Source organism: Atractosteus spatula, chromosome 10 (genome assembly GCF_055471065.1).
Source record: "Atractosteus spatula isolate fAtrSpa1 chromosome 10, fAtrSpa1.hap1, whole genome shotgun sequence".
Lineage (NCBI taxonomy): Eukaryota > Metazoa > Chordata > Actinopteri > Semionotiformes > Lepisosteidae > Atractosteus > Atractosteus spatula.
The window spans coordinates 26488593-26560372 of NC_142715.1; the positions used below are offsets into that span (position 1 = coordinate 26488593).

At 44.2% G+C, this 71780-nt stretch overlaps 1 protein-coding gene, 6 non-coding genes and 2 pseudogenes across 7 annotated transcripts; 4 read left to right on the forward strand and 5 right to left on the reverse strand.

Annotated features, from left to right (window-relative positions):
• Window positions 1–20704: 20704 nt before the first annotated feature.
• Window positions 20705–20762, reverse strand: LOC148826768 (U7 small nuclear RNA). The gene has a single exon (XR_016093284.1). It is a non-coding gene; the product is annotated as a U7 small nuclear RNA (small nuclear RNA).
• Window positions 20763–28335: 7573 nt separating this feature from the next.
• Window positions 28336–28499, forward strand: LOC148826769 (U1 spliceosomal RNA). The gene has a single exon (XR_016092321.1). It is a non-coding gene; the product is annotated as a U1 spliceosomal RNA (small nuclear RNA).
• A 2072-nt stretch (window positions 28500–30571) lies between these two features.
• On the forward strand, window positions 30572–30690 carry LOC148826770 (5S ribosomal RNA; annotated as a pseudogene).
• A 606-nt stretch (window positions 30691–31296) lies between these two features.
• On the reverse strand, window positions 31297–31460 carry LOC148826771 (U1 spliceosomal RNA). The gene has a single exon (XR_016093352.1). It is a non-coding gene; the product is annotated as a U1 spliceosomal RNA (small nuclear RNA).
• Window positions 31461–33334: 1874 nt separating this feature from the next.
• Window positions 33335–33503, reverse strand: LOC148826772 (U1 spliceosomal RNA). Its single transcript, XR_016092817.1, has one exon. It is a non-coding gene; the product is annotated as a U1 spliceosomal RNA (small nuclear RNA).
• A 6973-nt stretch (window positions 33504–40476) lies between these two features.
• On the forward strand, window positions 40477–40595 carry LOC148826773 (5S ribosomal RNA; annotated as a pseudogene).
• Window positions 40596–41218: 623 nt separating this feature from the next.
• On the reverse strand, window positions 41219–41382 carry LOC148826774 (U1 spliceosomal RNA). Its single transcript, XR_016091901.1, has one exon. It is a non-coding gene; the product is annotated as a U1 spliceosomal RNA (small nuclear RNA).
• A 10542-nt stretch (window positions 41383–51924) lies between these two features.
• On the forward strand, window positions 51925–52006 carry trnal-uag (transfer RNA leucine (anticodon UAG)). Its single transcript has one exon. It is a non-coding gene; the product is annotated as a tRNA-Leu (tRNA).
• A 7595-nt stretch (window positions 52007–59601) lies between these two features.
• On the reverse strand, window positions 59602–64371 carry LOC148826776 (uncharacterized). Its single transcript, XM_088926368.1, has 3 exons — window positions 63984–64371; window positions 60847–61250; window positions 59602–60516 (listed from the first exon to the last, which is right to left on the reverse strand). Exons 1-3 carry the CDS (start codon window positions 64369–64371, stop codon window positions 59602–59604), a joined length of 1707 nt encoding a protein of 568 aa, XP_088782494.1.
• Between the last annotated feature and the right edge of the window lie 7409 nt (window positions 64372–71780).

Sequence of the window (71780 nt, forward strand, 5' to 3'; positions counted from 1 at the left end):
AATATAGCTATTGAGATTGTTACTTTTACATACCATCAACGTAATCGGAGAACACCCGCTTCTTACTTTTGCGTTTTGGATTGGGTGTCTCATCCTCGTCTTCACCATCTGTAACAGAGGTGGTTAAATCAAAGTGATCACACTCTGATTTCTTGTCTACAAACAATTATATTTACATTATGTATGATCAAATATGAAAAAGGTATTGTTGCACTAATACATGTACATAGACAGTTACTGTAAATATTCAATCGGAATTTATAAGAATTAACAGGAATTTGCTCTTTTTTTCAAAGAAAGCTATACCTGATGTTTGTTTAACTTTAATGACCTTGAAGGTAACCCAAGTATCTTTATTAGGGTTGGCCTTCTCTTGTGGCCTGCTTTGGATCATTCGGCCACCACACAAACTCTCTTCGGGCATCCACCCAGTTTGAGGGCAGGACTCCCTCAACCTCCCCCTCCTGCTCTATCCAAACAGCGCGTGTCCACATCACCTGAAACAGACATACACATTTTAATTTTGAGTCTTAATTCAGATTGTGGTGCTGATTACTACACTTGTGTTCGCTTATAATGATTATACTCAATAAAAACACATAATTCAATAATAAACATTCTGCTTTATGTATATATTTGTAGTTAGATGGTATTCACTACATGCAATTCCTAACAAACTTTAAAATTTAAACTTAACCATGAGAAAAAAACAGACAGAAGCATCCTGTGTGAATAAATGTTGCAACTTCTTCATGGAACAGGATTATGTTCTATGCCATGTAGAAGAGGGAAAAGGACATAACCAGCACCATATGGGAGACACGCTACTTTTCTTTTCTTGGAAAAATGTCTTTTATGTAAACCATGTTTGCTATTAATTCATTTAGGGCTAAAATACGTTCATTGTCTTCCAATTGAGTCGAGTTGACATTGGAAGCTTGCCACGCCCGGACTGTTACACCAACGCATTAGCATGTTAAAGCGATTTCATTGAGGAGCCTAGCTACTAGTTAACACTGTACTTCCTACTTTGAAAATACCTGTGAAACCGGTTTAATTCGTCACAGCCAGCACTCCGGCAGAGAGGGGGGTTGTACTCGTTAATGTCCGATGACATACAAGTGGAAAGATTACAGATTTTAATCGTCTTTTTTCTGAACCAGGGGAAATCTGATCATGTTTCTCTATAACAATAATAAAAAACTTTATTTTACATTATTTTACATATCCCACTTACACATGGCACGACTTTAATAAATCTATTCTTTATTAATACTAAATAAATAATACTAAAGCTACTACAGCAAAGAGGTCACTTGATTTTTGGAATAATTCCAAATAGCACAATGATTCACTGGCATCCCTGAAGTCTGTTTAGTCCATAATCTTCCAAATACAATCAAAAAGCAATTATAAGAATTATACCATCCTATTTCTTTGTGATGTCCTTCTCTTGTGGCCTGCTTTGGATCATTCGGCCACCACACAAACTCTCTTCGGGCATCCACCCAGTTTGAGGGCAGGACTCCCTCAACCTCCCCCTCCTGCTCTATCCAAACAGCGCGTGTCCACATCACCTGAAACAGACATACACATTTTAATTTTGAGTCTTAATTCAGATTGTGGTGCTGATTACTACACTTGTGTTCGCTTATAATGATTATACTCAATAAAAACACATAATTCAATAATAAACATTCTGCTTTATGTATATATTTGTAGTTAGATGGTATTCACTACATGCAATTCCTAACAAACTTTAAAATTTAAACTTAACCATGAGAAAAAAACAGACAGAAGCATCCTGTGTGAATAAATGTTGCAACTTCTTCATGGAACAGGATTATGTTCTATGCCATGTAGAAGAGGGAAAAGGACATAACCAGCACCATATGGGAGACACGCTACTTTTCTTTTCTTGGAAAAATGTCTTTTATGTAAACCATGTTTGCTATTAATTCATTTAGGGCTAAAATACGTTCATTGTCTTCCAATTGAGTCGAGTTGACATTGGAAGCTTGCCACGCCCGGACTGTTACACCAACGCATTAGCATGTTAAAGCGATTTCATTGAGGAGCCTAGCTACTAGTTAACACTGTACTTCCTACTTTGAAAATACCTGTGAAACCGGTTTAATTCGTCACAGCCAGCACTCCGGCAGAGAGGGGGGTTGTACTCGTTAATGTCCGATGACATACAAGTGGAAAGATTACAGATTTTAATCGTCTTTTTTCTGAACCAGGGGAAATCTGATCATGTTTCTCTATAACAATAATAAAAAACTTTATTTTACATTATTTTACATATCCCGCTTACACATGGCACGACTTTAATAAATCTATTCTTTATTAATACTAAATAAATAATACTAAAGCTACTACAGCAAAGAGGTCACTTGATTTTTGGAATAATTCCAAATAGCACAATGATTCACTGGCATCCCTGAAGTCTGTTTAGTCCATAATCTTCCAAATACAATCAAAAAGCAATTATAAGAATTATACCATCCTATTTCTTTGTGATGTCCTGTAAAAACTAAACCTATTTTTATAAGGCTTTTACTCAAAAGATTTCCAAACACACAAAGCATTTGTGAAGTACTATAGTATTACTAAAGGTTACTGGTACAACATCAATCATTAAAGCTTAACAATAAAGTTTAGATTGCCGACTATGGACTAACTACATTAATTAACTGCAATGCAACAGTAGACATTTTACAAGTAAGAATATTTGGTTGAATTCTTGCATTTGTAGCCAATTTAATGTGAGAGATTTTAAGTTTTAACAGAAGAAAACTACGAATATGAAAACAGCCATAGCAACAAAAAATACTGTGCAAATATCAAAAGGCTACTTCAGTAATGAAATAATGATCACAGTAGATACCAGACACTGTTACATATTGTTAAGAAAGACTCAAGACAGAAATGTTCATGTACAGCTGGAAAAAACAACTTCTTAAACAACAGTGAAAGCTGCAACATTACGCCCATGCTTTTCCACACTTGTAAGGATAACCTTAAAACTTAGGCTATTGAGTCCAATCAATTAAAGCTGGAGTTCTGCAGGTTGTACAGGCTTAAAAGGTAGATCAGTAGTTTATCTGCAATATAGTCCAGTACTTTAGGTGTTTCTTGGTTTAATTTTCCTGCTTATTAATGCTTACTTTCCTACATTTCCAATGCAGTTCACTATCATTATACACAAAAGCCAAACCATAAACTTTGAAGCTAGCAGACTTCAAGAAAACACCTGTTGGTGTTAAATGGTGAGGTTTTATTATAATCTAAGGTATGATAACAAACTAGCAACATTTTTAACACACTTTATAATACACCACGTTTTTGTTGTATCCCAAGTGATTTGAAGCATTTCTGTTTTAATTGAACTTCTAGAGTTATTTCTCCAATGTTTAGGAGGATATCGCCATAATAAGGGCATGCTTGTCATATGCTAAAAGAATAGCTTATAACAGGAAAGGCAAAGTCTGTTTTTTTTAAAAAGCTCCTTTAAAGCCTGTGCTCCAGAAGGTCCATTTATGTTGAGCTGTGAAAGTGCTTTACAGTAAAAACCTTGTGTAAATGGTTAAAAGCAATGATCCAGGGACCAAAGGTGATTCAGGAGCCTAGAACCAATATTTGTGTGCTCGGTGCAGTCGGATGTTGAAATTTGTTCCCCGTTTTTGAAAAAGTCCCACTGTATGCTGTTCCTTTTATTTACAATAAGAATCTAGGAACCTCTAGGAGACATCAACTGCAAAGTGACATGACTGAGAGCCTCTTGAGTCCTGCAGATACAGGGTACCTCATAATTTTAATGAAATCAAATGTGTACTGTACGTGTAAAACTGAAGCTGACCTAACAACCATCCCCTTTTCTGCAGAGCGTGTTTAATTGTACTGTTTCAGCACATCAGTTTTTTTTTTTAAATTTTAAATAAACCCTTTAGACAATTAGGAGGTACTGGTATTCACAAGGTAAAAGGTGGTGTTTTCAGAGGCCTAAAGGGAAACTGTTATACCTAATGATTAAATACTTGATGAGACATTTTTTACTGCATTGTTTATGTATGATCTGTGTATCTCAGCTGAAAAGCTGAGATAAAATAAGATGTATGCATCTAAATAACTGGACCTCAAATAGCAGACCTTATGAGCAATACTGTGTGTATTTATTTAAAATATTTATAGCTCCTCTGGAAAGTTGTTGGGGGAAAAAACCTCACTCGCACCAAACAAATTTATATTTCTAAATATTACAACATGTTCTAATTTAAGTCATTTTAATAACAATGAATAGTCACCTAGGCGTAACAGTATAAACATTTATATTGATTTAAATCGCGTTTAAATCGCCTTTATTTAAAACCCATAAACAAAGCTGATACTGTTTAGACTTTTAATTATTTAAAACTGTATTACAGCAGCACAATGCACAATGCAACGTAAATCGCTTTCTTTGTCTTCTGTGTAATAATGTTCACCTCTCTGTCCAGCAAATTAACCATAGTAATAATAATGAACTTTATCGTATATGGCGCCTTTAAAGGTGGCTCCTCAAAGCACTTTACAGGTTAAAAACAATAACAACAATACTGTTAGGCTGGGCAAATGATTTTTTTTTTAAGAAATACAAAATGAGATATAATTATGTGTTCCGGCTTAGACATTAAGGAAGAGCATAACACGTGGGCGGCGTAGAGGTCGGCTCTGGCTTTCCCATCTACTGTATACACTGCAAGTACAACCCCCCTCTCTGCAGGAGTGCTGGCTGTGACTAATTAAACTGGTTTCACAGCGAAAGACACCTCCCCCCCCTCAAAAATCCAGTAAGTACAGTACTAGTTAAGAAAGGCTAGGCTCCTCAATGAAATCGCTTTAACATGCTAATACGTTGGTGTAACAGTCCGGGCGTGGCAAGCTTCTGATTTCAACCTGACCACGGCGAAAGGAACCCTTCTTTCATTTGAAGACAATGAATATTTTTTAGCCATGAATGAATTAATAGCAAACATGGTTTACATAAAAGACATTTTTCCAAGAAAGTTTAGCCTTTGTCACTAATGAAACCACTAAATTAAGACATAAATATAAAAATCTTAAGATTTTTAAAATACATGACTTTGCTAAAATTTATTTGAAAATAAAAACGATCACAACCGCCAGGGGAGGAAGAGAACAGGGGAGGGATGTTGGTTTTGCATAAGGGGCGGGGCTATGGAAATGAGGTCTGTTTGGGAATGTGGAGTTACATGTTCTGGCTGTTTGTGAATTATCGTTGTTGAGTATGGAGTGTTGAGGTATTAATTTTGTGTAATGCTTTATGTTGAAAATTGAGGTGGATTTTGTTTATCATAAAGAGGATAAACTGGGATGGGGGGAGGGTTTGGTTTTGCATAAGGGGCGGGATTATGGTAATTGGAGGAATTTGCGAAAGTATAATGGTTTGATATATTTGATTTTGTATTGTGGTTTTTTATCTATGTTTTTGGTTGGTATTATGTTTATATGGTTGTTTTTGTTGGTTGGCTGTAATTATGGTTATTAATAATACGATCTATAGTTGAAATCTGAGCCTAAATAAAAAGAAAAAGCAAGTGATTAGGTTTATGAGCAATCTAATTACTTATTCGTTTAAAACGCTATATAAAATAAAGTTTATTATTAATTTGCTGGACAGAGCGGTGAACATTATTATGCATAAGACAAAGATAACGATCCTGATCAGTTTAGAAATCTGTGTACGCTGTAAGGTTTTTACTTCTTAAACTTTTAAAATACACGTTTCGAATAGAAAGAAATCCTCTTCCTGGTACAGTCGCATGAAGAGAGAGGCGAAACAGCCCTACACAGCCCTGTCGCAGTACACAAATATAATCATATCGTTATTAAATTCTTTAGATACGCGATTCCATATTATATTAGCAGAAAAGCTTAAACTACCACTTTTTCACACGCTATCTCACGTTAGTTAAATTAAATTTATTTATATATTATATATTTATATCTCTGACCAAGGGAAACGTCTAATTTTTTCAAAGAAATGTTTGTTCACAACGGCGACTGTCAGAAGATAGGACACAGCGGCTCAGGCACCCACTGAATGGAAAAGGGGCACTTTAATGTTCTGTATGGCTAATACTAAATCCAATACTAATATTCAATACTTTAATATCCTTTTCTGTATGTTTAACAATAGTGGGTACTGGCCTAATTCGTCCCTGCTCCCGTTGTTAGGTGTTAATGTGTTGTTAAGTGTGAATTTGTACCTGTTTCCCTGAGGTCTGGCTTTTTTTCTGGAAAACCATAACTCTGGTCTTGTCCAGCTCCAGCAGTGCCAGGTTCTGGCGCAGCCTCTGTTCTGTGGGCGACAGTGGGACCAGGTTGTCTGCACAGAGCAGGAACTCGATTTCCATAATTAATGCAGATCAGTAAATCAAGGGACAAAACAATTATTGCGCCCGGGTCCTCAATGAGCTTTGACGTGCTAATGCGTTGGTTTAACAGTCCGGGTGTGGCAAGCCTCTAATGTCTCCCGACTTTGAAAACCAAGTAATAACTTAACTATATGTGCAAACGTTTCATATGTTGCTGTTGTGGATGCCTGTGGAGTGTATCTTATTTGCCACGCGCCATCCCCCCCTCTTTCCCTCAATTCAATTCAAGGTGTTTTATTAGCATGGCAGATGGGTTCAATCAGTGTTGGGTATTTACTTTGCTTTGAGATTCCACTTTTAAAGGTGATATATACATTTTTGACTAAAATAAATTGATATCTTTGTCTTCTAAGCTCTCTGTGTACAGTGGAGCCACCTGTCCAGCCAGCACATGTCCACAGACATTCACAACAGCGACATATCATAAAACGTTTGCACATATAGTGTGCAAAAATGCACTTTATTTACTTAAAATAAGACAGAAATACTGTATCAATTTATGTTGCATTAGCCTGATTATGATTAAAAAAACACATATAATTAAACACTCGTTTGCGATTTAAATCAAAACACGATTTAAATCAATATAAATGTTTATATTGTATCGCATACTGTCCAGCCTCCATTTCTCTATAAAAATTTACTCTATCACACACACACACACACAATAGAAGCAGGAAGCAGAAGCAGGGACCGTTGTCAGAAGGGAAGAGGGCGACCATTGTTATCAAAAATGACTTAGAATCGATCATGTTGTGATATTTTAAAATATAAAAGTCAATTGATTGTCCATAATATCGCTATTCTATTTTTTCGAAGAAATGTTTGTTAAAAGAAAAGTCCAGCACCAGCTGGATTTGAACACACAACCCGTGAGTTGGTAAGTGGGCACGTAGACCAGTAGGCTACAGGGGAAGTCGCATGAAGAGGGAGGCGAAACAGCCCTGTCGCAGTACACGAATATAATCATATCGTTATTAAATTCTTTAGATACGCGATTCCATATTATATTCCCTATTAATCAAATTCTAAAAGTATGCTTGTTAACTCCGGTATCTCTTTAGTTAAAGACTTCAATGCTTAAAATGTTTAGGGAGAAATGGAATACTGGTGTGTATTTTTTCTTTAAAGTACCAAGACCAGCCATATACTGTATGTTTATGTTCCAAAATTAATATCGTTTATGGCCTTCACACGCGTTACAGTATGCTCCTATTCTTTTAATGCTCAGCTACTAAGATTTCCCTTCAGTGGTAAAATTCAATATCTACAACGGGCACAGCAAAGACGTTTACTGTAAGTCTTTCTACGACAGACCAACGGACCACGAGTGCCCATGTCGGTCAACCAATCACGTACCGTGGTACCGCGCGTCATCTTGCGTCACAATGCGCGACGCCGTAGCCAATTACCTCCGGTACGTGTCTGTAACGCGCACTTTGAATGGCTGCATCTGTATATTCGACAAATCACTGCCCACTGGGAATGTTCAATTATGCGGCTGTTTACGCCAATTTAAAACATGTCATAAATGTTAATCGACCGTCTAAAATAAAAATGAAATCGAATCATTTCGACGTCTGTGTGGTTATTATTTAAAAAGAACACAAAACATGAATTAAAATCAACACAATATTTTTATTATACATTCGCTGTTATAGCGCTCAAGCTTTTTATAATACATGTTACATTCAAGCCATTTTATTACAAACATTTTTAACTACATTGCTCACGCTTTTTAATATACATTTCAAGTCATTTATCACAAACACACATACCCACAGAAAAAATGTTACAAAGTCAACCATGTGGGTCTAGGTATTAATGATCATCTCCTTTCTGCGGTTATCTTAGAGACCGGGTCGGCCGTCGACATCTCTACCAGTTGTTTTAAAGTTTTGACCGATGCTGCACAACCCAACTGGGTAGCCTTGAGTTTTCAAGTAGCTCTCGGTTACCAGCGTTGGCTAGCAAGGTGCCCGGCATGTTGATTTCTGCCATAGCCTCCATGAACACATCCCAACCTTTTGGCTTCTTACCGACCACAACTGCTTGCTGCTGCGTGACAGCCCTGACAAGACCAATCATGTGAGAGCCCTCAACGGGTGCCCCCTTGTACACAAATTCCCCCTTTTCATTCCAGGCTATTAATGGTTCATTGCGGGCCATAGTCTTTAACAATATCTCGGCATTTCTCCGGAACCGCTGAGACACGCTGTCCAAAATATACCCAAAGTCAGCGTCGCTCGATGACGGCGGTTGTGCTAACTTGCGTGATAGCTCGGCGGGTGCATTTTCCGGTAGTACAACAGTTAAAGTCCCCTTTTTGGAAGTCCCCTGGCGTACTAATGTCAAATACGGTTGTAACACCTCACTGTACAATTTCACTTTTTCATATTCGGCCAGATGTGAGTTCTGAAGAATGTCTCTCATTTCATCATCCAACTGACGGGTTGTTCTTTTTCTTACATCGCCCTCAAGCCCAGACTGCTCTCGGAGTCGATCGAGCTGTTTCTGAGGTACCAGGTACATTTTTCAGCGTGCTCCATTATTGACGTTGTACAAGCCCCATAATCAATGGTACTGCAATACTCAACAGGGTCCCGATAAAACCACCAGACTGGTTCACCAAGAGTCTCTTTCTTTTAAGAGAAAGACCCTTTTGACTCAAAGTCTTTATAAGCTTAGGCTTTCTCTTCAGGGTCCCAAACTGCTTAGCAGATAACGGTATGTTCCCTTTCAAGGTATTCAAGGCGATTTCAGCTATGGCCTGTACAAGATCATTTGTAGCCCCGCAGAGAATAGCTTTCCGCTGACTGGGGCTGGCTTTCACCAGAAAATGTAAGAGTCAGGTTTCTCCGAACGACATGACAATGCCCTGAACGTGTTTTTTCGACTGAGTCTGTGGTTGCGAGATCACCGACTTTTAGATTTTTTAAATACATAAGCCGTGGGTACACCTGGAGGGAAAAGACCTGTTCGCAAGCAATAGTCATCTGGGGTGTCGGCATTTAAATCCACCAACAATTAACCGAAAGGTTTTTTTAGTAGCGTCATCGAACGCTTCAAAAAAAATGTGGCTTTACCGGGGTACATCTGCCGGGACAGGGTTGTAATCTGTAGTTTATCTCTAGGGTTTTTAAACAGCACCATGTACTTTGTATCTAACGCAATGGTTCTACTTTTCCATCCTTGACAAAACACATTTTGGACGATATACATGATGCTGAGGTTTCGGTGGTGTACGTATTTGGTAAAAGCTTTTTCTATCTCATTATTTTCACACGCAGACTTTATCAAATCATCAACTATTATCAAATTTACTCTACCCTGCGGCAGTAGCTGGTCGCCGGAAAACGACGTTGGTAGTCCTTCTATAAACTGAATGTATGGAAATTTCACAAGCAACTCAGCGTATAGAGGTTGCCAGCAGCTGTAACACCAGACTATGTTTTCGGGTTTACGAGTCATAACGGTATCACCGTTCTCCAAGAGCTGTTTTATAAAATAACTTTTACCGCAATTCGAGGGTCCGGACAAAATGCATGAAAAAGGGTGTTTTAACCTGACATCCATCGTGTTAATATCCGTAGGGCAACAATGTCAAATTTTCTTGCAGCACCCGCTTGTCGTACACCACCTTCTGGGTTTTCTTTAAGGTCCAGGTCTCAATGCGCCAATCCTTTTTAACACGCACGATCATCGGCTGTTGAATAGAAATGTGTTTAAATTCCCGGCACTCTGCATAAGGGTTAACGCCATAGTCAAAAACCAAGTCCCGCAGACTCTCAATGTTAACTTTTTCACAGATGTTCACATTGAGCGTAATGCCTTTTACCTTTAAACAGGCTTTCCCTCCAGACAGTTTGTACCTGTACGACTTGGGTCCTGTTGATACAAACTCGGTGATGTGTTGTCCAGCAGCGATTTCGCTGGTCAGCTCACCCAAGTAGTCACCCAGCCCCGGATTCCACTCACCCTCCCGGCTCACAAAGATAACGGAATCTGTGTCGTGGTACAGACAGCAGCCTTGCAAAGCATTTAGCAGATTGTATAACTCCAAGCGGGCATAGGCGGTTTTAAAGCTAGCGATGAAAATGTTAGTGTTTGAATGGCCTGTATAGTGGTGTTTAGTGTGTTTCCACGTAACACAGGCTGTGTTTTCATCGATAAACTCACAGGCTGACACCTCATGATATGGCGTAAATAAGTACCTGAATAATTCATCGGGCTTTCTCACAATGGTGGTCTGTGGTAAATTGTCTCTTTGCCCATACTTGCCCCACAAACTGTTCAAGGCAATTTTTGAAAGCTGTCTTTTGGCCGGATTCTTTTTAATGTTGCCGGGGTCCAGCCAGACACCCTCTTTTTCATAATATTCGCTGATATATCTTTGTTGTTTCCCGACATCTGTACACCACTCTGAAAACCCCGAAGCTTCCTGTTTCCCTTTCAGATGCAGTTTGTTGTAGTTGGAAAAAAGATCGTGGGAGGCCTTTTCGAAATGTCAAATTTAGTAAATTTTACACGCTCTATACCCCAGATCTAAGGCCATCTGTAATTCCGGGGTGCACCAGACACCAGTCAAGACGCGATCTTCATCACTGTGCTCGCAGGGGGTGGTCTGTTTTGTTTCAGCACACGTACGACACAGTGTGAAAAACAGTTTTTTGTCAATTTTGGTTGGAAGAACTGGAAAGTACAAACGTCTGGGTGGGTAAACTTTCACCTTCGCTAAACCGAAATACCGTTTTAAATCTCCAACCCTGAGTAGGGTTGAACCACCAGCTCTCTGTTTAATAGCTGCACAGGGACACATTTTCTCCATTCATATGTTTGTAGTTAAAGAAAATAAAATACTGGCATTTTCCTGCCAGCCGGCAGTATTTCTTCTGCACTGACGAAGATTAATAAAGAACTTTATTTCATCTTTCGCAGGCTGTAATTTCCAGAAAAGGAAGTGAATACTTGTATTAAGCTAAATCAAGCCGACGGAGATGCACTGCCATTGTTTTTCTTCACTTTTAAGTGGAGAAAGTGGATAAGCAAGATTTGTATTTTATCTTTCGGAAGTTGTATGAATTTCTTGAAGTTCAGAAATAGCTTGTTCCAGAAAGGAAATGAACACTTGCTTCAAAGTAAATCAAGATGTACTGTATGTCTCTCTCGCTCTGTCTGCTCTTATCTGTTCACCTCTCTCCTCTTCTCTCTGGCAGTCTGTGTAGAGTATCTGAAGGGAATGTAACACCACTTGGCAAAGAAGAAAAATTCTCAGAGGCAGAATAAAAAATCAATATTCTCCTGGTTCTCCTCTGTGAACTGGGCTCAGGGCTCACTGATCTGGCAGCTGTGGGCTCTGTTCCAGGTCAGAAGCAAGAAGTTTCTATTAACCCTTTCCAGGACCTCCATCCCTTCAGTATTACTGTCTTTACTGTATGTCAGCCTCCAAACATGTTTTATAAATATTTTATAACACAAGTGAGTGTGGAATTATCTTAGTATTTATGTAATAAACACCAGCAGTGACACTGTGATCAGTATATTGATTATCAGTAGCCAATGGTCTAAAGGTCATGTCTACAATAGTGACCAGTTGACCAGTCTGTAGCTCTGAGCAGTGGGACTCAGATCACACAGAAGACCTGTCTGTGTGTGATTCCACACCAGCCCTGGGATTCAGCTGCTCTCAGAAGTGTCTCACAGACAGTCTTATAAATTTACAATTAGATTAAGGCTTGTAACAGTTATACAGTTAATTTAAATCATCAGACCACCTATAGAAGTGAGAGCTGGGTGGAAATAAAACCAGTATACACATTTTAACCTCCAGAATCAGGAGTCTGATCTTCCTGGCTCTTATACTCTGAAGATTCGTGTAAAACCCTTAAAAGCGCTCATTTCAGGGACTCGTGCTTGTTCTCTGCTGCTCCACACGGGAACGCTTTGTAACGCATTAATCTGCGAGGTAAATTATTTTTTTCCTTTTTAATGAATTTCATTCCTTGTTTTGTCGCTCTCCTCCTTCTCCAACTGTTATGATTCGCTTCTCTTCACAGCCCGGTGTGTTTTCATTTAGAGATGTTATATCTGTAAGAAAAGCCACCCCAGGCCCCAGACAGGAGTCTCCTCCAGCGGAGACGCGCTCTGCTCTGTCAGAAAGAGCGCTGTGACGTCACAGACACCAGCCAGAGCGCCGGTATCAGAGAGCGAGACCGCGGGAGGTGCGCTGAGCGCACAGAGGAGTGTTATTGATCACTTATCTATCGACAACCAATTAATTCAACTGAAGAACCGTAGAATGATTAACTTCACCGATTGGTGAGTACTGATTCTTTTCCGGTTCTTGACCCTGTTTTAAATATCTAGAAAACAGTCAATAAAGACTGTATCGATCAATTACCATAGTGCGTTTAATGTTAATAATGTTCAATCTGAAATTAAACAATGATTATTCATATTATTATTTAGGTAACTGTATCCTAGAGCTTAGAAAATTATATTCCAAGTTGATAAATGTATGTAAGTAACAGTTTAAATGCATTTTTTCTAGTGTTTATAAATCATAAGTATGGTAACCACGGCGATAGGCGCCACGTCACTGTGCGCGTCTAGGTGTCTCGCCTTCGTCACAAAGAGCGATGTGACGTCATGGGTAGCAACTAATTCTAATACTAGTGTATTCATGTTAATATTAGAGAGTACAACTGGTAGTTTTCATGTTAGTGTTCATGTGAGTATTAATGATGATAGCGATACTGATAGTTTTAGTTTTAATGTTCATATTCATGTTAATATTAATTATAATTATAGTGTTACTGTTAGAGTATTAACAGTAGTAGTAGTGTTTGTTTTAATGATAGCTTAACTGTTATTATAAGTAGTTTGTGTCAATGTTATTGATATTGTTATATGTATGTCTTAGTGATAGTGTTACTGTTGTAATATGAGGAGTTATTTGTGTTAATGTTAGTTATCGTGTATCTGTAGATACCTGTGTATGTGGTGTCTGTGCATGTGTGTCTGTAAGTGTGTGGTGTTTGTTAGTGTGTAAGCATGTGGGGTCTCTGAGTGTGTGGTGTCTATAAGTGTGTCTGTGAGTATTTGTAGCGTTTCTTTATTTCTTTGAATGCATGTCTGTGAACGTGTTTGTATGGTGTTTGTCTGTGAGTGTGTGGTGTCTGTCAGTGTGTAGTTGTATATTTGTAAGTGTATGTGTGGGTATGTAATAATAAGAAATTATTAAGAAAGTCTTTGTCTTTTAACTTAAGCGTTCAGGATCCAAGCCCGTGTGCGGACGGTTGTGTTTCTTGAATCTCTTGTAATCATCAAAAGTCGTTGTTTAGTCCTTCAGTTTTTTCTCGAGTTGTCCAATGGATATTTTATACAATCCATACTTTTCATGCTCTTTTGAATTTTCCTTCACTTATGGAAAAAGTTCAAGGTGTTCTTGTCGCTGTGCTCCACATCTAGACGAGAGCACTTGCAACAGTACAGGACACGCAGTGAGGAGTTCGTGCAGCTTTCAGCTCAGTGTGGAGTGCAGAAGGAGGACTCGCTCGCTGAATGATCTCTCAAGAAATCCCTGGTGAGATTCAACAGGTGGCTTCTTCTACAGCCACAACAAGTCTGAAGACTTTCTCTGAATTTCCTGAATATAACGTTAAATTAGTTCAAATAATTTGGTAGTTAACACAACTAAATGCTTTGGAGGTATATTTAAAACAGCAGAGCAAGGCTTCAGGCACTTCGAGTAGGCATGAAATTAATTGTGTAAACCTGGATCTGTATAATCAAGAGTTCTCTTGTTCATAATATCTTTTTATACTTGTTAATTGAATATATCAATTGAGTATATCTGTTATATTTTTGAATGGGATGGGACTGTACACTGGTGGTTCCCAGGGGAAAAAGTGGGTATTGAGCCATTGGACATTCAGAGATTATATGTTGTGTGGGCGAATGTAACCGTGTGCGAAAGTAAAAAAATCCTCTTAGATGATCAAAGAATAAGTTGGGTGGGTGAATGTAACTGTGCTCTAACAATCCTCTTAGATGAAGTGCTACAGATGCAGCCGCAGAAAGTGTATTCGACTTACCTGTATAGTACTGCTGACACAAATGCTGCACGCTTGGGTTCGTAACACAAGAACCAACATAAATTCAACAGGGAGCTTCTGTAGCTGAAAACACAGATGAAACTGCTTGGTAGAACATCAGACTTTTAATCTGAGGGTCCAGCGTTCAAGTCCCTGTTCGGGCGGTTGTGCTTTCCTTAAATCTATTGTGAATGTCATTATAAATCGTCTTGTATCTTTCACTCTTCTAGCTGTACTGTGGTTATTTTAAATGTTCATCACTTGCATTTTCTTTAGTGTTTCCTTTCACAAACCGAAAATGTTCAAGACGATCTTGTCACTGCACTCCACGGAGATAATCTAAATGAAATCACAGTAGAGTACAAGACACGCAGTGAGGAGCTCACGCAGTGAATACTCTTGAATACGACAAGAGGAAAGGCACACTACACATCTACAGAACATCACGTCCGAGTTTATATTGACATCAGAGATTGGACGCAAAGCAGTTTTTTTTTTAACAAAGGTTCATGGGAACCTGAATATCTTTGCTAGAAGTATTTCAGAATCACAATCAAATCGAGTACGACTTGCACAGATCTACAGTCTGCAATTAAAATACGGTTTGTGCCTTTTAAAAAATACGCTATTCAAAATGTTTCTAAAACTGGAGAGATATGTTTCGGAATGCGTCTTCCTGTAAAAATAAAATATCTGCATGTATCTACGCTATACGCAAAGTCTGAAGCCTGCTCCACAGAAGAACTATATTCAGAGGGCAAAAGAATTGAATATTTCACCAAGTGAGAGGAAGCATCTTAGAAAAAGGAGGTGCAGTCACTTCTACACATCATAACACCACATAGTCAGACTAAAACTGCTGAAAAACTACTCTCAAGGGTAACCCGGCCGAGCGCTATAAGGAGCTGGATTAAAGCTCCAGTCTCTTCGGGGGCGTGAGTTGGAATCCCACTGCTGCCCAGTATCTCCTTGTTAAGAATAACGGTTTTGTTGTTGTTGCTTCCATGTGATTTAATCAGTTTCAGTAGAATTAATTTGAACAATCATATAATAATCATATTTGTTTAACTCCTCCTATATTGCAATTTGTGCACAAAGATTTAATTTATTTATTTTAAAAACGTGTTAGCCTTGATGGGAAAAACAAGTGACATGGGAGGTGCGGTGGCCATGTGGTAAGGTGTTGGTCTTGTAAACAAAAGATCACGCGTTTGAATCCCCTCCGTTCCTGTTTTGTTTACCAAGACTTTCCTTTATCTAAATCGTCAATTGTCTTGCAATGTAGAAATCTCTGTAATAACAAGAAAAGAACTGTCAGTAGTAGTTAATAATCCTTCGACAAAACAACGGGCACATTCAACACCCCAGCCTCCACTGCTTGTCAGGATGGCCGAGTGGTCTTAGGTGGCAGACTCAAGGACTCAATCATGTGTAGTGACAGTTTTATATTATTCACAACACAGATTTCCCTTCATGTTCATTAAGATGTGTAATTTGTATGTTGGTTGTATAAGAACAGTTTCTTCAAAAGTCCTGTCAATTAACAGTGGAGAGCTAGCCGACGTACGTCTTCATGAAAACTCTCTTACAAGTGTCTTGAGCAAATCTGCAAAATTTTAAAAATAGTTTAGCTCAAGATGCAACGGGAGTATAAACGAATTCTCCCGCCCTCCATTCCAAGATAAAACTCCATGTGTGATTCTTATTTTCCTTGAAGTTAATGATGTTGGTCATTATTGGAAATTGCCCGGTGATATCAACTCAGGTACTCGGTTGTTACGTGCTATAATTCGATACATGCAAAGTATTTGTATTCCCACCAAGTCTCAAGAAGGTCAATCCCAGTGGGCAAAAGATGTAGAATAAACGTCTATTAAACACATACCTTAGACGTATAAATGTGGTCCGTAATTAGTCTAGAATGAAATTCTAATATACGTATATTGTTATACACCAATTATAAATCTATGATTATATGTCCATTATACATAAATTGTTGGAGTTCTATTATACGGATAACTTTAGAGGACTATAATACATATATGGTTAAAGGTCTATTATACATCAAAGATAGGTTTTATAGGCATCGAAATTAGTAAATCAAGCCAATAATTTGGTTTCCAAATTTATTCTGAAAATATACAATCATTCACTCCTGAAAAATATTGAGTTCAAATTATACATTATATACAATATTGTAATCAACATATGGCTAATCATCAAAAATAAAAAAAACACAACTAGTAAACTTCAGCTACAAATTCTTGTAACATGGCAATATATTTACAAACACAAACTAACTACGTGAACATGCTAATATTTAACTCAAAACCACATTTTGATTCAAATATAAGTTTCAAAATTTACAACTTGTATATCTCCAAGAAAATCTTATTACAATGTGAAGTTAAGACGATTTTTACTGTTCACCATTTGCAAAGCCCTGTCCAATTGTCCTAACAGTTAGGACCAGCAACTTATCATTTTCAGTGTCCAGACTTCCAGGCCCACTGCCTTGCATACGCATTCTTCAAATAACGCATTGTGTGCTCCTTTATTTATTTTTCTGTTGCTGTTGGGTGGGGTTTCAGCACCACAGCTAGGAAAAATGTTATAATATTAGTACTCAGATAAATGATGATTAATCTCTTCTTGAACATAATCTAAAAAAAGAACCATTAAGGTTTACTAAGCTCAAAGCTTAATCAATGTATTAAGTTTAGCTTGCATCATAGTAATTGAGCAATAAAGTCTGTCCTAATTAAAGAGTACCCAAAGTTTGAAAGTACAACATAGAATAAGAGTACCTTTAATTGCTCTAAAAAGATTTGTGTCTCCCAGGCACCTCTTTTGTCTTTGATCTTTCTGGTTTGTGCCAGCAAAGTTGAATTCCACCATCAGTTCATTTGTATTAAGTCTGAAAACCAAATTATGACTGAGCTTAGACATTTCTCAAGCGAGTTTTCACTCATTGTTTATTTACTCAAATATTTAGTATCAAATGTACTACTGTAATCCTTATATTTTAAGAGACAATTTAGCAGTTTTACACCTTGCAAATTCAGTGGTTAACAAGGTATCTTTAAGCTAAATTTTGTTTATATTTTAACTTGATCAAAGTAAAAATGTAATGTAAAAACATTTAAAAAATCTATAAGCAATACCTTGACAACACTGTGAACACACTCTCTCTGACATCACTGTTGCCTACTCTCCAAAGTTGGTTTATCTGGAAATAATATTATATTAGAAATAATATTAGAAGTTATTTTTACTACTGGATCTTCACTAATCAACTAATCAGACATACCCATTACACATTTTCACATTTTAACTCCACTTTTCTGCAGTATTTGCTTAGTCCTAGAATACAAAGTGGCCATATTTCAAAGTTCAAAAGTTGTAGTAATTTTTTAGAACATGAAGCTTTTTATAAAACACTTTGTTTTGGCATTAAAAGATTAGCAAGATTATACATTATAAACTAAAAATAAGAATGTATGCCAGAGATGGATCCTATTAATCAGATGTAAGCTGATATAATATAATAATGACCTATCTGTAACCTAGAATACTAGTAGTGAATATTTTCTACACCACAGAGATAATATAATATCATACCAGTAGGTTTTGATTGTCCATGTTGTCAAGGACTCACTTGTGTGTACAGGACTCTTCCATTGTGCTCAGCCTCTTGAAGTAGAATTGTGAGTTCACCAGTTCTGTACACTTTCCCGCATGCCTCAGTTCATCTCTGATCTCTATCAGGAGACCCAATACCCGAAACTCTGAAATCATTCACATTTTGTATCAGCATTTGTAAGGAATTAGGTCAGGAGTTTTTAACACTATTGTTATATTAGCATTACTGTAGTGTTGCTAATGTGCTACATGCAATTTATAATCTTAAAAATGTAAAATTCCCACATTTGTAGTTGATTTTGTGTGATCTTCACCTTCACACTATTTTATATGCCATTTATTTCTTATTAACGTACTATTTTTAATCAAAATAATATTAAGACCTGTATGTATTCAAATAGTATTATCATTATTTATACTTACGCATCAAAAGACGATTGCTGAGAAAAACATGACAGTATTTAACCTAAATGGCAAACAACAAATATCAGCAATGCATTGTGGTATATAATCAGAAAAGATGCTGTGTTAGATATGTTTTCAATTTCAATTATATATGCATTTATTAATGTTGTCAATATTATTACGGTTGCAATTTAACCATGGTGAGAATCCCTGCCTGTCATACAGGAGAGTAGGGTTTGATTCCTGACAGGGAGCTAAGGAGCTTTTTCTATGACCTGTTTACAATTTAAACTTTAGTGTGAGACACCTTTCTTCTACAGAAATCTATTTTTTTAAAAAGGAGATGAATTAGTTATAACAACACAAAACATCAAAGTGAAGTTGCTTTTCAGCAACTCCTTGGTTACATAGGAATTTAGTTTTTTTGACAGCACGGTCATTTGCAAAATTAAACAAGGAATTGATTCACTCCTGTGGAATACTGTATAAAATGGAAGATGGGTTTGATATGGAAACAACTACACACATTTTAGTTTTTTTTTTTCCAATTGTACTCCCATCAAAGTGACATAAGAAAAGTCGTTGTCAGAAGTGGGATATGAAAACAAGCCACCAGGGGAGACCGATGTAATAACTTCACCAGAAATATATTGAAAACAAATGGGCTGTCACTAAGGAAATTCATAGAGAAATACAGGTCCCACCATAAAACACCATAAGGAGTGCAAAACATGTTAAGTTATTTCTGTACTTCATCAGTGTTGGTAAAAGAGGGACTCAAGGACACAAAGATTCTAGTTTGGGAATCAGGCTGATGAAGGGAAGTGTGACTTTGGACACAGGGCATTGCAGAGAGGAACAAATGGCGCAACGAAACAAAACACCAAAACCCCAGATTGAACCAGAAACCTTTAGAGCATCAGTCTAAGGCTTTCTCAGCTGAGCTATTTCAACCTCTGTGTATGATCCAACCTCTGCTGTCTGCAGTAGCCTCCCAAAGTTCCAGCATGAGTGCACGAAGAGGAGTGGTAGAGTGTTACTGCAACGTCATTCAGAAGGAAAGTGATCCAGCTCAGCTCTCTGATGTTTGGTAGATACATCTTCTTCATGAGTAATGTAGGATCAACTTCTTCAGGCTCGAGGAAGGGCTTGCATTTCGGCAGCAGTAACTGACTGAGTAGTGACTTCTAGGACCTGGTCTTATCAGGTTGCTTTGCCAAGTTTGTCAGTTCTGCTGAAATGACCTGTCTCTAGGAAATTTAGGAAGCAGAAGAATGACTATCTGAAAGGTGACATGATCTGCTGGCTGTTTGACTTGATCATGAATGACACAGGAAATGCGAATTCTTGCAATAAGACAAAACAAGATCCATAAAACACTGGCAGAAGTGCAAAATGTGAGAGGATAAAAAGACACCTGTTTCTGCCCGATTTCAAACAGGGGATCTTGTGCATGTGTGATGAACATGATAATCACAATATTGCAGAAATGACAGCAGCACTGAACGTGGCGAGACGTAAAAGATTGTTATTCCCTTCAAATACTCACAGTGTGTTTATTCTGCTGTATTAATTTACTGTGCTCATCAGGCAGTAACAAACCTGTTATCTACACACTGCTCCCAGAGCTGGATAGGTGACTCCACATTCTACAGCTCTCTAGCAAAAGAGGAAGTCAGACTACAGAAATGGAGAAAATCTCCTCTTCAGAATGTGGAAATATATTCCTGAGAGACGTCCTTTCTCGAAGTTCAACACTCTCTGCAAGTTACCCATTCCCACCTTGCGCAGGGTAGTGGTTATCACATTCTCTTAACACACCAAAGGGTTTCAGTTTGAAAGCAGGCGAAAACAAGTGATCACTTTTCGCACATTTGTCACTGCTGACGTTGCTTTATGAATCTATTTTCTATACTGTGCTGATCAATTGGAAACCAAAAGGCGAAAAAGACACGTTCCCTCACCTAAGGTTGAATATTAGGAATCAAAACTGCTCGAGTGTATGGAAGCACACAGCTTTATCAAGATTTCCAAGTGCAAGATCTTTTTATTAATAGAAGACCCTATTTATGTTGTATGAGAAATATTAATATTAATACAGAATCTTTTTTCACCAAATAAATGGGCTTCCTGACTTCAGAAAGCCTTCTAGACAAATACTAAAAGAGCAAAAATTCCATTTGGTAAATGAAATGAAAACACATACCCTACCAAACCTCGAGTACAGGCCATTCAGGGTGATAATACAAAACCATTTATAATTCAACAAATAAAACCTGTCAACTGGTAATCACCACTTATCATAAAAAAATAAGTAGCAATACACAGTAGGTGACTCTTGGGTGCAAGTTAAATCCATGCAAGAAGGGGTTTAGTGTTATATTTCCAAATCAGATATGCAAATGAGAGATCTGGCCCAGCCAATCTCAAAGCTCCCTTGGTCTGGAATGGAGCTGCTCCCCTCTTCTAGTTATTCACACTGGAGTTAGGTTACATATTAGCACATTTCATCTAACAGTTGCTCCAGAAACAAAAAACGTAAAGAAATGACCTGGAATGTGACCACACCTATTAGAATGTAGTTCAACAGATAACTTGAAAACCTTGTCATAAGATTTTTTTTGTTCTACAAAATATACTTTATTCCGCAAAAAAAAAACATCTCAAAAGGAACATCTCACACATATTAACACTCCATGTAATAAAAAACAACGGCGTAACGGAGATTGATTGTCCGTTATCAATCTTTGCAAGTGGGGGCGAATTTGAGCATTTAACAGAGTTCCTCCAAACCTAGCACTTGCTATTTTCCTTTAATCCCTGTATAGGGCCCAAAGTCCTTTCCAGCGCTCCCTCGCCGTGGGGAAACCCCATTTGGCGACTAGGCGCTTCGTCCTCCTCCTGAGGTCCGATGGGCTCCTGCAGCGCCCGACAGAGGTTGCAGTAGAAGATGCAGTCGAGTTTCATGGGGAAATGTGGGACATCTCGACCCCCTTCCTCGACCGGCTGACACATCCGTGATGTACTCGTACTTGCCGCCCCAGACGAAGCCGAAGATCATCCCTTGCAGCGCTCGTCTGAGTCTGGCCGGCAGCGGGTACACCACCGCCAGGTAAACCAAAACCGGCAGGATGTCTGCTTTCAACACCATCACTTTCCCTGTGTAGGACAGCGACCGCGTTTTCCACAGACCCAGCTTCGCGTTCACCTTGGCGATCCTCTTGGTCTAGTTGTTGGTCTCGTTGTCCTGGCTCTGGAAGGAAACCCCCAGTATTTTGAGGGGCTCTGTGCAGAGCTCGAGACCCTCCGGCGCCGTCGTCCTGTGCTTCCAGGGCCTGAAGAACTTCAGTTTGCTCTTTCGGCGGTTGAGTTTCGACCCCGAGGCTCTGGAGTTTTGCTCCATGACCTGCAGGGCCCTTCTCAACCCCCTGTCTGACCTCAGGAACAGCTTCGTGTCGTCGGCGTACTGGGAGATCTTCAGGGTTTCTCCCGCGCCTCCCGGTATCTCCAGGGTCCCGTCTCACCGTCTCTGCTAAGGGCTCTGGCACCTTGCCTTTCTCCATGGACAAGAGCGCCGCCTTTAGCTCCTCGGCCGCGATCGGACCCTCCAAGTCCTCCCTCACCTCCTCCGGTACTCGTGCCTTCGCCTGCCTCCACCTCCGTCTGCTTTTCTGAAAAGAGCTCCGTGTAGAAAGCGGTGGCCACTTCTACCTTGTCGCTCTCGTCCAGCACTTCCTCTCCATCTCCCCGTCTCAGGCCGTGGATCACCCTCTTTTTCTGGGCTCCTCGGACCTGATTGAGTTTGCGGAGCCTCTCCTTCAGGTCCCGTGCCCGGGCTGAATTGAAGGCTCCTCCCCCATTAGCCGAGCTGTACTCCTCCTCTAGTTGTCTCTGGAGTCGTGCAGCTTCCTTCCTCTCCCTGGCCGCCTTCCATCTGCAGTACGTCTGTGCCAGGGTTCGGGTCCTGTCTTTCACCGACTCCCACCATTCCACCATGGAGCTGTAGCCGTCTCTCAGATCAACCCAGCTCGCGTAGTCTTTACGAAACAGTGCCTTGAAGTTGTCTTTCTCCAGTATTTCCTGGTTCAGCTTCCAGTACCCACGACTGAATGCTGGCAGGTTGGTGTTAGCCACCACCGTCAAGCGCTCGTGGTTGGAATACCACTCCGGGGACACCGTCGCCAACTCCAGGGAGCAGGTTGTGTGCAGAAAGATGTAGTCCAGGTGGCTGCACACTCCCCGGGAGTTTTTCCATGTCGTTCAGGTGTCGTTAGGGCGGCACCGTCTGAAACTGTCTACCAGGGAGAACTTCTTGAGTAGCGACTCCAGCTCTGCCGAGCTAGCGTCGCTCCCCTTCTCCCGGTCAACGTTGAAGTCCCCGCCAAGCACCACCTGTCTGTTGGTGGTGCAGCAGCTGGCCAGGTCAGCAAACACTTCCTTCAGGATAGAGGGTTCTGTTGGAGCATAGACGTTAATTGCTCTCAACTTCTGCCCCCTCCAGTCGATGTCTGCGACCAGGATCCGGCCCTGCACCACCGAGAAGGAGGAAACCAGCGTCATCTCTGGATTTCCGAGGAGGATTCCCACTCCGGAAGAGTGGACCCCTCCTACGCTCCAGCATGATTCTCCCTTTGTCCATTCCCTGGTGAATGTCAGCTTGTCGCTTTCATCCTTCAGGTGGACCTCCTGTAAGAAACAAACTGAGAAAGACTTTGAGGCCAGATCATGAAAGACTCCTCGTCTTTTCAACGGGTCTATCAGCCCTCTCACGTTAGTTGTTAGAAAGGTAAGTTTCACAATCATGATTAAACAAGTGAAAGTTGAACCTCCTCTCTTTGTGCTTACAGTGGAAAACTTGGGAGTCTACATCTGGGCACTGTTTAGCCTAGATGTAACTCCTCTTGTTCGGGTCCTGGGGGGAATATGCTGGGCTCCCTCCAGGTCTCGCTGGGGACTGAAAGGTAAACATGCTGGACAGGTCCAGTCCTACCATCAGTCCCGGCTCCAGGGCGGCTTCAAAGTAATCCTCGTTTTCCTTGAGGGTACTCTCCACCACCGTTTCGGGAAGGCTTTTTTCTTCCCTTTCTCTAGGAGTTTCGGGGACCTCTAGTTGCTCCTGGGCCTTGGGGGAGGGGGGCTCCACTTCCTGGGCTGCCTCTTCGTGTTGTTCATGGGCCTCGGGGGAGGGGGTTCCGACTTCCTGGGCTGCCTCTTCCTGTTGTCCCTGGGCCTCGGGGGAGGGGGTTACCTCTTCCTGGGCTGCCTCCTCCTGTTGTCCGGGGGACTCGGGGGAGGGGGGTTCTGTTTCCTGGGCTGTCACTTCCTGTCGTCTTTGGGCCTCAGGGGGGAGGGTTTCCATTTCCTGGGCTGCCTCCTCCGGTTGTTCCTGGGCCTCAGGGGAAGAAAGTTCCGTTTCCTCTAGGATAAGGAAACGGTTCTCCCTTACCACTCTTTTCTTTTGTCCTTCCGAAGGTGGATCCACCCTGCATCTCTTCTCCTGCTTTCTCTTTCCCTTCTTGCTGGGAGTTATTAGGGCCCTTTCTCTGGTCAGCCATTTTGTCTGTCGTCCTGGCAGCCATCTTGTGGCACTGGTGCGGCTGGGGGTGTGGCCTCGGCAGTTTCGGTTCTCTGCGGGGGAGGTGCGGGTTCTTTGTTCTCACCTCTCTCCCTTTGTCTTGAGACCGGTTTCTGCCGGCCGGCTTCCACCACCTGCGCAAACGAAGGTTTGCTTACCTTGCATTGGTGAAGGGGGTGCTTACCTTTTTCTCTGATCATTTTCATTGCCTTTTCATATGAGGCGTCCGTGGCCATGTAGGCCTCCATGTATCTCTCTGCCTTGTTGTCTTGCAGGCAGTAGAGATCTCCGGCCACCAACTGCAGGATCCCTCTCAGGAAGGTAATGAAAAAGGATTTCGCAGTTGTCATCGTCTCTGTTTTCTTGGTCCAGTGGAACCGGATCAGTGTCTTCTTGTCTGCCATCTGGAAAGGAGAACAAAGAAAAAAGGAAAGAAAGAGAGAGAGCAAGGTCCTGTGGAGAGGAGGGTTTAGCTGCTAAAGGAGCAGCAAGGGAGCCCTGGCCTTTGTCCTTATGTGCAAAGCCCAGCTAGGTGCAGGCGCAGGAGGAGAGAGAGAGAGGGAGCGGATAGTCCTTCCGAGTCGCAAGGAAGAAAGTAAGAACTGCGGGCAGGTCACGAGTACCTACTCCCCGCCTAGAGGCCAAGAAGGCAGAGAGAGAGAGAGAGGGAGCAGATAGCGCTTCCGAGTGTCGAGGAAGAAAGCAAGCACTGCGGGCAGGCCACGAGTACCTACTCCCAGCCAAGAGGCCAAGGAGGCGGAGCAAGAGAAAGGGGGAGGGGAGAGGATAGAGGAGAGAGAGAGAACGTTGCTGCCGGATCCCACCCAGCTCAGCTGCTCCTTGGCCTTAACCCCCTAGGCTCAACCTAGGGCGATACCAGCTCAAGCATTCTTCAGGATCTTCGATCGCCTTCTAGAACTTTGGAAAGACAGGAACTGCGGGCATGCCACTTGAACTTGATCTTAGCCAAAAGGCCGATAAAATTGGATTCCAGCTCACTGGCCCTGCAAAACTTAGTTCAAGACTTTAAACTCTCAGACACATATAGATGTATATATCCCACAACAGCAGGATATACATGGTCAGGGAGGAATAGCAGCTCCAGAATTGACTATTGCTTTGTCTAAGCGAGAGTGAAAGTTGTTGGGGTCACTCATCAGCCTGTCTTCTTCTCATATCACCAAGCTTTAGGGTGTAGAGAGGAACTCCAGGGCGGGACTGTCTTTGGCCCAGGCCTCTGGAAACTCAACACAAAGCTGCTAGAGAACGACGGGGTAGTATCCCGCTACAAGGAGAAACAGTGGCTGTCCTTGCAGTGTCTGTATGGGTCAGTAGGAGAGTGGTGGGAGGAGGTGAAGGTGAGGACAAGGGCTTCTTTCATGGCTGAGGGAAGGAAGGCTGCCAGACGGAGAGGAGTGTTAGCCAGGAAACAGAGGCAGCTGCAGCGTCTCTACATGATGCTGCACAGTGGCTTCAATGTGCTCGAGGATATCACCCTTTTAAAAAAGGACATCCGGAGCATAGCGGAAGAAAGTAGTCGAGGAGTGCTGTTAAGAAGCTGAGTGCAGTTCTTGGAAGAAAATGAGAAGTGTACTCGCTTCTTTTTCAGGAAAGTGGTAGGCTCCAAGTCTGTCATGGAAAGTGTAGTTGATGAGGAGGGAAGAGAGAGAACAGAGCCGAGTGCTATCCTCTCCTGCATCGAGGCCTTCTACTTAAGACTGTACAGAGGTAAAGGATGAAGAAATTCATTTTTTTACCTCAAAGCTAGAAAACGTTTTGAGTGAAGAAGACAGGGAAGTACTTGAGAGGGATTTGACAGTAGAAGAGCTGAGACAGGCTATGGAGAGCTTACAGAAGGGGAAAACTCCGGGTGCTGACGGGCTCCCTAAGGAATTTTATTGCACCTTTTGGGATCTGCTTCAGGATCCGCTAAAGCTCCTTTACAAGGAAAGCTATAAGACAGAATTGCTGCCTGACTCCTTAAGAGAAGGCACTATCTCTCTCTTGTTTAAGAAAGGAGCAAAGAATGACATAAAGAACTGGAGACCCCTCAGCCTGTTAGGCGTGGACACTAAGATCCTGTCCAAAGCCCTTTTCCTGTACCTACAAAATGTAGTGACCTCACTGGTAGGGAAAGAACAGACTTGTGGGATAGCAGGACGCCTGATGAGCGACAACCTGGCCTTGTTGAGGGATGTCTGTCTGTACTCAGAGGACCGCTCCCTCCCTCTGTGCATTTTAGGTGTAGACCTAGAAAAGGCCTTTGACCGACTAAACTGGCAGTACTTAACATCAGTACTTGAGCACAGGAAGTTTGGCCCCATCATGAGAAAGTGGATTAACCTGCTGTACACAGGTAGCAACAGCAGAGTAATGGTTAATGGCAATAGATCATGCCCCTTTGAAGTCTGTTCAGGGGTGAGGCAGGGCTGCCCATTATCCCCCTTGTTATTCGTTTTGGCTATGGAGCCCTTAGCCTGTGCCTTGCGCCAGGATCAGGCCATTAATGGGATACCAGTGCCTGGAAGTGGGGGGGGAGAGGTAAAGACATCTCTATAAATGGATGACATCACCCTGCTCCTCTCTGACAATGTCTCAATTAGCAGAGCTCTGCAGTGCTGTGATCGTTTCTCTTTGGCTTCCTCTGCAAAAATTAACAAATCTAAGAGTGAGATTTTTTATCAGAACTGGAGGGAGCCAAAAGAAGGACATGATCTCAGGCTGCAAGAGAAGAGAATTAAGGTCCTGGGGGTGTATTTTGGAGAAGAGATGGGAACAGTAAATTGGCAGATCAAATTACCAATCTTAAACAAAAAACTGATGCAATGGAAGGACCGAAACCTCACCATGACAGGGAAGGTGCTGGTCATAAAAGCCCAGCTCTTGCCTGTCTTGAATTTTCTGGCTTCTATCTTCCCAATCCCACACCGTGTTGCAGCGGTGCTGAGGTGATGGATGTTTCATTTTCTATGGGGTGGGAAGCAGGAAAGACTCGGAAGGGAAATAATGTACAGGCCGCTACTCTCAGGGGGGAAGTCTGTCCCAGATATTGCCATGAAGCTGCTGTGCATTTTCCTGGCCTTTGTGCTGAGAGGCTTTGCACCAGCACCTGAAGCGCGTACCTGGACTTTTTTTGCCAGGCCCTGGGTAGGTAGCGAGGTGTTTAGAGTGTGGGGTGTCAGACCCAAGCTGGATGTCCCACTCTCTGACACATGCCCTGCAATTTATGGGACAGTTAAAAGTTTTCTAAGATCTCACCCAATTGGCCATATTCCCCTCCGAGATGTCAGCATCCAAAAACTGGAAGATTTCGTTGCACCGCAGAAGAATAGGCAGACCCCTGTGGGCATTTTAACATCAGCCCAAACAAGGAAGGTGTGGAAACACACATCCTCTAACGTCCAAAAACTGGAAGATTTCGTTGCACCGCAGAAGAATAGGCAGACCCCTGTGGGCATTTTAACATCAGCCCAAACAAGGAAGGTGTGGAAACACACATCCTCTAAGTTTCTGTGCAATATTCACAGAGATTTAGCCTGGAGTGTCGCCCACCAGTGCTTACCAGTCCGAACTTTCTTGTACCGTAGGGGCCTCACACCCAGCCCTCGCTGGGTTAGGGTGGGCTGCGGCGAGGAGGAGACTGTGACCCATCTCCTGTGGTCCTGCTTTTTTGCTAAGGCCTTCTGGGCACAGTTTGAAGATTGGTTGCAAGCTCTCTCGCTCCAATCTACCCTGACCGCTGCTTTCGTCATATACGGCATCTCTCCTGTCAAACTTCCTCCTGACGTGTTTGACAGGATCTGGGCCGTGGTGAACAGTGGGAAAGACGCCCTGTGGAGAAAGAGGAACATGGGGCTCTTTAAAGGCATCGAGGTCCCAGTCAAGGCAGCAGGTAGCCTGGCCCTGTTCATCACCCGAGAGAACTATTACTTCAGAGATCTGTGGAGAGAAGGGAGGGAGGAAGCAGAAAATCTGTGGGAAATAGAGAGCATAGGTCAATATCTCAAGAAACTGTGAAAAACATTATCAAGTTTAAGTAAAGTATGTGATTTGCACAAGAAAAAAAGAAAATTGTTGCTATGTAACTGGTACCATGTCAAAATGTAATGAGATGTGATCATATATACTGTTTTAAGTATGTATATTAATGTAAACCTTTCTAATTTGTGATGTCCTGAATTTTTTTATGAAAAGAAAATAAAGTTCTTAAAAAATCGGTTCACCCAGGGGGAGGCTCGGCCATTGCACTCCGGCTGTGCTGACCCCTGCGAATTCCCCAAATGTGGGAATCTCGACTGCATAATTTCTGGTAGTGGGGGACTGCGTTCACGCTCTCCCCTGATGTGCTTGGTCCAATATCGGATAAGGGAAAGTTACGACACCACGAGCTGCGATAGGATCCCAGTTCGAAAGGAGTCGATGCCACTGCTGGTTCCCGGTTTCTTTTAGTTAGAGGTCCAGGGAAGCATTTCAAGCTGGTTCCACTACTCCTTCCAGACATTAATTCCCTTTTCAAAGTCAGTCGTCTTGCTGTAGTCTGCATTATTTAGGCTGATTATCGAGGTTAGCCTTTATTTGGCCATGGGGGCATCGGTACTGTATGCTAATTCTCAAGACAGTTTCACCCGTTTTCTGATTGCTAGGTTCTGTACCAGTGCAGACATGTCAAACAGTGAATGGCTGTACCTCTATTGTATCCGTGCTCAATTTGGGTGGGCAAAACGAGAAAACAAGCGTGCCGTTTCCTACACATCTGCAGTCGCCAATGTGCATTCGCAGTATGTCCCGGGACGCAATTCGGGCTCATTTGCATAACACCAGACCGGCAGATCACTACGCAAGCTCGCGTCGTGCGCCTGCCACACACCGAACAAACACCGGAGCCTTTTCAGCAATTTCCAAAAAACGGGCCTGCTCGCCTGCCCAGAAGGTTTGTCTCTTACCCGCTCTCCAGAGCCTGCTGCCTTCTGTGCTGTTCTCTCGGCACCGCTGCAGCGCACACAACTCCTGCAGCGCGGGGAGAAAGTTTCCACGCTCTGCCGCAGGGAAGGCTCGCTCCGTGCGCACACGTCCTTTCAATGCCAGTTCAACAAGTGCTCCGCATTAGCAGCGTCAGGGCTCCGGCGTGTCGCACCTCACCTCACCTCGCACAGTCCCCTCCTTGAATGTCTGGCGCTGGGCATGCCCCGCCCTCCTCCACCTTATCTTATCGCGTGTGACCACCGACAATGGCCACAATGCCGGGGAATGGCACCTGTAAAGTGTTAATTGGGGCACAGGAACAGCCCGTCTCGTCTCGGGGGCCGGCTTCAAAGACAATACAGCAAACACAGCGGGGCGGGGGTAGTAGACGACACAACACATGCAGGTACATTCAGCTCCGGCGGGAACGAGTCATTTGTTAGCCTTTTCAAGTGCTGGGAGCCGAGTAATCCTTCGCTTGTATCGTTTCTCCCCGGTGACTAGATCTCACCCTGCGACTCTCGACTGGGCTCACCCACGGCAGCCCAGCAGGTGTGAGCCTAGCCGGCACCCGGATGGGAGATTCCCCCCGGAAAAGCTCAGGTTGCTGCTGCTCCTGCAAGACGTGTGACTGGGACCAGTAGGGAGCGCTCACCCTGCGGTCTGTGTGGCTTTCTTATGCCCCAGCATCCTGATGGCGACACTCTGCTGCACAAACAGGCGCCGTCCTTCGGGGGAGGCGTAAAACCGAGGTCCCGACCCTCCTTGGCCATTAAGAAATTCCAGGGCGTCTCTCAAAATGAGACGCCGCGGGTGTCACTCTGGTGTTAGTGTTCCCCTTTACCAATCAGTCGGGGTCTCCTCCTAATCCCCCTCTCATAGGTAACAATCAATGACGAGGCCCCCCTGTCCCGCGATATTGCACTTGTCTCCTGGCCGCTGGCTGGCGCCGTGAGATTTAGCACTCGCGCAAGAGATCGGGGGCAGAGCGCGAACGCGGTCTCCCGCCCCCCACAAGGTGTGCGCTCCAGGTTCCCTCTCAGGGCTCTGCAACACAGCGGAAAGGCAGCGAGAAGGAGCCTCTTGCTCTGACGCCGCAAGGCCACAAGAGGGCGGAGGTGCCGCGCGCCCGGCCGACGTGTTGGACTGGTGCGCTTTATGTGCTGAAATAAACACGCGACAGCCCAGAAATGTTTTGAGTGCTGTGCATTGGAGGTTTTTGTCTTGTGAAGACTTGCCTTGTGCTCCTCCGAGCAGTTTGTTTGTTCTCCTCCAGTGCGGGACAAGTCAACACAAGGGAGCACATTCGCCAACATCCAGGTACACAATGCGATTTGGAAAGAAGCTCCTTTCCAAAGAGCTGCACACGAACGATCCTACAGTCCCGCTCAGGGGGCGCGGAGCCCCAGCCACACACAGCTTCAAGTAGCGAGTCAGGCGCCATGGCTTTCGCTTGTGGCCACACCACCCTGAATGTTCCCGATCTCGTCTGATCTTGGAAGCTAAGTAGGGTTGGGCCTGGTTAGTATTTGGATGGGAGACTGCCTGGGAATACCAGGTGCTGCAAGCTTTTGCTCTCTCGGCCAGCAGGGGTCGCCGTTGGTACCGTAGGTTTTGGGAGGAAAACCTGGAGGATGGAAAGGTGATCTATAGCCTCATCTCTAGAGATGTTTTGTTGCTATGGCATGTGTGTGACCCATATAAAAAAAAAACATTTGTAAAACGAATATCGAAGCTGCCTCTAAATCTGCAAATGAAGATGAGTCGATAAACCACTTGTTTTTCGTATAACTATACATATATTCATTTATTACTGATTTCATTCATTGAGCACGGATACAATAGAGGTACAGCCATTCACTGTTTGACATGTCTGCACTGGTACAGAACTTAGCAATCAGAAAACGGGTGAAACTGTCTTGAGAATTAGCATACAGTACCGAGGCTCCCATGACCAAATAAAGGCTAACCTCGATAACCAGCCTAAATAATGCAGACTACAGCAAAATGACTGACTTTGAAAAGGGAACGAATGTCCGGAAGGAGAAATGCTTCTCCGGACCTCTAACTAAAAGAAACCGGGAACCAGCAGTGGCATCGACTCCTTTCGAACTGGGATCCTATCGCAGCTCGTGGTATCATAACTCTTCCGTATCTGATATTGGACCAAGCACATCAAGGGAGAGCGCGAACGCAGTCCCCCACTACCAGAAATTATGCAGTCGAGATTCCCACATTTGGGGAATTCGCAGGGGTCAGCACAACCGGAGTGCAATGGCCGAGCCTCGCTCTGGGTGAACCTCCTTCTTGATCAAGGTATCTCCCCTGCCAGGTAAGTATGAGCTGTACAAGCCCCTGCAAGCGGCCCGCACCCACAGCACAAAGCGCGCAGCCTAGGCTAGCTCCTCGCCCCGCACACCACCGCCTCCTGCTGGGCCCACTCTTTCGCACACTCACACGCCACACTAACACTCAAAAGGGTCGGCAAAACGAGAAAACGAGCGCGCCGTTTCCTACACATCTGCAGTCGCCAATGCGCATTCGCAGCATGTCCCGGGACGCAATTCGGCCTCATTTGCATAACACCAGACCGGCAGATCGCTACGCAAGCTCGCGTTGTGCGCCTGCCACACACCGAACAAACACCGGAGCCTTTTCAGCAATTTCCAAAAAACGGGCCTGCTCGCCTGCCCACAAGGTTTGTCTCTTACCCGCTCTCCAGAGCCTGCTGCCTTCTGTGCTGTTCTCTCGGCACCGCTGCAGCGCACACAACTCCTGCAGCGCGGGGAGAAAGTTTCCACGCTCCGCCGCAGGGAAGGCTCGCTCCGTGCGCACACGTCCTTTCAATGCCAGTTCAACAAGTGCTCCGCATTAGCAGCGTCAGGGCTCCGGTGTGTCGCACCTCACCTCACCTCGCACAGCCCCCTCCTTGAATGTCTGGCGCTGGGCATGCCCCGCCCTCCTCCACCTTATCTTATTGCGTGTGACCACCGACAATGGCCACAATGCCGGGGAATGGCACCTGTAAAGTGTTAATTGGGGCACAGGAACAGCCCGTCTCGTTTCGGGGGCCGGCTTCAAAGACAATACAGCAAACACAGCGGGGCGGGGGAAGTAGACGACACGACACATGCAGGTACATTCAGCTCCGGCGGGAACGAGTCATTTGTCGGCCTTTTCAAGTGCTGGGAGCCGAGTAATCCTTCGCTTGTATTGTTTCTCCCCGGTGACTAGATCTCACCCTGCGACTCTCGACTGGGCTCACCCACGGCAGCCCAGCAGGTGTGAGCCTAGCCGGCACCCGGATGGGAGATTCCTCCCGGAAAAGCTCAGGTTGCTGCTGCTCCTGCAAGACGTGTGACTGGGACCAGTAGGGAGCGCTCACCCTGCGGTCTGTGTGGCTTTCTTATGCCCCAGCATCCTGATGGCGACACTCTGCTGCACAAACAGGCGCCGTCCTTCGGGGGAGGCGTAAAACCGAGGTCCCGACCCTCCTTGGCCATTAAGAAATCCCAGGGCGTCTCTCAAAATGAGACGCCGCGGGTGTCACTCTGGTGTTAGTGTTCCCCTTTACCAATCAGTCGGGGTCTCCTCCTAATCCCTGTCTCATATGTAACAATCAATGACGAGGCCCCCCTGTCCCGCGATATTGCACTTGTCTCCTGGCCGCTGGCTGGCGCCGTGAGATTTAGCACTCGCGCAAGAGATCGGGGGCAGAGCGCGAACGCGGTCTCCCGCCCCCCACAAAGTGTGCGCTCCAGGTTCCCTCTCAGGGCTCTGCAACACAGCGGAAAGGCAGCGAGAAGGAGCCTCTTGCTCTGACGCCGCAAGGCCACAAGAGGGCGGAGGTGCCGCGCGCCCGGCCGACGTGTTGGACTGGTGCGCTTTATGTGCTGAAATAAACACGCGACAGCCCAGAAATGTTTTGAGTGCTGTGCATTGGAGGTTTTTGTCTTGTGAAGACTTGCCTTGTGCTCCTCCGAGCAGTTTGTTTGTTCTCCTCCAGTGCGGGACAAGTCAACACAAGGGAGCACATTCACCAACATCCAGGTACACAATGCGATTTGGAAAGAAGCTCCTTTCCAAAGAGCTGCACACGAACGATCCTTCAGTCCCGCTCGGGGGGCGCGGAGCCCCAGCCACACACAGCTTCAAGTAGCGAGTCAGCTCGTGGTGTCATAACTCTTTCGTATCTGATATTGGACCAAGCACATCAGGGGAGAGCGCGAACGCAGTCCCCCACTACCAGAAATTATGCAGTCGAGATTCCCACATTTGGGGAATTCGCAGGGGTCAGCACTGCCGGAGTGCAATGGCCGAGCCTCGCTCTGGGTGAACCGATTCGATTTTTAAGAACTTTATTTTCTTTTCACAAAAAAGTACAGGACATCACAATTTAGAAAGCTTTACATTAATATACATATTTAAAACAGTATAAATGATCACATCTCATTACATTTTGACACGGTACCAGTTACATAGCAACAATTTCTTTTTTTCTGGTGCAAATCACATTCTTTACTTAAACATGATAATGTTTTTCACAGTTTCTTGAGATATTTACCTATGCTCTCTATTTCCCACAGATTTTCTGCTTCCTCCCTCCCTTCTCTCCACAGATCTCTGAGGTAATAGTTCTCTCGGGTGATGAACAGGGCCAGGCTACCTGCTGCCTTGACTGGGACCTCGATGCCTTTGAACAGCCCCATGTTCCTCACTCTCCACAGGGCGTCTTTCCCACTGTTCACCACGGCCCAGATCCTGTCAAACTTCCTCCTGACGTGTTTGACAGGAGAGATGCCGTATATGACGAAAGCAGCGGTCAGGGTAAATTGGGGCGAGAGAGCTTGCAACCAATCTTCAAACTGTGCCCAGAAGGCCTTAGCAAAAAAGCAGGACCACAGGAGATGGGTCACAGTCTCCTCCTCGCCGCAGCCCACCCTAACGCAGCGAGGGCTGGGGGTGAGGCCCCTACGGTACAAGAAAGTTCGGACTGGTAAGCACTGGTGGACGACACTCCAGGCTAAATCTCTGTGAATGTTGCACAGAAACTTAGAGGATGTGTGTTTCCACACCTTCCTTGTTTGGGCTGATGTTAAAATGCCCACAGGGGTCTGCCTATTGTTCCTGGGTGCAACGAAATCTTCCAGTTTTTGGACGCTGACATCTCGGAGGGGAATATGGCCAATTGGGTGAGATCTTAGAAAACTTTTAACTGTCCCATAAATTGCAGGGCATGTGTCAGAGAGTGGGACATCCAGCTTGGGTCTGACACCCCACACTCTGAACACCTCCCTACCTATCCAGAGCCTGGAAAAATAAGTCCAGGTACGCGCTGCAGGTGCTGTTGCAAAGCCTCTCAGCACAGAGGCCAGGAAAATGCACAGCAGCTTCGTAGCAATATCTGGGACAGACTTCCCCCCTGAGGGTAGCGGCCTGTACATTATTTCCCTTCTGAGTCTTTCCTGCTTCCCACCCCATAGAAATTGAAACATCAATCTCCTCAGCACCGCCGCAACACGGTGTGGGATTGGGAAGGTAGAAGCCAGAAAATTCAAGACAGGCAAGAGCTCAGCTTTGATGACCAGCACCTTCCCTGTCATGGTGAGGTCTCGGTCCTTCCATTGCATCAGTTTTTTGTTTAAGATTGGCAATTTGTTCTGCCAATTTACTGTTCCCATCTCTTCTCCAAAATACACCCACAGGACCTTAATTCTCTTCTCTTGGAGCCTGAGATCATGTCCTTCTTTTGGCTCCCTCCAGTTCTGATAAAAAATCTCACTCTTAGATTTGTTAATTTTTGCAGAGGAAGCCAAAGAGAAACGATCACAGCACTGCAGAGCTCTGCTAATTGAGGCATTGTCAGAGAGGAGCAGGGTGACGTCATCCATGTATAGAGATGTCTTTACCTCTCCTCCCCCACTTCCAGGCACTGGTATCCCATTAATGGCCTGATCCTGGCACAAGGCACAGGCTAAGGGCTCCATAGCCAAAACGAATAACAAGGGGGATAATGGGCAGCCCTGCCTCACCCCTGAACAGACTTCAAAGGGGCGTGATCTATTGCCATTAACCATTACTCTGCTGTTGCTACCTGTGTACAGCAGGTTAATCCACTTTCTCATGATGGGGCCAAACTTCATGTGCTCAAGTATCGATGTTAAGTACTGCTGGTTTAGGCGGTCAAAGGCCTTTTCTAGGTCTACACCTAAAATGCACAGAGGGAGGGAGCGATCCTCCGAGTACAGACAGACATCCCTCAACAAGGCCAGGTTGTCGCTCATCAGGCGTCCTGCTATCCCACAAGTCTGTTCTTTCCCTACCAGTGAGGCCACTACATTTTGTAGGCGCAGGAAAAGGGCTTTGGGCAGGATCTTAGTGTCCACGCCTAACAGGCTGAGGGGTCTCCAGTTCTTTATGTCATTCTTTGCTCCTTTCTTAAACAAGAGAGAGATAGTGCCTTCTCTTAAGGAGTCAGGCAGCAATTCTGTCTTATAGCTTTCCTCGAATAGGAGCAGTAGCGGATCCTGAAGCAGATCCCAAAAGGTGCAATAAAATTCTTTAGGGAGCCCGTCAGCACCCGGAGTTTTCCCCTTCTGTAAGCTCTCCATAGCCTGTCTCAGCTCTTCTACTGTCAAATCCCTCTCTAGTACTTCCCTGTCTTCTTCACTCAAAACGTTTTCTAGCTTTGAGGTGAAAAAATGAATTTCTTCATCCTTTACCTCTGTAGAGCTGTACAGTCTTGAGTAGAAGGCCTCGGTGCAGGAGAGGATAGCACTCGGCTCTGTTCTCTCTCGTCCCTCCTCATCAACTACACTTTCCATGACAGACTTGGAGCCTACCACTTTCCTGAAAAAGAAGCGAGTACACTTCTCATTTTCTTCTAAGAACTGCACTCTGCTTCTTAACAGCACTCCTCGACTACTTTCTTCGGCTATGCTCCGGATGTCCTTTTTTAAAAGGGTGAAATCCTCGAGCACATCGAGGACACTGTGCAGCATCGTGTAGAGACGCTGCAGCTGCCTCTGTTTCCTGGCTAGCACTCCTCTCCGTCTGGCAGCAGCCTTCCTTCCCTCAGCCATGAAAAAGGCCTTTGTCCTCACCTTCACCTCCTCCCACCACTCTCCTACTGACCCGTACAGACACTGCAAGGACAGCCACTGTGATAGTTTCTCCTTGTAGCGGGATACTACCCCCTCGTTCTCTAACAGTTTTGTGTTGAGTTTCCAGAGGCCTGGGCCAAAGACAGTCCCGCCCTGGAGTTCCACTCTACACCCTAAAGCCTGATGATCTGAGAAGAAGACAGGCTGAAGAGTGACCCCAACAACTTTCACTCTCGCTGAGACAAAGCAATAGTCAATTCTGGAGCTGCTATTCCTCCCTGACCATGTATATCCTGCTGTTGTGGGATATATACATCTATATGTGTCTGAGAGTTTAAAGTCTTGAACTAAGTTTTGCAGGGCCAGTAAGCTGGAATCCAATTTTATCGGAGAGCTAGACTGCCTGTCTGTGTGCTCTAAGATACAATTAAAATCCCCTCCCACTATCACGTCTGTGCTACATAACAATAGGGGAGAGAGTGCCTTGAGTAGCTCCACCCTTCCTCCCACGTCAGTAGGACAATACACATTGATTAGCCGCAGGTTAATGGTCCCCCATTCCACATCCACACACAGCAACCTGCCATCTATGACCCTCTGAATACTTTTCAATTTGAAAGCCCATCCTTTGAAAAGAATGGCCACGCCAGAGGCTCTGTTGTTATTGTCCCCTGACCAAACAGAAGGCCCTTTATCCCACCTATCTTCAAAGCTTTTATACCTCTCTTGATAGGCTAAAGCACACTCCTGCAACATCAACACATCTCCCTCTCTCTGCTGGAGGTAATCAAAGACAGACTGACATTTAACTCTGTCATTGATACCTCTGGTGTTAAGAGAAATTATGTTTAGAGCCATATTACATAAGAAAGTGGAACCAGTCTTTACAAAACACATTTCTCTTCTGTCTCACCTGTTACCTTCTTCTTTTTCTTTTTTTCTTACCAATTTCCTGCCAGCCATCCTCTGAATGAGCCTTCATCAGGGTGGCAGCAGTAAAAGCGTTCACGGAGTCCCTTTCAAGGAAGGGGGTAGAGGGAGGGGTGGAGGGGTTCCAGCTGTCCCCATCGCCATGCTCTCCTTCCTCCTCGCTCGGGGAGAAAACAGAGTCATTTTTCCTTTTCCTCACGTCCAGCTCCTGGGAGCACTGAGGGGAAAGGGGTGCAGCAGATGCACCAGTCTCCTCTTCCCCCTCACCCACCAGCTGCTGCAGATCCTCCGTGATGGACTGGATGGAGGAGAGGAGGGCATCTGTAGCACTTGCAGAGTCTGGGAAAAGCAGCTCCGCTGAATCCTGGGTATCCTCGCTGGACCCGCTCCACCGGGGGGCCCCACACTGGCCCTCGTTCTGAGGAGCAGGAGTGGGGAAGGGGTCCTCGCTGTTCTCGGGGGTTTTCAAACCCTCGTGCTTGTCTGGTGCAGTCTGCGGTTGTGGGGGCGTAGTGGATCTTTCTTCCACCGGCCCCGGAGCCACAGCAGGACTGATCCTGGCTGGAGGCTGAGAGTCTTTGTCCAACAAGGGTTCTTTGTTTGACTTGTTGTTTGCTTTGGCTTTTCGGGCCGGTTTGGCTGAAACAAGCACTGCCTCATCCTTTCTCATTTTGAGTTTATTGGCGTAGGCGTGAGGGCAGTTCTTAAAAACGTGTCCTTCCGAGCCACATAAATTGCACTTTGGCAGCATTGAACAGTCAGAGGCTAAATGTCCCTGTTTGCCACAGGTCTTGCAGCATTTCACAGTGCAGGACGATGCCAGGTGTCCCACAGCACCACAGCGCCGACACACCTTTGGTTGTCCCACATAAAAAACATAGCCATTGCAGGCGCCCAGCCGGATTGTAGAGGGCAGGTGCCTTAAGCCTCCATTTACATTGTCCGGTAGCAAGCGAACCTCGAATTTCCTTGCTCCTGTTTTTATACCGTCAACATCTCTAACCTCAGTTCCATGGTGGACGGTGCAGTACTGGTTAAGCCAGGTGTGAATGTCCTCCGTCTTTGCCAGTTCCGAGAACATAACAACATGCACAGTTTTCCTCTCTCTCTGTGTCAAAGGCTGCAAGTTGATCTTCTCAAGAGCAGGAACTTTCCCTCTTTTTGCCTCAAACACATCCACACATTGTTCAAACAGAGGATAGGAAGCAAATACAACCTCAAACGCTTTTTGACCTGGGAGAGCGAAGATGAAATCCAAGTGCCGAGGTTCAAAGCCAAGTTCCTTCTGCAACACTTTTCTGCTGAACTGCATACGACCCATGAAGAGGTCATCCAAAAGCTCAAAATGCACAGCATTCTTGCGGGATCCAAAAGTTGCCATTTCGTAAACTGCAAAACAAACACTGCTTCCACAAAACAAGAAAACAATCCAACAACTCCACCTACAAGCTGATCAAGGTATCTCCCCTGCCAGGTAAGTATGAGCTGTACAAGCCCCTGCAAGCGGCCCGCACCCACAGCAAAAAGCGCGCAGCCTAGGCCAGCTCCTCGCCCCGCACACCACCGCCTCCTGCTGGGCCCACTCTTTCGCACACTCACACGCCACACTAACACTCAAAAGGGTGGGCAAAACGAGAAAACGAGCGCGCCGTTTCCTACACATCTGCAGTCGCCAATGCGCATTCGCAGCATGTCCCGGGATGCAATTCGGCCTCATTTGCATAACACCAGACCGGCAGATCGCTACGCAAGCTCGCGTCGTGCGGCTGCCACTCACCGAACAAACACCGGAGCCTTTTCAGCAATTTCCAAAAAACGGGCCTGCTCGCCTGCCCACAAGGTTTGTCTCTTACCCGCTCTCCAGAGCCTGCTGCCTTCTGTGCTGTTCTCTCGGCACCGCTGCAGCGCACACAACTCCTGCAGCGCGGGGATAAAGTTTCCACGCTCCGCCGCAGGGAAGGCTCGCTCCGTGCGCACACGTCCTTTCAATGCCAGTTCAACAAGTGCTCCGCATTAGCAGCGTCGGGGCTCCGGCGTGTCGCACCTCACCTCACCTCGCACAGCCCCCTCCTTGAATGTCTGGCGCTGGGCATGCCCCGCCCTCCTCCACCTTATCTTATCGCGTGTGACCACCGACAATGGCCACAATGCCGGGGAATGGCACCTGTAAAGTGTTAATTGGGGCACAGGAACAGCCCGTCTCGTCTCGGGGGCCGGCTTCAAAGACAATACAGCAAACACAGCGGGGCGGGGGAAGTAGACGACACGACACATGCAGGTACATTCAGCTCCGGCGGGAACGAGTCATTTGTCGGCCTTTTCAAGTGCTGGGAGCCGAGTAATCCTTCGCTTGTATCGTTTCTCCCCGGTGACTAGATCTCACCCTGCGACTCTTGACTGGGCTCACCCACGGCAGCCCAGCAGGTGTGAGCCTAGCCGGCACCCGGATGGGAGATTCCCCCCGGAAAAGCTCAGGTTGCTGCTGCTCCTGCAAGACGTGTGACTGGGACCAGTAGGGAGCGCTCACCCTGCGGTCTGTGTGGCTTTCTTATGCCCCAGCATCCTGATGGCGACACTCTGCTGCACAAACAGGCGCCGTCCTTCGGGGGAGGCGTAAAACCGAGGTCCCGACCCTCCTTGGCCATTAAGAAATCCCAGGGCGTCTCTCAAAATGAGACGCCGCGGGTGTCACTCTGGTGTTAGTGTTCCCCTTTACCAATCAGTCGGGGTCTCCTCCTAATCCCCGTCTCATATGTAACAATCAATGACGAGGCCCCCCTGTCCCGCGATATTGCACTTGTCTCCTGGCCGCTGGCTGGCGCCGTGAGATTTAGCACTCGCGCAAGAGATCGGGGGCAGAGCGCGAACGCGGTCTCCCGCCCCCCACAAAGTGTGCGCTCCAGGTTCCCTCTCAGGGCTCTGCAACACAGCGGAAAGGCAGCGAGAAGGAGCCTCTTGCTCTGACGCCGCAAGGCCACAAGTGGGCGGAGGTGCCGCGCGCCCGGCCGACGTGTTGGACTGGTGCGCTTTATGTGCTGAAATAAACACGCGACAGCCCAGAAATGTTTTGAGTGCTGTGCATTGGAGGTTTTTGTCTTGTGAAGACTTGCCTTGTGCTCCTCCGAGCAGTTTGTTTGTTCTCCTCCAGTGCGGGACAAGTCAACACAAGGGAGCACATTCGCCAACATCCAGGTACACAATGCGATTTGGAAAGAAGCTCCTTTCCAAAGAGCTGCACACGAACGATCCTTCAGTCCCGCTCGGGGGGCGCGGAGCCCCAGCCACACACAGCTTCAAGTAGCGAGTCAGGCGCCATGGCTTTTGCTTGCGGCCACACCACCCTGAATGTTCCCGATCTCGTCTGATCTTGGAAGCTAAGCAGCGTTGGGCCTGGTTATTACTTGGATGGGAGACTGCCTGGGAATACCAGGTGCTGCAAGCTTTTGCTCTCTCGGCCAGCAGGGGTCGCCGTTGGTACCGTAGGTTTTGGGAGGAAAACCTGGAGGATGGAAAGGTGATCTATAGCCTCATCTCTAGAGATGTTTTGTTGCTATGGCATGTGTGTGACCCATTTAAAAAAAAACCCATTTGTAAAACGAATATCGAAGCTGCCTCTAAATCTGCAAATGAAGATGAGTCGATAAACCACTTGTTTTTCGTATAACTATACATATATTCATTTCTTACTGATTTCATTCATTGAGCACGGATACAATAGAGGTACAGCCATTCACTGTTTGACATGTCTGCACTGGTACAGAACCTAGCAATCAGAAAACGGGTGAAACTGTCTTGAGAATTAGCATACAGTACCGAGGCTCCCATGACCAAATAAAGGCTAACCTCGATAATCAGCCTAAATAATGCAGACTACAGCAAAATGACTGACTTTGAAAAGGGAATGAATATCCGGAAGGAGTAGCGTAACCAGCTTGAAATGCTTCTCCGGACCTCTAACTAAAAGAAACCGGGAACCAGCAGTGGCATCGACTCCTTTCGAACTGGGATCCTATCGCAGCTCGTGGTGTCATAACTCTTCCATATCTGATATTGGACCAAGCACATCAGGGGAGAGCGCGAACGCAGTCCCCCACTACCAGAAATTATGCAGTCGAGATTCCCACATTTGGGGAATTCGCAGGGGTCAGCACAGCCGGAGTGCAATGGCCGAGCCTCGCTCTGGGTGAACCTCCTTCTTGATCAAGGTATCTCCCCTGCCAGGTAAGTATGAGCTGTACAAGCCCCTGCAAGCGGCCCGCACCCACAGCACAAAGCGCGCAGCCTAGGCCAGCTCCTCGCCCCACACACCACCGCCTCCTGCTGGGCCCACTCTTTCGCACACTCACACGCCACACTAACACTCAAAAGGGTGGGCAAAACGAGAAAACGAGCGCGCCGTTTCCTACACATCTGCAGTCGCCAAATGCGCATTCGCAGCATGTCCCGGGACGCAATTCGGCCTCATTTGCATAACACCAGACCGGCAGATCGATACGCATGCTCGCGTCGTGCGCCTGCCACACACCGAACAAACACCAGAGCCTTTTCAGCAATTTCCAAAAAACGGGCATGCTCGCCTGCCCACAAGGTTTGTCTCTTACCCGCTCTCCAGAGCCTGCTGCCTTCGGTGCTGTTCTCTCGGCACCGCTGCAGCGCACACAACTCCTGCAGCGCGGGGAGAAAGTTTCCACGCTCCACCGCAGGGAAGGCTCACTCCGTGCGCACACGTCCTTTCAATGCCAGTTCAACAAGTGCTCCGCATTAGCAGCGTCGGGGCTCCGGCGTGTCGCACCTCACCTCACCTCGCACAGCCCCCTCCTTGAATGTCTGGCGCTGGGCATGCCCCGCTCTTCTCCACCTTATCTTATCGCATGTGACCACCGACAATGGCCACAATGCCGGGGAATGGCACCTGTAAAGTGTTAATTGGGGCACAGGAACAGCCCGTCTCGTCTCGGGGGCCGGCTTCAAAGACAATACAGCAAACACAGCGCGGCGGGGGAAGTAGACGACACGACACATGTTGGTACATTCAGCTCCGGCGGGAACGAGTCATTTGTCGGCCTTTTCAAGTGCAGGTGTGAGCCTAGCCGGCACCCGGATGGGAGATTCCCCCCGGAAAAGCTCAGGTTGCTGCTGCTCCTGCAAGAGGTGTTACTGGGACCAGTACGCAGCACTCACCCTGCGGTCCACGTGGCTTCCTTATGCCCCAGCATCCTGATGGTGACACTCTACTGCGCAAACAGGCGCCGTCCTTCGGGGGAGGCGGAAAACTGAGGTCCCGACCCTCCTTGTGTCAGTGTCTCAGGGAGAGGATGTGCACTGTGAGACTGACAGGGCTGTCTGGGAGAAGCTCCTCCTACAGGTCTAGGCACAGAAGAGATTCACCAACAGAGTCGCACAGCGAATGTGATAACCGCTACACTACGGAAACATGCAGGGGCTGCTGCTGGTGTCTTGCTTGCGTTTTGGGCTGAGAAAGAGAACGATGGGAACTCGTGCCCAGTGGCCAAGCGCTGAGCTTCGCCAAAGCTATTCAGCTGCTTCCAGTATTTATGTTGGAGTGCACTGATTGACCGCGCTCTCACACCAGAGCCCAGCATGCCTGTCATGGACGGAGCAGGAAAGGCGGCCCCACATTCTACAGCCCTCTCCACACAATCGACAAAATCGGGCTACTGAACTGGAGAAAATCTCCACTCCAGAAAGTGCAAATATCATCTTAGAGAGTATAAATCCTATTGCCGAAGGTCAACACTGTCTACCAGAGTCACCCCTCCCACCTCCTGCAGGTTTCCGAGCTGCAGCGATGATCAGTTCGGCTCACACGCGAGAGGTCCTCGGTTGAAAACATGCGCTCCCTCTTCTCGTACGTTTTGCACATGATCGAGTGGTTTAAATACGGCTCCTTCGTACACGGTGCTGATCTTTTGGAAAGCAGGAGGCAAAACTGACACGTTCTCATACAAGGAGCTGAAACCAGGCCACCTGGGTGAAGATCAGGTATCGTAACCGCTAGACCATATGGGAGCATACAGCCATGTTGTGAGTGCGTCATGTAAGCAAACTGTAATTGCTGCCTTCATGACCTGCTTGGTGGAGAAAACACACAAGAGAGTTGGCACTCAGAGTGTCGAAGGGTCGATGTATACTAGGGCTCAGTTGAAATGCAACGTCAGGACTTTTCCAACTAGTGTCACACGAAGAGAGTACATCCTTTCCCACCCCCCTGTTTCTGTCTCGGTAACTCGCTGTGATCATATAGTGGCCAGTATTTTGTGTTGTGGCCGCAACAACCCCGGTTCGATTCCGGGTCCTGGCAGAATAGGAGGAGTACTGCCTGACTGGATGGTTGATGAATGACAGAGGCCACTCCGACCTCTTCTTGGTTTTCTTCAATGACTTACTAAGGATCTTCTTCACATTCGCCCATGCAGGGGAAGCCAGTTACACCAAAGCAAATGCAGGAAAGTGCATTTCAAGCAGAGACCAGGAGGGACTTGTTTACACCGAGAGTGGTCGGAGAATGGAACAATGCGCCCAGCCCTGTTGCTGGAGCCGATTCTTGATGAGACTTTTGGCTCACTAAGAGGCCCCTGCTGGATGCTAATCTTTCTGTTGTTCTCGCAGGTGCTGCGCTGCTTTTGAGCCGACAGAGCTCTTCCTGGTCTGTCGGCACAGCCCAATTGCAATTTCCACCTGGTCTCCCAACTGAGCTATTTCAGCGGTGCACACAGCCCACAGCCACCTGCTCCAGCCTTCCTGTGTTGCGGCATGAGCACACCAAGAGGAGCGGGAGAGTGTTGCAGGAACGTCACTCAGAAGGAAAGCCACCCAGCTGCGCCCTCTGAGCTCTGTCCAGCGCATCTTGCTCATGTGGACTCCTGCCTGCGACAGGCAGGAAACAATTAGCAAGAACAGAACAACACCCCACGGGTGTCTCATGACCACACCTTAGGTTGTGACACGTGCAGGTGTGAGGGGTTGCCAGGCCAGATTGGACCAGAACTTGGGCGGAGGGGGGGTGGGAAAGCAGACAAAGAGGTGACACTTCAAAGTCTGCACGATCACAGCTCTCCGACGCCCCAGGCTTCCGCTCGATAAGCTACTGGATACACCTGCCCCTCCTCACACAGACCGTGGAAAACCTCCGAGTGGCAGGGCACTCTCTTCCTCCCAGGAGCCCTTGGACACGACGCACAGACAGAGCGACGGGAGCCACCGCCTGCCACACGGCTCCAGGTAGGACTCCACTCCGCAGGAGCCGCAGAGCAGAGCAGAGCAGAGCAGAGCAGAGCGGAGCGGAGCAGGGGAGATGGGGGCTGCTTAGACTCGAGCTGTTGTTGCTGCGGACGCTCTCTTTTCTTTTCTCGGGGTAAGAGTGAATGTTGAGTAGCCCTTAGAAATGAAGCAGAACACTTCAACGGTACTGGTGTGTGTGTGCGCGCGCCCTGGTGATTCTGGGAGACAGATCGAACCTGGGCTTAAAGAGAGGGGGCTTAGCCGTCTTACATTTGCTAGTTCTGCTTCTACCTCCTTAGAGGATCGGACTGCCTTTCACTTCTCTGTGTCTTCTTTCACAGGATTGTGCACCTTTTCATTGCTCTCGCTTTCAGAGCCTCTGCACGGCACACGACTCGACATAAGGACACGCGTTGAAGTAAAAGCAGGAAGCACTCACAAGTACACTATAAATAACACTAATACAAATACCACTAATATTGCAACAGTAACACTATCACTAAGACTTACACTATCATCCTCTCTAACACTGACACAAAATACTACTACACTAATAATACTAATAATAATAGTAATGCTATCACTAAAACTAACATGACTACTAGTGTAAATAATCTAACCTTATCTCTGTAATTATCACTAATATTAACAGGAATACTAGCATTAAAACAATCAATAGCACTATCATCATTAATACTCACATGAAAACTATCATTAATATTAAAACTACCGATTGTACTCACACTAATTTTAACATGAAGACACTAATATTAGTATTAGTTGCTGTCCGTGACGTCACACCGCTCTTTGTGACGAAGGCGAGACACCTAGCCGTGGCCAGTGACGTGGCGCCTGTTGCTGTGGTTACCATACTGATGATTTGTAAACAGTGGGAAAATGCATTTAAACTGTCACCTACACAAATTTATCAACTTGGAACATACTTTTTAAGTTCTAGCATACAATTCCTAAACAATCATTTGAATAATAGTTCTTTCATTTCGGATTGAACATTGTTAACACTAAAGGCACTATGGTAATTGATCGTCACAGGTTGTATTGACTGTTTTCTAGATATTAAAAACAGGGTCAAAACGGGAAAAGAATTAGTACTCACCAATCCGTGAAGTTAATCGATTATTCTATGGTTCTTCAGTTGAATTAATTAATTGTCGATAGATAAGTGATCAATAACTCTCCTCCGTGCGCTCCGCTCGCCTCCCGCAGTCTCGCTCTCTGATCCTGGTGCTCTAGTTGGTGTCCATGACGTCACAGCGCTCTTTCTGACGGAGCAGACATGTCTCTGCTGGAGGAGACTCCTGTCCGGAGCCCAGGGGGCTTTTCTTACAGATATAACATCTCCAATAATAAAGGCGATTCGTAACAGCTGGCAATGGAGAGCAACAAACCAAGTATAAAATTCATTAAACCAAAAAAAATAGTTTACTTCACAGACTAAAATAATTGTATAGCATACTCCCGGAGAGCAGAAGAGAAAGGGCACAAGTCCCTGTAATGAGCTCTTTTAAGCATTTTAAACGAATCTCCACAGAATAGAAGCCAGGAGGATCAGACACCTGATCCTGAAGGTTGAAGAGTATCTTCTGGTTTTATTTCCACCCGAGCTCTCAGCTCCTCAGCTGGTTTGATGATTTAATTAACTGTATAACTGTTATCAGACTCTGTTTAACTGTATATTTATAAGACTCCCCATGAGAGATGTGTGGGAGACGCTGAATCCCAGGGCTGGTGTGGAATCACACACAGACAGGTCTTCTGTGTGATCTGAGTCCCACTGCTCAGAGCTAAACCCAGGTCAACTGGTCACTATTGTAGACACAACCATTGGTCTGCTGCTGCTGAGAATCATAATACACTGTTAAGAGTGGCAATACTCACAACCAATTAATTCAACTGAAGAACCGTAGAATCATCGATTAACTTCACTGACTGGTGAGAACGAATTATTTTCCCATTTTGACCCTGTTTTTAATATCTAGAATACAATTCAACTGAAGAACTCAGATTGTCAGGATAAAGAGAAGGATGGAGATGAGCTTCTGTCTGTTCAGGAGGTAGGAGTTTTGGTAAAGTACTGAGGGATCCAATGCTCTGTGTGTGAGTCTGAGCTGTGAATCTGACTGAGAGGAGATACATTTTTTTATTCTGCCTGTGAGAAGTCTTTTCCTTTGCCGATCAATGTTACATCCCATTCAGATACTCTGCACAGACTGTCAGAGTGAGAGAAAAGGAGAGAGAGATGGACAGATAAGAGCACACACAGCGAGAGAGACAGGAAGTGGGAGAGAGAGGAGAAGGAGCAGGAAGACAGTGCAGGTGTACAACCACACTGTGACCACAGGAGACAGGAGGCTTTTCTCAGCTGCTGAGGAGCTCAGGGCTCATGGCCACTCAGGCTCAGAGGCTCTGGCAGCAGTCAGGTCTGGGAGCTTCTCCTCATACTGACTCTGGAGCTCTAAGAGTCAGCCTCCATTCTGACAGGAATAGCCCCTCCTGTTCAGCCCTGAAAGACACACTGAGAGAGCTGTTAGAGCCCTGAGGCAGCTGTGTGGGTAGAAGACCTGTCACCCTGTAGAGCTCTGAACACTGGGCTCCCCTGTGTGCCTCACTGTACAGGAACAGAGCTCTGACTGGACTCCCCGTGTATCTCTGTACAGCACTAGAGCTCTGAGCACTGGGCTCCACTGTGTGTCTCACTGTACAGCAATAGAGCTCTGACTGGACTCCCTGTGTGTCTCTGTACAGCGCTAGAGATCTGAACACTGGGCTCCCCCATGTGTCTTTCTCTATACCTCATCACACTGCACTGCACAAACCACAAACTCACTGCACAGTCTGACCTGCAGTTCCAGTAAAGCTCTGTCGAAACAGGCCCATTTCCTAAAGACAGGGGAGTGAAGAGATAGTGCAGTTTTACTGAAGATAATATGTCCCTCTCTAAAAATATGCTGTCATATCATTATATGACATTTTTTCATGCTAGCCCAGCAGGAATTGTGGCCTTAAATCACAGCTGTTCAGCTGTATTAACAGCCTACGCATGCTGACGCAGCTACCCACCTGAACTACTAGTGTAAATAGTTTAACAGTAATTCTATAATAAGCACTAATATTACATGAATACTAGCATTAAAACTATCAGTAGCGCTATCATCATTAATACTCACATGAACACTAGCATTAATATTAAAACTACCAGTGGTACTCTCACTAATATTAACAGGATACACTAGCATTAGTATTAGTAGCTGTCCGTGACGTCACACCGCTCTTTGTGACGAAGGCGAGACGCCTAGCCGGGCACAGTGACGTGGTGCGTGTCGCCGTGGTTACCATACTGATGATTTGTAAACAAATGGAAAATGCATTTCAACTGTTACTTAAACAAATGTATCAACTTGGAATATAATTCTCTAGCTCTAGGATTAAATTCCTAAATAATAATTTGAATAACCATTCTTTAATTTCGGATTGAACATTATTAACACTAAACAGACTATGGTACTGTAATTGATCGATTCAGGCGGTATTGACCGTTTTCTAGATATTAAAAACAGGGTCAAGAACGGGAAAAGAATCAGTATTCACCAATCGGTGAAGTTAATCGTTAATTCTACGGTTCTTCAGTTGAATTAATTGGTTGTCGATAGATAAGTGATCAATAACTCTCCTCCGTGCGCTCCACTCGCCTCCCGCGGTCTCGCTCTCTGATCCTGGTGCTCTGGCTGGTGTCCATGACATCACAGCGCTCTTTCTGACGGAGCAGACATGTCTCCGCTGGAGGAGACTCCTGTCCGGAGCCCGGGGGGATTTTCTTACAGATATAACATCTCCAATAATAAAGGCGATTCGTAACAGCTGGCAATGGAGAGCAACAAACCAAGTATAAAATTAATTAAACCAAAAAAAATAGTTTACTTCACAGACTAAAATAATTGTATAGCATACTCCCGGAGAGCAGAAGAGAAAGGGCACAAGTCCCTGTAATGAGCTCTTTTAAGCATTTTAAACAAATCTCCACAGAATAGAAGCCAGGAGGATCAGACGCCTGATCCTGAAGGTTGAAGAGTATCTCCTGGTTTTATTTCCCACCGAGCTCTCAGCTCCTCAGCCGGTTTGATGATTTAATTAACTGTATAACTGTTTGTTCGTCTCACACGCAAGAAGTCTTCGGTTGGAAACAAGCTCCCCCTCTTCTCGCACGTTTTGCACGTTCGAGTGGTTTTAATGTGGCTCCTTCGTACACGGTGCTGATCTTTTGGAAAGCAGGAGGCAAAACTGACACGTGCCCATACGAGGAGTCGAACCCGCGCCGCCTGGGTGAAAACCAGGAATTCTAACCGCGAGACCATAGGGGAGCACACAACCACACTGTTCCGGGCATTGTGCAAGCGAACTACATAAATATGAGAAAACATGCAAGAGAGTTGTCGAAGGGTCGATGTATACTGGGGCTCAGTTGAAATGCAACGTCAGGACTTTTCTGAATTATGTCACACGAAGAGAGCACAGCCTTTTCCGCCCACCCACGTGTGTCTCGGTAACTCACCGTGATCGTATAGGGATCAGTACTTTCCGTTGTGGCCACAACAACCCCAGTTCGAATCCAGGTCACGGCAGAATTCCCGAGCTTACAGTCTGAGTAATTGGAGACTGCGCTATTCTGTTGCCTATGGTTATATACGGGTTTTTCGCATGAAGCCGTATTGAACAGTATTTCTCGCATTGTGAACTTGTGTATACAGCGGTCCCCCGGGTTCCAGTTAGTGTGTAATTACGCGTCAATGAAAAACCAGCGGTTTAAAAAAAGATAATTAGCTCACTGATACTTTGATGTAGAGGATGTGGAAATATCCACATTCCGTGGTCTTTAAAATGCATTTGGTTTGAAGGTGTTCTGTGCTTCCGTTGCGAAGATATGGACAAAAGAATATTCGTGCTTGGTCAAAAAAATGTCATATAAACGAAAAAGTAAAGGCTGAGAAAGCATTCACAATGTATTTTATACACAAAGCAAGTATTGTCGCGATTCTAAGAGGTTTCGTGTAAACGCTACAGGCATGCCAAAATCGTTTTCGAATTTCAAGCTAACTTTACCCCGGTAGGACGGCACCTGTTTACAGTTTAGTGTCCCCGTCATTGTACTGGGGTATTAGGACCTGCATGGACCGTAGGGTGTGCACCCAGCGACAGAAACCAGACGTGCGTCGGGCTCGGCTGCGAGCAGGACAATGACGTCACGGGGACAAAGTAGAGGAAATCAAAACGGTTCTATAAAAGACCTGTGTCAGCTGTCGGTTTGCAGTCTGGACTCTAAATCCTCCGATCCGATTTTAAATCTCTCTAATACCTGAGCTGCAGCTTCTTCCGAGTACTTATTCGTATACTTATTATGTGTAAGTGTATAGATGAAACCTATACACCTATACACTTAGGTGTGTTCAGTTTAAATCAAAATGCTTTACTAATACAAGAGAGAAGTATAGTATGAAGGATGTGACAAATTTACGATTTCTTGGAACAAAACGGTTTTTATTTGCATTCGAAATGAAGCGGAATTTTAGCGTGACACACAAACCCTTTGTCTTTTTTAGAGTGATTTTTAAACAGACAAAAATATAGAAAACGTGTTTTTTTGGCCCTCCAATAGCAGGGTCAGTGGCGTAATGAATAACGCGTCAGGCCTCGCGTCAGAAGATTATAGGTTCGACTGCCGTCTGGCTCATTGTGTTTATACCACTTACATTCTTTTATATAAATGAACTGCACCTGAAAGCTATAGAAAACAGCAACAATTTCGAAAAGTTGTCGAAATTCGCATGAGGCTGCAGACAACTTAACACTGTACTGTCTGGAGATCAGCTCCTGCTCTGAACTTAATTGCAATGAAAAACTATGCGTAACAAAGCTGGAGAACAGCTGAACTTGTGCTCAGTTCGGTGATGAGGGTTCAGAACTGGCATTGTTGTAATTAGCACGAACTGCACAGGCTCTGAATCAGACCATTTCAATTAGTCTGATCAGTGTAGGACACGTTAATGTAGAATTATTAATAGGTTTATTAGCTAGTTAGTTCAGGTTTACCCACCTGAACTAATGTAAATTACTACTCGGTCTGTCTCTTGTTTGTATATAAATGAATGTCTCTGACAACTTAATGTTAGTTTATAATTTAGTTTTACGATGTAGGTCTGGCGTTGACATATGCACAAGTATACGAAATGTCTCACTCCTGATTCAACTCATGTTCTATAGGAGATTGGCGATTCCTCCTGTTTCTCGTACAACCAGAACAGAAGACCGTGTCACCCAGCTCTGATTCAAGATTGACTCGCATCTTTATCCCTTTTTTGTTCGTGATCATTATTTGAACTTTTTCGAAATGAAATGACAATAATCAAACATGCAGGCAGATTTTTGAAAAGTATTCGGAATTGACAGGGTGCCCCTTTGGAATAGTCGTCAGAAAAAGTGAGAAAAGGAAAGTTATGTAAGCTCTCACACAAAGCATTGAAGATTGGAATCTGAGTTTAAAAAAAGCTACCCGTCTCCCAATGATAGGCAGGGATACACACCATGACACTAACTAGGAGCACTTGTCAGCTGTTAGGACGCATTTCCTCTTAACACTACTATTGTTTCGGGTTTCGGCTTTTACAACAGAATAACAAAACAGCTTCAATTACGTCGATTAGACTCAGTGAAACTTTAACACCTATGATATTACGAGTGCTTTGCACGAGTCGAACTTCAAGAAGAAACTACTACAACAGTTGTGGACATACAGTAATTCAATACCACCGGCAAAGTCCAATGCTGGCAATGTCTGAGAAAATAATGTTCACTCATGGAATTTGGTCTTTGAATGGCTGGCGGGAAAATTCATTTATACTCCCGTTGCACCCTCAGCTGAAACATGTTAAAATAACAAGGCAGATTTGTTGGAGAACCTCACAAGAATTATTGGGTTAGCACTGTATGTATTCTGGTATATTTACTTTAATTTTAATATAAATGTAAACATGCATGCTGTATGATATATTGTAATTTTAAAATATGTTAGCTGAGGATGCGAGGGGGGCAATTACACCTTGTGAAACAAGCAAGGAACTGTAAAAAAGGCTGGTATTTGAAAAAAATTGGCGATCACAAGAAAACCACAATTTATGTGGTATTATCATCAATATCCTTCAAAATTGACGTTCAAATGAAGGATTTGAAGAAACTATGAAAAAAGCAACAGTAATAGCAGAGGATTTTGATTTTTGCTCTTCAATTCAGTAGATCACCGTAGAGTTGCGCCCCTACAAACAGCACAAAGGATGAATCCCACCTCTTTTGTTATTGCTACGTTTGTGCTGGTGAAAGTACCGTTTGTGCTATTGAAAGCAGCTTGGAAGATGAAGGTGCAGTCACTTCCACATGTCATGATACCATTAGATCCGATGACAAGAGCTGAAGCCCCCCCAGGCCAAGCCAGCATCGTGAGGAAGATGGGCATGGTGGAAGGTAGTGTGGCCGAGCAGTCTAAGGCCCTGGATTTAGGCTCCAGTCTCTCTGGGGGTGTGGGTTCGAGTCCCACCACCGCCAAATGTTAGTGTTTTAAGACATGCAATACGATCAGTAAAAGCTCTTTTTGTTAGTCTGTTGAGAGGCTGCGTGAGGTGTTTAGAGATAGACATTCTAAAAGACAGGCTGTCAGCTTAACATCAAGGAAGAAAAAATATTTTGTTTTCTCAAGAGAAATTCTCTTTGGCACTTTCAGCTTTATGTAGGGAACAACGTCTGCCAAGATCACTTTTGAGCCAGTGCACATGGTAGTGTGGCGGCAAGTACATTTAATATTGGTGGGTAGCTGCGTCAGCATGCGTAGGCTGCAAAGGAACAAGTAATAGGTTTATTCCATGCTGAAAAAAAGAAGAAAGAGAACACAACGTTTCAGCCATGGAGCCTTCTTCAGGTGTGAGAGAGACAGGGCAGTAGGCAAAGGTAAAGTAGCGGGAGAACAAAGGTGGGGAGGGAGGAGGAGTGAGAGGCGGGAGCAGGGGACAGAAAGAGAGGCCAATTAAGAGGTGTGAAGTCAGAATGGGTGCAGAGAGGTGTGAAATGAAACAATGAATGGAGAAAATTTAAAAGAACAGTAGTCTGTCGTTAAGGGAGGGGAGAATGTGAATGTGTGATCCTAGCTGCAGAATAATTTTGGTTTCGGTGGTCTTTCTGAGTTCGGAAAACCGTCTTTGAAAACACAGACGGAGAGATTAGAGTGGTCGTGGCCGTCAGAGGTGAAATGAGAAACAATGGGCTTGGAAAGATCTTTAATCTTCACAGCCCTGACGTGTTCTCTGAAGCGGTCTCCGAGTCTCCTTCCTGTTTCTCCAATGTAGATGGCGGGGCATTTACTGCAAGAGATACAGTAAATAAAGTTGTTGGAGGTACAATATGCCATCTGGGTGATCTGGAATTGTCCCTGAGGGGCCTTGAATGCGTGTGGTGGTGGCTGTGTACTTGCAGGTTTGATACAGCGAGCTCTGTTGCAAGGGAAAGTTCCTGGTGTGAATGGTTGTTGGGGATGGTCAAGGGAGCTGTGAACAAGGAGGTTACGCAGATTAGGTGGTCGGCGATATGAGATGACAGGGCGATCAGAAAAGAGGGCCCCAATGGAGGGATCATCCTGTAGGATGGAAAACTTGTGGTTAATGGTCGTGGGGGTAGGAAGTGTGTTAGGGTGGTAAGGAAGCACCAAAGGAATGCGGTTGTTACGGCGGGAGTTCCTGATTGGGTTGATGGTCCTGGGGGTGTTTTTGGCTCGGGCAAGGGCCCTGTCAATCACACTGCTGGGGTATCCTCTGTTGATGAAAAAGGAGTACATTTCGAGGGCTTGGTTCTCGAAGTCGATGTCGTCGCTGCATAATCGTCGTAGCCTAAGGAACTGTGAAAAAGGAAGAGAGTTTTTACTGTGGTTGGGGTGAAATGAGCTGTACAGGAGGTAGCTGTGTGAATCCGTGGGTTTGTAATAAACTGAAGTGGACAGTCGGGGGTAGTTGATGGAGAAGTTGATGTCTAGAAACGGAAGAGTAGTGGAAGATATGTTAACCGTATATTTGAGGGACAGGTGGAAGTTGGTGAAATGGTGCAGGAAGAACTCAAGCTGATCGTTGGAGCATGTGGCGGCACCGACGCAGTCATCAATATATCGTTTGTAGAGGTCAGGGACATAGCCAGTGTGCAAATAAATATTTATAATAGAATGTATAATTTAACACAGCAAAAATATATTGTATTTTGCACTATAATCAGATATTTCAAATGAAGCCCTCTGGATTTGATTACCCTTCTCACTTTACAAGCCGGAGCAGCTGATGCACCATGTGTCTTCCCATAAAAAGTCTTTGACTCCATACTATGGCTGTTGCAGTGCAGGCTCATATATGAGTAGAACAGGCGAACCTTCCAATGAACGAGGGGTTCCTTTTCACACAAGACTGATAGGAAACAGTCAAAACTTGCCACACCCGGACTGTTAAATTGATCAACCATTTTTAATAGCTGTGGAAATGCACTCACACTGTAGGATACGCACTCGGTGCGCCACAGGCATCACATTCACACGTCAAACACTTGTTTTCAGTAGCAGGTGATTTGGGATCCCCCAGTCTTCGCTTTATCATCCACGCAGTATGCCTGTTCCAGAGACATTTTCATTGTTGATAACTATGGGGGGAGAGCATGTAGATTCCAAAACACTCTACGGCAGCAGATGTGAGCAATTACCTGCTAGAGAAACAAATGTGTTCCCAGAAGCATATACTGCACAATTACCACAATATTTGTAAACATTTCCGATACATAACCACGTTATGTGCTCTACATTGTTCTATTTTGTACCGTGTGAGGAGAATACACACTCTATTACTGTTGTTGCTGAGCTTCGAGTCTCCTACTTATTTCTTCTACTAGCTTGCATAGAAAGTCATCGCCCTGCTTGTTGTCTATCACTTAATAAAAAGGTCAACGTAGAAAACGTTATTTATTACTGTGTGTTTATTTTGGGGCTTAATATTTACGTTTATAATTACCCCCCAGGGTCAAGAAAACATTTTCATACTATTTTTTTAAATTAAAAAAAATCCATTTCTATTGGATTTAAATCTGGGGATTCTGCTGGAGTTTTCACCCAGTTTATTTCCTCTGCTTTAAGTCTTCCCTTTGCTGCTGTGCGTTTCAGATCGTTGTCCTGACAGAAATGATGCCTGGATCCAAAGTGCTCCCTGATGTATGGGGCAGTAGATTGTTTGATCATGACTTCCTCGAAGAATTCCCGATCCATTATTCCTTTGAAATTAAGAAGTTGTCCTGGGCCTCTTCTAGATATTCCACCCCCAGCCATGGACCTTGAAAACTGTTCCAAAGCCACTGTTGTTTCATCAGTGAAAAGTGCATCATGAAATGCATCTCTCAGTTCAATCCATTGAAGTGCTTGCTTGAGCATTTCTTCAGTTTTTACCTTTATCTCCATCCCCAGCACTGGCTGGAGATGCTGTGTGTGTCCGAGCTCAACGGTTATATAGGACAGGACTCGGCGCACAGCAGGTGCGACTCATTGCTCTGCGCTGCCCGTGCGGAATACGCGTCTCCTCCCTCCACACACCACCACCTCACTAAACCGCCTTCATACTCCCCAGCGGCTATAACATCTCCATTTATTACATTTATTCTTCCCTCTTAACCCAGAAAACTCCTGGGACGTTTTTGTGAACCGGTAAAGCGTCTCTCTATTGGTGGTCACAAGTAGAAACAATGCACAAGCTGAAAGCAGGAAGTCAAAACACTCCTCCTCACTGTACGAGCACATCTGGGTCCAGACTTCCGAAGACTCCTAAAAGTGAATTTCCAGATTCCTGAAAGGCATGTTAAAGTCCCCCATCCGTTCGTTTCAAATGCATAAATTGGATGAGTTCGGGTACTTTTCTGATGTATTTTAATAGTTTGGCACTGTAACGTGTTAAATATTTTACAAGTAAAATTTATCAACTTCACTTTCATGCGAGGTTTTGCGTGGATACAAAAACACCCCAGTGGGCAAAAGACGTATAATATACGTCTATTAAATGCATACCTTAGACGTCTAAATGTGGTCCACAATTCGTCTAGAATGAAATTCTAATATACGTCTATTGTTATACGTCAATTATACGTCTATGATTAGATGTTCATTATACGTAAATGTTTGGAGTTCTATTATACGGATAAATTTAGAAGACTATTATACATATATGGTTAGAGGTCTATTATACGGATAATTTTAGAGGACTATTATACGTATATGGTTAGAGGTCTATTATACGGATAACTTTAGAGGACTATTATACGTATATGGTTAGAGGTCTATTATACGGATAACTTTAGAGGACTATTATACGTATATGGGTAGAGGTCTATTATACATCAAAGATAGGTTTTACAGGTGTAGAAACTAGTAAACCAAGCCAATGATTTGGTTTAGAAATTTATTCTGAAAATACACATTCACACCTGAAAAATATGTATTTCAAATTATACATTGTATACAATCAATCAACAATCAACATATGGGCAATAACCATAAAAAACACAACTAGTCTTAAACTTCAGCTACAAATTCTGGTAACATGGCAATATACAGTATAGTAATGACAAACACAAACTAATTACATTAACACACTAACTCAAAACCTCATTTTGATTCAAATATACATTTTAAAATGTACAACTTCTATATTTCCAAGAAAAAAAATATTACAATGGAAGTTAAGACGATTTTTGTCCACTATTTGCAAACCCTGTCTAATTGTCCTAACAGAACCAGAAACCTATTATTTTCAGTGTCCAGATCTCCTGGCCCCCTGCCTTGCATATGCATTCGTCAAGTAACGTATTGCGTGCTCCTTTATTTCTTTTTCTGTTGATGTAGGGTGGGACTTCAGCACCGCAGCTAGGAGAAACTTATATAATATTACTTCCCAAATAAATGATGATTAATATCTTCTTTAGTATAATCTAAAAAATGAAACGGTTTACTAAGCTCAAAGCTGAAATAAATGTATAAAATTTAGCTTGCATCATAGCAGTTGAGCAATAAAGTCTGTCCTAATTAAAGAGTACCCAAAGTTTGAAAGTACAACATAGAATAAGAATAATTAGAGAAACGGCAAAACGATTTTGTGTCATCTTCCCCATTCACACTATTTTTATGTGCCATTTTTTGCTTATTCACGTACTATTTTAATCAAAATAATATTAAGAAAGATCTGTTTGTATTCAGATAGTATTATTATTATTCATACTTACTCGTCAAAAGAGGATTGCTGAGATATCTGCGAATACTTCAATCTTCTACATTTGAAAAACATGGCCAAAATGGTGACCAACGAATACTAGCAATGCATTGTGGTATATAACCGGAAAATATGCTGGGTTAGATATTTTCTCAACGTATGCATTTATTAATGTTGTCGATATTATGGTTGAAATTTAACATTGATAATACATCGCGGTTATGTGCCCCCCTGATGTGCAATTTTAACACATGCAGTTAGTAAGGATCGGTCACTGTTGTAAGGTATTATATATAATGACATTATGGAATAGGATGGGGACAGGCCTGGCATCACGGGGGGAGGGAGGAGTGTCGCCCCTTCAGTTTTGGGCAAAAGGATTTACTTAACTTGCGCCCTAATAAAATAGTTGTACTTTGTCAATGGTCAGACAACACTAATTGACACTAACAGTCATTCGGACTGTTTGATGTGCAGGAGGACTCTCCGTCCAGGAAGGGCACGTACTGTATCAGTGTCGTTAGTGTGTCAACATTACGATCCTGTTTGCTCAGGTGGACCGATTTCTTGCAGTAGTTTATCATTATACTTAAAATCGTTATATAACTAGGACTAGTTATAGCAGTCTGTGCTTTCTGTTGGTTTTTACAACTATTTTTTCTTAACGATTCAGAACCTCCGTTGATGTAGCTGCAAAAATGAACGCTTGTGGTACTTTTCGGTCCAGGCAATCCAAACCGCGAGAGTGACGAAAAATGTGAAACTGAACTTCATCGCAAATACCAGATCGCTAGTCTTTATCTTCTATCATGAAGCACTAATCAATGGCATAGCTGCAAGATTTCATTTGGGTAGCTCTGATGGGGGACGGGGTGTCCAGGATATGGTATCAACTTTTCTTAAGAAAATAAAAATAGAAAATCTATAGGCACTCAAACATTTTACTTTTTGTTTTTCAGGCAGGGGGAAGACCCCTCCGCAAAACCCTTGTATGCAAAGCTGTGTAAATAAATTAATTACTGTGAAAATAATTTACTTCGTACACTATGCAGATTGCCGTATACTCCTAGATGCGGCACAAACAATGTATAAAAAGCCTTTGGCACTGTGTTAGATGTGTTTTCGACGTTATATATGCATTTATTAATGTAGTCAATTTTACGGTTGCAATTCAACATTGATTATACATCGCGGCAATGTATATATACATATAGCTATATTATTGCTGTGATATATACGTATATTTGACGAATCACTGCCCACTGGGAAGCCAGTGTATCGGCTTGTTCCACACCCCCACACCTCACTGTGTACAGTAGAGCATCCTGTCCTGACTGGAGGAGCTGATCCAGCTGTGCATGGAGAGAGAGCCAGGTTATCAGCTTGTTCCACACCCCCACCACTCTCTGTGTACAGTAGATCCTCCTGTCCTGACTGGAGGAGCTTGAAGGCATCCTCTCACGAGGCTCCAGTAAATGTAGGGGTTTGTGCATTTACAGGGACAATTATTAATTGTAGCATTAAGTCAGAAAATGGCTTTGATGGCTATTAGAAAACCGACCTTGTGGGATAACTCAGCAACACACACATTCGGATACTAATACATTTATTAATGCATAAAATGTGCATTTAAACATAACAGATCTTATAGTGAGGGTTAGCAGAATACAAAAGGTATACATTCCATCACGAAGAGTTACAAACCAAGAGGGACATACATTCCGTATATCATTCATTTAGACCGTTTTGTAAATGAACTTTGTTACAACTTGTACATTAGATACTCAAAAGCAAGTACATGACTCATATGAATTAAATTGATATCAACTCTGGTTGAGGTAACAATTGAATTCTCGAGCTGTAATGCAGAACGTTGAATACTCGCCCGCTCTGTGGGGATTCAGATCTCCTGCAGACGCAAAGGAGCAGTGGCAGGCTGTTGCCGTGTCCAATCGGCGCTCTCTGGCCCGGTGCCAGGCAGTGTTGGTTCGACGTGAGAGAAGGAGAAGGAGGGAGAGATTTCTGCTGCGGTGTACTGCTGATGCTCTCTGAAGACCAGCTAGTTAGTGTTGGCTGAAACTAGCAGAGTTTGCACACAGAAAAGTGACTGCAGATCCGAGCAAGTCACACTCTTTAGACAGGAAGAAGACCGGTTCGTTCCCGATGTAGCGCGAGTCCTGAGTACTGATATTCAGCTGTCCACAGCTCTGACCATAGTTCACTCGATCAGGTGGGCGTTTGCGGTGGGTTCATGAGGCTTGCTGCTGGGCTAACCTTGGGTGGATCCTTTGGTTACATGCTGGCAACCTCCGTTCTCAACTCTTCGAACAAGGAAAAGTCCTGGCACTGTGACACACTGGCTGTTACGTGACTGTCTGAGCTGAGTCTGAGGATGTCCAGGAGGAGCTGGAGTTGTACCTGGAGGAACTACGGTCGCTCATTGGTTGGAAGATCCATGGGCATTCAAGAATCATTTTGTGACTAACTGGAACGATTAACAATTGTCCCAGTAAATGCACAAACCCCTACATTTATTGGTGCCTCGTGAGAGGATGCCTACATTTATTGGTGCCCCATGTGAGGATGAGTAACCATGCACTCTGACCTTGGGGTTGTAAACCACTTGGGATGAGACTCTCCCTTGGAATCTCCCAGACAGTGAGGCATCAGAGATGACCATTTGTTAGGGTGGTTGATGTGTCTCAGCTTTGGGAGTTGTTCCTTATCAGGACACTCTATCAGCTAGAAAAACACCTTAAATGTGAACCAAATGGAATGACCTCTCTGTATCAAGCACCACTTGAGATGAGGGAGAGAGAGACTGGCAAGGGAGCAGCAAACTTAATTCCTGTATTTGAATAAACCTTGCTGCTACAATGGTCTCTCTCCTGTGTGAATGCGCTGGTGGGCTATTAAGCTTCTTGACCGACTAAAACTCTTGCCACACTGACTGCAGCTGAACGGTCTCTCTCCTGTGTGAATGCGCTGGTGGGTTTTTAAGCCACCTGACCGACTAAAACTCTTGCCACACTGACTGCAGCTGAACGGTCTCTCTCCTGTGTGACTGCGCTTGTGCCTTTTTAAGCCACCTGACCAACTAAAACTCTTGCCACACTGACTGCAGCTGAATGGTCTCTCTCCTGTTAGACTACGCTGGTGTGATTTTAAGTAGCTTTTTAGACTAAAACTCTTCCCACACTGACTGCAGCTGAAAGGTCTCTCTCCTGTGTGAATGCGCCGGTGGCTTTTTAAGTCACATGATTGACTAAAACTCTTCCCACACTGACTGCAGCTGAATGGTCTCTCTCCTGTATGAATGTGCTGGTGGGCTATTAAGCTACTTGACCGACTAAAACTCTTCCCACACTGACTGCAGCTGAACGGTCTCTCTCCTGTGTGAATGCGCTGGTGGGTTTTAAAGTTACTTGATTGACTAAAACTCTTCCCACACTGACTGCAGATGAATGGTCTCTCTCCTGTGTGAATGCGCTGGTGGGTTTTTAAGTCACCTGACCAACTAAAACTCTTCCCACAATGACTACAGCTGAAAGGTCTCTCTCCTGTGTGAAGGTGCTGGTAGGGTTGTGAAATGCTAGACTGACAGAAACGCTGCTTCTCCCCGTGCCATAATGCCAGTTTGTCCACTCCATCTGAGCAAGGCCTTGAGTTATTCTTCCACATTCTCTGATTGTGCTGGGGTCTCTTATTCTGCAAATGCTCCATGGAATGGTCTTGCTCCGTGTGCTGAAACAGAGCTGTGTTTTCTCCACCGTGACCTTCAGTGTGCTGCTCAGCAGTGTGAATCATCTGGGGCTCATTCTCCAGCTCTCTGAGTCTTAAACCATCCAGTTCATTTAGCTGTTCCTCTCTTTGGCCAAGAACAGTCATACTCTCCAGTTCAACAATTTTCTCAGTAACCAGATTATTAAACCTGTGTGTAAAATCATCAGATACTAAGGGATCATATGATTGTTTGAGACTCTGCAGTGACAGTCTCTCCACTTGAACAGAACAAGGCCAAATTATTATCAAGCCCTGTAGGAGCTGCTGTTGCTCCTCCCTGTACTGACTCTCCTCTGTGTGCTGTACATCAGTAATGTTCTCTTCACCAGGTACATCAGTCTGCTGGTCTGCAGGGTCAATCAACTTGGGTTCCATATCCTGCTCTGTAAGATTTGAAACATCCAGTTCTTCACTGTGCTCTTGTACAGAGACACAGCCCAGTTCATTACAACCTTGTGTAATATTGATTGTGTCCAGATTATTCATCTTCTCTGTAAAATCATCACATACTAAGAGCCCAGGTGTCTCACTCTCAGGCTCTGTCTTCATCATGGCCACAGAGTCCAGATCCCTGACACTCTGTCTGCTGTCTATGTGCTGCTCACTAAGTGCCTCTTTCCCTTCTGCGGAAGTGAGCTCTGTCTCCTGCATCAGACTGGAGCCCCACTCCTCCTCACTGTGCTGCTGTTCAAGAAGAGCCCTTTCCCCAGTGTCGGCGAGAACACTGGCCTCTGAGCCTGTAAACACAGGCCAAGAAGACACGACCTTTATAAGGATAAACTATGTTATAGTTTTATACCTTTAGAGGTGGCTTCTCAAAGCATTTTACAGAATGTCAACAACAAAAAATACACAAAATTAACACGATGAGAATACGCAGTTAGAGGAGACAGTAGACAGTGGTACTAAGTACAGTAGGAGCAGAGGGGTACAGAACAGTTAAATAAAGGCTCTTCTGAAGAAAAAGTTTTTAAGTCTGGATTTAGAGTTTAGAGAAGGTGACTCTCTGATATCCTTGGGGAGAGAGTTCCAGAGCTTGGGGCAAAACAGGAGAAGGCCATGTCACCCATAGAGTGTAGACAGACTGGGGGACAAATAGTTGAACACAATTAGAAGAATGAAGATTGCAAGGTAGGGAGTAGGGTGATAATATCAGACCAGTATGGAGGTGCCAAGCCAATACATGGAGTGTCTTATAGGTGAGCAGGAGGATTTTTAAGTCGATATGAAACTTGACAGGAAGCCAGTGCTAGGACTCCAGGATAGGAGTAATGTGATCACTTGTACTAGACGTGGTCAGGGTTCTGGCTGCTGAATTTTGGACATACTGGAGTTTGTTCAATGTGGATTTAGAAACCCCAGAGAGTAGAGCATTACAGTAGTTGATTCAAGATTAGACAACACTTTTCAGCCATAGTTAGTGATAACATAGGGTGTAGTCGAGCAATATTTATGAGGTGAATGAAAGATGTTCTGACAACATGCTGCACATGTGGGTCGAACATCAAATATCATCCCCAAGTTTTTCAATTTAGACTGAAGCTCAAGTACAAGACCATCTACAGATGGAGTTACACATTGGTCCTACAAAGGTGATGGGTGGTGCCAATAAGCATGACTTCAGTCACAGTTAAATGAAGGAAATTTGGAGTCACCCAAGTTTTTATATCGGGGATGCAAATAGAATAGAGACAGCCACATCAGCGTCAGGTTTGGTATGGATGTATATTTGAGTATCATTAGCATAGTAGTGATAGCTGAGGCCATGTGATCTAAAAAGCTTTAAACTACACACACGCATACAAGTACACTCACAAGCAATTTGGATTGTTTAAACATAGCAGAATATGTGGGTATAAGGGCATGTTCTGATTTAGCTTCGTCAGAAACCTAACTACCATGTATAAAGTAAGACTACTGTAATAATATCACTATTACTGACTACTGTAATAATATCACATGCTGACTGGACCATACAGTAGATTAACACTGCATTGAGAAAGAGAGGGGTTAATGCAGACACACTGACTGACTGGACATTCCAGTACATTAACACTGCAATCAGAGAAAGGGTTTAATACACACACACTGACTGGACACTCCAGTACATTAACACTGCACTGAGAGGGATTAATACAGACACACTGACTGGACATAACAGTAAATTAACAGTGCACTGAGAGAGGGGTTAATAGATACATACGGACTAGACACTACAGCACATTAACACTGTACTGAGAGAGAGAGGGGTTAATACAGACATGGACAAACTGGAACTAAGAGCATATTACCACTGCACTGAGAGAGGGGTTAATACAGACACATTGACTGCACAACACAGTACATTAACACTGCATTGAGAGAAAGGGGTTAATAGACACACTGACTGCACATTACATTACTTTAAAACTGCACAGAGAGAGGCAGGTTAATACAGACACTGACTGGACACTGCAGGACATTAACACTGCAATCAGAGAAAGGGGTTAATACAGACACGGTGACTGACTGGGCACTACAGTGCATTAACACTGTACTGAGAAAGAGGGGTTAATACAGACACACTGTCTGCACACAGCAGGATATTAGTACTGCACTGAGAGAGGGGTTAATACAGACACATTGAATGGACATAACAGCACATAAACACTGCACAGAGAGAGGGGTTAATACAGACACACTGACTGGACATAACAGTACATTAACACTGCACTGAGAGAGGGGTTAACACCGACTGACTGGACACTACAGTACACTAACACTGCATTGAGAAAGAGAGGGGTTAATATAGACACACTGGATTAATATTCAAGGACTCAATACAGACACAGACCCTGGAAGACAGTAATACTTAAACCAATTAAATAATGTTTATATACACAATCATTAGTATACTTAGTAAAAATTTAGACCAATACAACGTAAATACAATATTTATAAATGTTCATGTGGATAGCTGCGTCAGCATGCGTAGGCTGCAAAGGAACAAGTAATAGGTTCATTCCATTCAGAAAAAAAAGAGAGGAAAAACACGGCTCCACGGCCGAAACGTTGTGTTTTTTCTCTCTTCTTTTTTTCAGCATGGAATAAACCTATTACTTGTTCATTTATAAATATTGTTTCCTAATGACGTCGGAGTACAACTTGATTCAGTGAAACAATTGTTGAATGTGAACGAGGTATTTTCAGCACCGTAACCGGACAAAACAGTTCAGTTTTCAATAAAGAATCCCGTTGCTACATCACACAAGTCTTTCCCACGTCACTCTGCATCTCGCCACTATATTCTCACCACTGAGGAAAGTTTTTTTTATGACACTTTGATAGTTTGTTAGATAACGAGAATGTTTACTCTTGCGAGATGTTTTCTTTAAAATAAAGTTTATTTAAAAAAAAAAAAATCTCACCAGTGAGAAAGTTATAGACACTGGTTTTAAACACACTGACTTCATACAAGTCACCACACTGACCTGAGAGCTGCAGTTCCGTGTCCATTTCTTCTTTTATTTCTGCAGTGACTTCACAGGGAAGCGTGTGTCCAACACGATCTGTCTGTTCCTTATCTCCTCCTGCTCCCGACTCCTTCTCCCTCAGCTGCAATCTCCACTTCAGGCTCTCGTTTTCCTTCTTCAGATGCGCCATTTCACTCCCGACACTGTCCTCCACACACTGCGTGATTTTAAACACAGCACGTCTCACCAGGATCTGGGAGACGCTGCGGAGTTTGTCTTGAAACTCGTCCTCAGAGTCAGACATCCTGTTTCGGAAAACTTCTGACACTTCATACACGATCGATTTGAGCAACACCTGCATGAAAGAGTCAAGCTGGGTTTGCAGATTTAACAAGCACTCCGCCATCCTTCTTCAGAGTCGGTCAGAAACAAAGGCTGACTTGCGATGTTTAAAACAACAACTTCTTTATTTTTATTCTTCACAGATTCTGTTGTCAGGTCTGTGCTCTGTTCAAGCAAAAATACAACCGACAAGACGCTACGTTTTCAGAAACTGAAGTTATTAAAAAAACAACTTCTTTCTTTACCTAAAGAAAATGATTCAATCACCTACACGTGGGTGAAATATATGCAGTGTTGCGCAGTATGATGACGTCATTCGTTAACGTGGCGGCGACTTCAAGACAATCGAGAAGCGGAGCTGAGAAAGAGGAGTCTCTGCAGCCGGATATAAACTTCACTGCACCTCCTATCGCCACCTAGTGAAGAGGGTGAATCACCTGCGACTTGCGCCGTTCGTAACTGAATTTTGTGAAACGCAACAGATTTATTTTTTTGCCCTTCCACAACCCTCCTCCCCAACGAAAACGTCTCAAGCGGATTTCTGTTCTACATCTCCCTGTGCAGGTTTTTGGTTAAAGAAAAAAAAATCCGTCATTTTCTTGGCAGCTGGCAGTATTTCTTCTGCACCGATAAGCAAGATTTGTATTTCATATTTCGCAAATTGTATGAATGTTGTTGAAAAACAAGTTATCCCAAGAAAGGAAGTAAATATTTGCATGAAACTAAATCAAGCCCTATGTGATTGTCCTTAATTATACTGTAACGCTAACAGCCACCATTGAGTGTGAAAGCCGGCTTACCAGCGCGGTGACGTCTCCGGCCTTCCCTGTGATAGCAGGGGCTGCAGCTGCTGGGCTAAAGGGAGATCTTTCTTTAGCTCAACAGGCTGGGTCCCTGTTGAGTGACGCCAGAGGCCCAGGTTCGAGTCCCCAACGGTTGGGGGCCGACCTAATGTGGTGGCAGCGAGGGAGCCCACATGAACCCCGTAGTGTTACAATACATTCTGTATGACAAGACAGGAAGAAAGGCACCTCGGGATTTTGGACACAGGATCTCCTGTTTACTGAGAGAAGTTTTAACCATCTGGCAATTTTCATGTCCAAGGAGCTCAATGTGCTTTCCGTGTACAACATCGTGTGCTCTTCACCCGACACTGAAACACAGCACACGCTCAGCCACTTGACATCTCCCAAACAGAGCCGTGCAGAGACCTTTTGGTGGGCAGTGGCTCAAAAGGAGAGAAGGGGCACTTTCCGGGGCAGGATTTGTTGCATTTAAATATCCTGGACACAAATCATGCCCGCTTGTATTTCTGTGTTTTTTTTAATTCTACAGGAAGTTTTAATGTGACTTCAGAGGCATTACAATATTCACAACCTTGGCAAAAAAAATGGTTGTCCATAATTGCTGATTATGTTTGATTAACAGACAAAATATTATACCCCCTCTACTGAGCATATACTTTATTTTCCTGAAATAACACATCTTAACTAGAGGACAGAGCAAATAAAAGAATTACCATCTAATTACATGCAATACCAAATACAATATTCTTCCATCATAAGAGCAAGAGTTCACATGATAACACATCAAATTAAAAGTTTTTTTTTTCCCCAAAAAGTGTCTATTGTGGGACAAATATTCAGGAAGTTTATCACATTCTCTCTTGTGCGTTAGACTTTCAGCAAGGAAAAGTGAAATTTTTATGATCCATAGCCTTGAAGTACAACGTAAAATTGTTTTATACTGTATATACTTTGTACCAAGATCTCTCAGAAACAAAAACAAAACAATAAGAAGAAGAAGAAGAAGGCAGTCTCTCCTATTTCTGTGAATGAACCATATATATATACAACAAAGAATATGCATGTTAGCTGTTTATATAAAATGCAAAAAAGACTGGCAAAAATACAGAAGCAGAATTGTCAAGTGGCAGAAAAAAACTTGGGCCAATTGAAGATGGTATAGTAGGCTGACACCAGGAACACTTGGCCCACAAACAGCAACAGTATCAGATGTAGCTGCAGTGTATTGGCTTGTGGAAACATATTTACCTGTGTTAATACAGTTCTTCTAAATGGACAGAGAAACATGAACAGACCTAAACTTAACAATTAGTTTCAGTCGCTAAAACTAGAAGTAATGATACTCCAGGAGCTGCTGAAACTCACAATCTCAGCATGACTCTGCTGTATAAGTATGCTGACCTATTGCACCACCGGAGCAGCGTGAGTCCCTCTCCTCACACAGACTGATGGTGCACAAACAGGGTGAAACAAGCAGGGTTTCGGCTGTGGATCCATCTCCACATGAGGGAAGGGGACAGTAATACAGCAAGGAAAAGACAGGAGAAGACACTGAAAGTAATGTGCTCACTGCAAAAGAGGAAGGAGAGATGTGGTCAGACATAAAACAGACTGGTGAATAATTTGAAGCAACTTTTTTGTTGTCAATCAGCACATGGATTTCCCTTCATCTGTCTTCCTGTGGAGGACATGACGGGAAAGGGAGAGGACATGAATCTCATGTACAAGGGGATACTGAGGTGTGTCAGGGTGAACGGTTCCCTCATGATCTTCTTTCCCGTGACCAGGTGAGTGTGGCAGGGTTGCCCTCTGTCTGCCCTGCTCTTCTCCTTGGTGACTGAGCCCTTGGGCCTGGCGATCCGCAGGAAGGAGGGGGTGCGTGGGATCACCTTGCCTTGGAGCGCTGCCACCTCACTGATCTATTAGTATGCCAGTGACACCACAATGATGTTGACAGAAGTGGCGGAGATCCAGTCCACCTTGGAGGTGGTTCAGGCCTACTGTGCTGCCTCTGGCACCAGGGTTAACCTGGAGAAGCCCGAGGTCTTTCTGGTGGGGAAGGCAGACACTGCCCTTCTCCTTGGCTACCCTTCAAGGTGGAGACGGGTCACCTGAAGGTCCTCGGAGTCTATATTGCTACTGATGAGTAGGCCACTGGGCTTCTGCTGTGGAAGGAGAAGCTCGTTAAGATAAGAGTCAGACTTGGCAGGTGGAGACGCAGGTCCCTGATCTCGAAGGGAAGGGTCCTGTTGGTCAAAATGCTGTGCCTGTCCACCCTGTGGTACCCTCTATCTGGATGCCTCTTCCCGAGAGGATTGAGAGAGAGATTCAACAGCTGGTGGTGGGCTGCATATCGGGGGGGAGAAAAGAGAGAAAATAAACACAGCGTTTCGGCTAAGGAGCTTTCTTTGGGTTAATTAAAAGTAAATGGTTAGTTAAAGTTAACCCAAAGAAGGTGCCACAACTGAAACATTGTGTTTCCTTTCTTCTCTTTTTAGCACGGAATAAACCCTTTACTTGTTCCATTATTGGTAAATATTCATTTAACCCTATTTTCTTTATTTTAGCTCTTCCCCACAGCTCTGCCAGGGAACAAAGTGCATTTAATTATATCAGCTTAACCCCTTCTCTGTAATTGTTTTAGCAGTGGGATTCTCTTGTTTACACTGTCTTTGAGTGAAGAGTAATTATAGAGGTGGAATTTAGTTTAGTTCAGTGCAACAGTAGTTTTTTACCTTATACATGCAAAGGAGATGACCAAGAACTGCTAGAAGTGATAGATATGTTTTTTAATGAGTGACTTTAGGCAGTTGCATAGTAGCTTGAAAAGGCAAAAAGGTAAATAAAATGGATAATAAAAGCTAAAAACTGAAATGAAGCACATTTGTCAGGAGCTAGAATGGACAGCTGGTCTTTTAATTCTGGGGAGACAGAAGTAAAGACTGGAAGGCCAGAGGAGAGTCTGGTAGCCTGAGGGCAGGTAGAGGAGTCACTGGCCTCTGAACCTGCAGTACAGGAAGTTAGTGAATGGATAGAGGTGTGTGAGCCTCGGCTCCAGTATTCCTCCACATTCAAGGACACTGGCTCCAGTATTTCCCTGAATCCTTGGACATTGGCTCCAGTATTCCTCAGAATTCCCAGACATCAGCTCCTTTATTCCTTCAAATTGCCAGACATCGGCTGTAATATTCCTCGGAATCCCGCCAGGAAGTTGTGAATTCAGCAGCTCCAGTCTGAGCTCTTCTGTGCGTACTGCAGTGCCAACAGGAAACGATTGACTCTGATTAAGGTCGTACCAGCATCACTCCCAGTAGCCCAGCATTGCTGGAGAAACCAAATCCTGCTCTGGTGCTGGACAGACCTGACCCTCCTGCCTGGTGTTGAAACTTGAATGCAGTTGAAACTTTCGACTTTTTGTATGATGACATTTATTACTCAGTACCAATAACACTGCTGATATTGATGGAGTAGAAATTATTGATGTATTGGCAGTTTTATCTGAGGCGAGAATTCCTAGAATACCTCCTATAATAATGTTAGGATTCAGAGCAAGAAATATTTTTCCACTTCACCTCACCTAATGATATTGCATTAACAAGGCTGAAGTTGGCTTCTTATTTGCCAGCTTCCTCTTATTCGCGTTTTCCGATCCACCTTAAATGTCTCTCTACAGTCATTTTTAAATGTGCTAATCCTGAATCCTTGGACATTGGTTCCAGTATTTCTCAGAATTCCCAGACATTAATTCCTTTCTTCCTGTCCTGTCTTATAGAATGTATCACTATGGATGATCACGTGTAGCTTGATTTTGTTTAATGCAAGTTTTCATTTCCTTTCTGGAACAACTTGCTTTTCATGAAATTCATACGGCCTGCAAAAGATGATATACAAATCTTGCTTATTAGTGCATTCTCTCGCTGTTAGAATATTAAAATTTACAACACAGATTTGTTGGAGAAATTGACAAGCAAAAAAGACAGATGGACAGCATAATTATGTCAGGACTGTACATTTGTATTTTAATACCTTTGTATATTTACCTTAATTGTAATTAACATGTAACCTTAAATGCTGTTCTATATCAATTAAGTTTGTTATATTTTTAAATAGTTTAACTGAGGGTGCAAGGGGTCTGTTATACCTTGCGAAACATCCAAGACAACTGTAATAGAGGCTCAGATTTTCAAATTTGCTTTAAAAAGAAAACCACAATTTGTACAACATGATCCCTCAATATCAACGTTCAGTTAAAGGATTTGAAGAAGCAACAGCGATTGGAGAGTACATTTATTTTGGGCTGATGAAAATCGAGTAAATAAGACAAAGGCAAAACGTGAATTCACTGGCACTTTCTGCATATTTACCACGACCTTGCCTTCTGATCATTAAAAATCATTAAAAATCTTAAAGTCTTGCATTTTGCAAGAACTTTTAATATAGCAGTTTTAATTTGGGACATTTAGAACATGGGATATGAGAATATATGGTTAACCGAGAATGAGCAAAGGGTGATGGCACTTTCTGCTTATTGCATGAAACTATCTCCAGGTTATAAAAACAGCTCAAAATTCTGACACTGAGGTCTGAGAGACAGACTATCAAAATCCTGAACTTCAGGAAATTTAACTTTACCATTTTTAAAATATGACCCTGTAAACATGGCATGTCCCTCCTTCCTCATTACCAAAACATCTTAAAATTCCAACACTAAGGTAAGAGAGACAGAATCACTCATCATGAACATTTGTAATTATGACACTTCACTGTTGCATTTCTGCGTTGTGACATTCTGAACATGGTATGTTAAAGTATATAGAATATCTAGATCAGGTCAAGCTAATTCAAAATTGGGTACAGCAGTGTGGCTGTTGTATTTGAAATGCTATTGGGCCATGAAGACGACCCACCTATTGCACTGTATTACCTGTGGTGTTATCTTCAGAAAATCATTACAAAATAAAGAAAAGGGCCACAGCCACAGCAAGGTTGTATGAGGTTCGGGGGCCTGTCTGGTGTGTAAAACACTTGGTTTCAGCAGTGTGGCTGTTGTATTTGAAATGCTATTGAGCTATGAAAAAGACCCACCTATCCCAGTGTATTACCTGTAGTGTTATCTTCAGAAAATCTTAAAAAAAATAAAGAAAGGTTCCACAACCCAAAACAAAGCTGGGAAAAGTCAGAGGACCTGCTTAGCGTGCAAAACACTTGCAGCATTGTGGGTGCTGTGGTTTAAATGCTATTGGTTTGTGAACAGAATACCCCTATCCCAGTGCATTGTGCCACATTAAATAAAAGCACGAGAAAAAGAGATTCAGAACACAAAGCTGTGTCAGTGTTCTGTGTAAAAAGTCGGTTTGAACATCATGGGAGCTGTTTTTAATAAGCTGCTGAGAAAAAAATATTTTAATCTTCCTGCTGTCAGTAGTATTGTGAATATAGTTGACCCTTACCTGAATGAAAACAGGATGTAAAGGAAGGGTTTCAGAAATCAAACAAAGCTTTATTCCCGTGCTTACAGTCTGGGTAATTGGAGACTGCGCTGTTCTGCTTCCTATGGTCATATACGGGTTTTTCGCACGAAGCCGTATTGAACAGTATTTCTCGCGTTGTGAACGTGTGCACACAGCGGTCCCCCGGGTTCCAGTTCGTGCATAATTACGCATCGATGAAAAACCGGAGGTTTAAAAAAAGATAATTAGCTCACTGATAGTTCGATGTAAAGGCTGTGGAAATATCCACAAGTCGTGGTCTTTAAAATGCTTTAAAATGCTTTTGGTTTGAAGGCGTTCTGTGCTTCCATTGCGAAGATATGGACAAAAGAATATTCGTGCTTTGTCAAAAAAATGTCATAAAAACGAAAAAGTAAAGGCTGAGAAAGCATTCACAATATATTTTATACACAAAGCAAGTGTTTTTGTAACTCTAAGAGATTTCGTGAAAGCGCTACAGGCGTGCCAAAATCGTTTTCGAACTTCAAGCTAACTTTACCCCGGTTCTCACACGCACGGCTTTTCTTCATCAAGGGCGGAGACAACAGAAACAGACTTCAAACTGAAATGAATTACTTCTTGAGCATTTATGACCGTCTATAAAAAGCTGAGAGGAGGTGAAAACGTCTTTTGAAATGAGGAAATGTCTGCTGACAGTAAACAGAGCTCACACTGAGCTGCGGACAAGCGCTCCTCGTTAGTACAGTGCTGAGTACCCCCACTTGCGCGGGAGACCGGGGTACGTTTCTTTGACAGGGCGCTGGTTTAATTTTTTAACAACCTGACTTCACTTAAAAAGTGTGTACTGTGTACTAAGTTTCGGACTAGTTAGTGCGGTAGAATATGGAGATCATCTCCAGCTCTGAGCTCAAATACAACAGCAAGTCATGCTGAACAAAGTCAGAGCCCAGCTGAACGTGTGCTTAGTGTAGTGCTCAGGACTCAGGAGCATTGTTGAGTTCTAATTAGTACGAACTGCAGGGGTTCTGAATCAGAACATTTCAATTTATCTGATCAGTAAATTAAAATGCAGGACACGGTAAAATAGGATTATTAGTGTGTCTCTGTCTCGTTTGTATATAACCGAATGTCCCTCACAGTTAAAAAGATACCAGTAAGGACACACAACTACTAATGTGATACTTACTGGAAATAGTCCCAAAACAAGCACATCCGGC

What these genes read in the sequence shown, in the direction of transcription:
- LOC148826776 (XM_088926368.1), bottom strand. Translation starts at nt 64,371, where the DNA reads ATGGCGGAGTGCTTGTTAAATCTGCAAACCCAGCTTGACTCTTTCATG. An exon ending in CACGGAACTGCAGCTCTCAG is followed by an intron (nt 61,251 to 63,983) that starts GTCAGTGTGGTG and finishes CTGTGTTTACAG; the next exon opens with GCTCAGAGGCCAGTGTTCTC. An exon ending in CTGCAGACCAGCAGACTGAT is followed by an intron (nt 60,517 to 60,846) that starts GTACCTGGTGAA and finishes ACTGCTGAGCAG; the next exon opens with CACACTGAAGGTCACGGTGG.